Below are 70,946 nucleotides of genomic sequence, written 5' to 3'. Positions count from 1 at the left end.
GAAAAATAATCCTACTTTAGATATAAAAAGATGCCACATGACAACACTCTAGGTATAGTTGGGATATATAGCATAAATCCGGAAGTATGCACTAATATTGAATGAATGAAGATACCAAGGGTTTTCCAGGGCTATGACAAACACTTTGGCTTATGTACCTTTTCTGTATTTGACAAAAAATTATCTACTCATTAAAAACACTAAAAGCTTTGTCCCCTCCCTCCTCCCTCTCTGTCTTAGGTGAGGTTCTCTGGAAAAAGCCTCTGAGATGGAGATCTACGTAGAGGAGGTTTCCTGGAAACGGTTTTTAGGAGCATCACTCTCGGGGGAGTGAAGGAGGCAGGACAGGGCAGAGGGAGAGGTTGGGCTGCGATGCAATCACAGCAAAGGCCTCGGCCACCCCTGGAGTTATGGAGCAGGAATGTGCCCCATGGGGTGAGGGGGCGCGGGGCCGGACCGAGGCGGCGAGGCAGCTGTGAGCCAGCACTTCCGGCAGCTGGGGAGGACATCCTGGGACCTGAAGGCGTCCGTGTCCTGCCTTTCTTCCTCCACACTCTTCTCATCTTCTTTCCCCACCTCCTTTAATTTGAAAGCAAATCATGAACATACTTTTCCTTGCTTCCTCTTTATGCTTTCCTCAGAGGATCTTAATAACTTAAATCAAGAGTGTTTTTGACACCTGCACACAGACTCCATATCCCTGAAATGTAGAGAGCTTTCCAGAATGTCTGAAATGGTGGGCAAGACACCGGAGGGACATGTGGTTTCTGTCCTGTCTGAGAGGCTGGGAAAGAGGGGGTCCCTGGCTGAAGGAGTCCCCAGGCTGAGCACAGTGACCAGATATATTTTGAAGAGACTTCCAAGTGCAAAGACAACTGAAACCTGAAAGTCTCCATTTACTTAACCGCCGTTTTTCTCAGACTCATGCACTTCCTCACAACTTTTGAGGGATAGAGCTGTGTTTTGCCTTTGAAAAATTACTTTTGTGTCTTCAGCAGGTGGAAAAAAAAATAGTCAACTCCGTCGTTTCTATCTTCCAGCATCTGGCTTTGACTGCAGATAGGAACCAAGGTTTTGAACACTCAAGTCTTGATTTACATCCAACCTTCTAAGATGAACATAAATACTTCGGAGTAATGCTTAAGAAATGAAGCTGTTCTATCTACCCTGAATCAATACCAATTCCTTACAGAAGCTCTTGGCTTATAGAAGTTTACCCTAACCCACTCCATTCTCCCCAAAAACAAACTGGAGAGGAGGAGCTCACAGTTGATTCCAGTCCTCCGGGGCTTGCGAGATCACCCTTCTTGGGAATGTGGGGTGTGACAGGGTGACAGTGTTACCGTTGTTTCTTGATAAGCTGCTTTGATTGAACAGGTGTCCTCAGGGAGTGTGGAAATTCCTCTTCACACATGTGCTGTGCCAGCAGCTCCCTGTTTCTCCTGACAGAGCTGCCTCTCCTCTCGTTCTCACCCAGGACGAGACCGGTTCATTAAAGCACTTCCTCTCTATTTCCAGGCAAAATCCCCACCTGACCTGGTGCAGGGATTTGATGCTTGAGCCTCTGATTCCCCCGCATCTTCACAGCTTCTTCAAGATGGGGGCTATGAATGCAAGGGCTCTGTCCCTGTCTCCCAGATGACAAATCCATGGGCGTTTCTGTCACTGGAACCTCAGCCTCCTCAGACATGTGAGTGGGGATGTCAACCTGTGTCTGGGGGATAAGGACACCCATCTGTCATTTGTGGTTTCCGCGTGGTCCTTCCTGATTATGCAAACCCTTTCCTTTCCATTGTTCCTCCTCTATTGTCCCCCTAAAGGACATCCGGTGTCCCTTCATGATAAGAACCTGAATGAGACAAATAGAAAATGCTCTTTCCCCTCCTCCTCCCTCTCCCCGTCTCCCTCTGTCTCTTTCTGTCTGTGTGTGTCTCCTGTGTGAGTGTGTGTGTCTGTCCCTCTCTCTCTCCCCAACCCCGCTCCCTCCAGAGCTGATAACTAGCTCTTTGGTTTTTAGCTAGACTACGTCAGAAGCTTTGTCTATTATGTGTCATCCCCTCTCTTGGGGAAAGCAGTCACTTTTAGTTTTTTTCCATGTTTATGGAATTTTTTAGAGTAGACTTGCCCTTTCTGCCTGGTCTGCTTTCTTTGGAAGCCCACACACCAGTCCTCGGCCACCAGCAGCCCACTGTGGAGTTCCCTGGTGGGCCCTGGATCCTGCATTCCCCTCAGGGCCCTCCTCTGCCCATGGAACACTTGGCTGGGGGCCAGCTGGCCCAGAGGTTGACTTCTCGTCAGGCCCTGTCCCGCCCCTCATGCCCACCTTTCTACTCTGCCCTAGGGCTCCTGGGACTGATGCCTGCAGGAGGGAGGAGGGAGGTTGTGCTCACGCTTCATTTGCTCACATCACTGACTCTGGGAGCCATGCCAGGCGAGAGCAGGGGGGCCCCACCAGCCCCAGACGGCACCTCTCTCAGGGCCAATCTGTGATGTTTCTCCATTCTCTTCCTCCTGTCCTGGAGGAGGGACGTGCTCACTGGGGGAAGCAGAGGGCACATGTGGGAAAGGGCCAGGGGGCTGCCATGCCTTTTTCTCATGACATCCTTCTAACAGCCCCAGAAAGGCAAGATGGCACCAGTCTTGCATGCCATACCGCATGTCCCCCTAAATGACGTGTGTGAGCGTTGCCCTTCTTCTCGAGGAACAGTCTGAGTTCTTCTAACACTCAGAGTTGCCTTTGCTTCCAATATCTTTTTGGGAAACTCTGACTTGACTGACACATAATGGGCAACATCTGCCACAGCCAGCCACGTGGAGCTCAGCCCACTCCTTACTCTGTTCTCATCAGGGCGCCATTCTGTGGTGTATATGTCTCTGGTCAATTTATGTATGAATTTGCCACTTGGTGCATAATATTCAGCACTGAGATAAAAATGAATAAGCCATTCCTATGAGGAATTGATTTTCCCTTCCACATCTGTTCATGAAGATATAAATCTAAAGTTTTGGTACTTTAAAAGCCTCCAAATGCAAATATAATCTAAAATTACTAGGCTTTGAAATTGGGCCTCTATGTCAAAAAATGTTAATAGACCCGGTCCCTGGAGCCTGACTGCTCATCTTCTGCCTCCAGGCCCCGAAGGCATTGGTCACCTCTCGAGGTCCTTTCCGATTCATTGCAACAAAATGGAATGGTGCTGCGTGCCTCCTGTACACTGTCAGCTCTGTACACACCCTTAGGAGAGATGCAAGAACCACCACGGCATGGACCCTGCCCCCAGACAGGCAAGACAGCAGAGAACATAAACTACACATGAACAGCCATCATGTAAGGCAGAAAGTGGTCATTGCCCTAAAGACGAAGTGACATGGGAACACAGAGGAGAGAGACTTGACTTTCTTTTGAAGGATCAAGGAAGGCCTTTGGAGAAAGTAGATTTCAGGTGGAGCCATGAAGGATGGATGGGATTTGACCAAAGCAAATAAGGGAGCAGAGCATTCTAGGAGAGACAGCAGGAGCTGAGGCCAGAGGTGCGCAAAGGCGGGCAGAGCTTAAACCAGGAGAAAGTGTTTGGTGTGGCTGCAGCACAGGACATATATCACCATGGAGGTGCATGAATGTTGTGGGCATGACCCTGATTTCCTTCTATCTAGATGGCATTTTGCAATTTCCTATGTTCTTTTATGCACGTTATCACATTTGATTTTCACAACAATTGTGTGAGTAGGCACTAGAAGGGATGTTCATACAGATGAGAAAACTGAGACTCAGAAAGTTAAGGTGCTCTGCCTTAGGGGACAAAGGAGAATAGCAGAAGACCGGGATGAGAACTCAGGTTTTCCAACACCCTGACCAGGGCCTTTACCCTAAACCAGGCAGTGGCAGGGAGCCTGCGAGAGAGCCTACCCCACAGTTATTTCCCTTACAGTGTGTTTGTGGGTCTTTGTTTGTTGGCTTGCTTTCAGGTTTGTTCACCGATTGTTCCCATGTAACGGCACCATGTGGTGGCCATTCCTGGATGCTATGATGTAGGTCATTGTATTCACAATAGGGAGACTTGGGGAACAGTCTCTTTCCCGAAGTTAGCTCTGTAAGTCTTGGATGTGGCATCAAAGGCACAGAGCTGGTAGCACTGTGTCACCATGCAGAGCACTGTGTGGGGTTTGCTGATCTTGTCCCCTGGTAGTCACCCTACACCAGGCTGATGGAGAGCGTGGCAGGATGATGGTCCTGCAGACAGCAATGAGTAACTCCTTAGGCCACTCAACTCCCAGACTGACATTATCGTTGCAGTACCTTATGGTGACAATCACTTTGAACCTGATCCACCGGCCAGCCTCGGGCTGCTTTTTCACAAACATGAGCTTTAGAACCTTGTCCTTGAGGGGCACCCCCAGGAGAAAGTCAGTGACCTCAAACTCCTTGATGGGCAGAGAGAAGAGATAGACCTTCAGGGATTTGATCTTCATGTCCTTGACCTGGCAAGGTGACTTGGTGATGGAGCCCCACTCCTTGTTCTAGACTTGCATCCACAAGATCTGGAGTCTCAGTCTTGATGTTGACCATAGCCAAGACCCCAGCCACAGCTGAGCTGCCAGAGTCTCACCATTCCAGGGCCCCAAGGTTCTCTGGCATCATCAGAAAACTGTGCATTTTCATATCACAAAACTGCCATGCTTGGAATTAATTTTGTGAGCCCACTTCCCTTAGGAGCCCCCCTGAGAGGGCCTGAAAGGTGGGGGATTAGACATCTGAGCTATTAGGTACTGGGTAGGCTCATCAGCTTTGTTTGCTATCCCGTTTGGCAAATGAGCCAGAAACCAGAGCATCACCGAGTGCATTGGAGGCGACGGCTTTCAGAACGGAGAAGGAAGTAACTCAAGCTGGTTTTGCAACTGGTTCCTTGGAAAATGACACCTGCTGGGCAAAGCTGCAAGTCCACCTGAGGCCAGGTCTAGAGGTCAGACCAGAGCAACAGAGGGAAATTCTGAGCTTCCCTCAACTATAGGCCAGCTTTAAATTCTGATGTGTTGCCACATCACAAGTCCGAGGGGACTGAGAGAAATGACCTGGGGCGGGAATGAAATCTTTTGGGCTGTGAGCCTATGGAGGGGTAGGAGACATCTGCAGGCTCAGTCCTATGTGGCTGCCCCTCCAGCTGGATCCTGGATGTGACTCGTAAGGTCCAAGGTAGCTGGAGATGACCACTGAGCCCACACTCAGAAAACAAAGGCATGGTGGTGCTGGCTGTTAAGAGGAGTTGACCCAGAAACATTCAGATTTTCCATTTTTTGTTTGTTTTCTTTTATTTGGGAGAGGGGAATGAGTGGGTTATCAAATTCCCTTTATGTGGAACCAGGGGAGGTAATTTTGTCTAGCCTGAGTGTGGTGAGTGAAAGGGAGACCCAGAAGGCTCAGAGACAAGGGTCGGCCTGTTGCCTGGGATCCTGCCTACCCTAGAGCTCCTCCTTCCTTGCCTGGGGGACTCTGAGGCAGCTTTACAGTGATCTTTACTCAGCGCTGGTGCTAATCCTTGTCCCTGAAAGCCAGCAGCAGCTTCCCCACTCCTGGCTCTGGGGCCATTCTTTTCAGAGAAAATTCGGGTGCCTGGCTGGCCTCTTTTCCTCCCCATGAAGGTCTGAGGGGCAATGAGGGGAACAGCTGGGACAGTTTCTGGGAAGGAGGCTGCTTGGGCCAGTCAACATGTTTGTCTGAGGAAACCTTTTATTTCAGACAAGGGTTAACATTGGTTTCATTTCTCATTTTGGTCTCAGTGGGTTTCTCAGTCATGCCGGAGGTGATGAAAGGCGACAGTGAGAAGCCCTCGTGTAACACTTCTTTTTCATTTGATTTTCGAATGTGTGAAATTTGGTACTTTTCCTCCTTACCCACAAGAGCTTTAATTCTGTGAAGGGGCAGTGTGGGCTCTGTCATAACACCTCCTCCCCAGCTCCCCACCTTTCCTCCAGAGAAAAAGGCAGACAAGTGGGAAAAGCTGGGGCCAGATGGACAAGAACAAATGAATCTACTCCCCTGACCCAGAAGCCACGGCCACACGGACCCAGAATCCTTTTTCCGACCCTGTAATTCATTGAGTAAGGTGAAGGGAGTAGGAAAGGAGGAGATGGGCCCAGAGTAAGGAACTTCATTTACTTAATTGCCCCTACATAGAGGGAACCTTCAGCAGCCCCTCTGCCTAGACTAACTGGCCCTGCCCCCAGATAAGCTCAGGGATACATGCCACTGGGCTTGTCTGGGTGGGCTGACTGCAATGACAAACAGCCCCAAATCTTGATGGCCTAACAAACTACAATCTAACATGAGTCGGCAGGAGGCTCTGCTCCACACACTCATTCATGGACCCAGGCCCCTTCTGTCTTGAGGTTCCATCATCCCTTGGGGCTTTGGCATTCTCCACTGACTATGTGTGTCCAACATGGTAGATGGAGGAAGAGAGGGTGTGAAAGGTCTTATGGGCCCATCCTGGAGGGGGCCTGTGTCACTTTTCTCCACATTACCTTGGCCACCCTAAACATCAAGGGAACCTGGGAATGTGGTCTTGATGTCTTATAGGTTGAGTTATCACTCACCAGCAAAAGATATCTTGAATTCCTAATTTCCAGTACCTCAGAATATGACCTTATTTGGAAATATGGTCTTTACAGAACAATCAAGTTAAAATGAGATCGTTAGATGGTCCCTAATCTGACTAGCATTTTTATACAAAAGAGAAATGTGGGCACAGAGGGATGACCATGTGAAGACAGGGAGAAGGCCTACCCACAAGTCCAGGGATGTCTGAGGCTACCAGAAGCAGGGAGAGAGGCAGGCAGAGTCTCCCTCATGGTTCTCAGATGGAACCAACTTTGCCAACACTTTGATTCCAGACTTCTGGCCTTCAGAACGATGAGACAACAAATTTCTGTTGCTTAAGCCACACAGTTTGTGGAACTTTGTTATGGCTGCCCCAGGAAACTAAAATACACTGTATGCTCAGATTTGGGGAGCATCCAGCCAGCTGTGCTGTGCAATCTCCTTGTCTGAGAAAAAGAGAATAGGTGGCTGTTAGCACAATAGCTACCATCTTTGTTGATAGGTATTTCTGGTTCTATGACTGCTGCCAAACTTCTCCACCCATGACTCCCTCCCTCCCCTGGGTTTTCTCTCACCTTCTCCCCACTTCTGATACTAATCCCTCCCAGGAGAGAGCACAGGAGCCCAGTCATTTCTGGCTAGAGCCCCCACGTGGAGAAGAGAGAGGAACTTCGCCATTCTCATCTCATTTTTTTTCTCTTCTTTGGTCCAGAGTTGTACAAACCCTTCCAGCACCTTCCTAAATGACCTTGAACAAAACCCCTGACTCTTGTGAGACTCAGTTTCCCTCCCAGTAAAGTGGGTGCGATCCCACTGAGTTCTTTCACAACAGAAAAGTCAGTTATAAAAATGATGTTGTAACGCTTCAGAAAAACAGCGTGCTGCATCCGCCCACGAGAGCAGTAATCACTGTAGCTCAAGAGGCTGTAAATTCTCCACAGCTGACTGTTGGGAGCTGGACAGGACCCAGCACCTGGTGACCTTGGCTGGCTTGGTAAATGGGGGGCAGTGATGGTGCACCACAGAGGAAGGGACCCTTTGCCCTGGCAGACCTCCTCCCCATCTAGACTTGGGGGATCTGACTGTAGCCACCTGAGCCAGGAAGTGATGTTCTGCACCAGAGCCCCTGGGCATTAGCAGCTGTACTTGCTGCCTGGATGAGACCTGGCACAGCCGGTGCACCACAGCAAGGAAGACAGAGGGCTGTGGGGAATAACAGTGGTGTTAACACTGCCATTTACTAGGACTTATTTGTGCCAGGTTCTGGGCAAGTGTTGCTTCTGATAGTCAAACTATCCTGCAAGGTGACAAATGTGGGATGTGGAGTTAGTGTGTGGGTCTGTGGGGGTTTGCATCCAGGCTCTCCCGGGCTGTCTCAAGCCATCTCACGCTAGTTACCTAAGTGCACTGGGGATCAGCATCCTTATTTGTAAAATTGGGGTAAAAATGATCCAGGCACGGTGGCTCACCCCTGTAATTGCAGCACTTTGGGAGGCCGAGGTGGGCGGATCACGAGGTCAGGAGTTGGAGACCAGCCTGGCCAACATGACGAAACCCCATCTCTACTAAAAACACAAAAATTAGCCGGGCGTGGGGATGGGCGCCTATAATCCCAGCTACTCAGGAGGCTGAGGCAGGAGAATCGCTTGAACCCAGGAGGTGGAGGTTGCAGTGAGCTGAGATCGTGCCCTTGCACTTTGGCCTGGGCAACAAAAGCAAAACTCCATCAGAAAAAAAAAAAAGAAAGATCCCACTCTACAACTCAGGGTTGCTCCCAGGGCAGAGTCTGAGAAGAGAAGCAGGAGGTGGAGGGGTGGAGCCCTTACCTAAAGAGGCATCCTCTCATGACACCCTCCTTTGCCCCCAGGACTTGCTGGCAGCCAGGTTCTCCTGGCAGAAGGTGGATTCCTGGCCCACTGCTGAGGTCTCTGCCTTCTCTCAGCAGCAGATCTTCAGACTGTCTGGCAAGGGCCAGCCTGAGGGCAATGGTGAGCATTAGATGAAATAACACATATAACGCTCCTAAAACAGTGCCTGGCTCAAGGCAAATGCTCAGTAAATATTGGTTCTTATTATTGGACCCATTTTATACCAAGGCTTAGTGCTACTAAGGATACACAGTAAGTGACTGAGAGGGATTTGACTGTTAGACTCTAAAATCTGTGTTTAGGTATGTGTGTGCATGTGTGTTTATATCAGGCTGAAAAAATGCTGGCTCTTTCCTCATCTCATCACTCAGAAGATGAATGTGGTCTTGAACTTTGGGAAGTAAATGAGTTTCTTAGGGACATGGAGCTTGGAAAGAAACCTGAACTATGTGTGCAAGAGATACCTGTCCTGGCAGGGCTCAGTGACTCATGCCTGTAATCCCAGCATTTTGGGAGGCTGAGGTGGGCGGATCACTCGAGGCCAGGAGTTTGAAATCAGCCTGGCCAACATGGTGAAACCCTGTCTCTACTAAAAAATACAAACATTAGCTGGGCATGGTGGCATAAGCTTGTAATTCCAGCTGCTTGGGAAGCTGAGGCACGAGAATCGCTTGAACCCAGGAGGCGGAGGTTGCAATGAGCTGAGATTGCACCACTGCACTCCAGACTGGGCGACAGAGCCAGACTGTGTCTAAAAAAAAAAAAAAGAAGAGACACCTATCTTTTCTAGCAATTCCCTCTCCTTCCCTGTCCTTCACTCCACTCTACGACCTCCCTCTCTCTCTTTTCCTTCTCTCCCTCCTGTCTCCTCTCAAGTGAAAGATCTGTCCTGGGCCGGGCACGGTGGCTCACACCTGTAATCCCAGCACTTTGGGAGGCCGAGGCGGGAGGATCACAAGGTCAGGAGTTCGAGACCAGCCTGGCCAACATGGCGAAATCCCATCTCTACCAAAAATACAAGAATTAGCCAGGCGTGGTGGCGGGCACCTGTAATCCCAGCTACTCAAGGGGCTGAGGCAGGAGAATAGCTTGAACCTGGGAGGTGGAAGTTGCAGTGAGCCAAGATCGTGCCACTGCACTCTAGCCCCAGTGACAATGCGAGACTCTTGTCTCAAAAAAAAAAAAAAAAAATGGATCTGTCCTGCCCACTGGCCTGGTCTTCCTGCTAGGGACAAGGCTTTACTGTTGAAGACAAAAGAGGGTCGGGTGGCCTGCTCTCAGGTCTGCCTCCTTGGGGAATGGGCCTTGCAGCATCTTTTCCTCGGGAGCACACATCAGTTGCTCCCATTCCTATTTCTGAAGACAATCTCAACACCATGTTTTCTTAGTGGAAGCTGAGGGCACCCCACGCTAGGGTCACTGGAGAAGCCTTGGGCCTAAGGGTAAGGAGCAGGACCCAGAGCTCTGGGTTGTAGAGGGAGGTGCTCCCGGACAGGCTGGCTGAGCTGCAGCCTGCATCCTCTGTGCTGACACAAATTCAGCTGCCTATTGGGAGCTTTGGCACCAGCTCTGGGGGCAGGTGGACCTGGGATGAATGCCCTGTTTGTTCTTATGGGCAACTCACTTTTCATCCCTGAGCCTCGGTCTCCCCATCCATAAAATGGGCACAATAACACTTGTGCATAATACTGGATGAGATCAGGGTACACCAAGCATTCAGCAGCTTCTGGCTCAGTAAGTAGTAGCTATTATCTTTGTTTTCAAGGGTTTTTGTTTGTTTGTTTGTTTGATATGGAGTCTTGCTCTGTCACCCAGGCTGGAGTGCAGTGTCATGACCTCTGCTCACTGCAACCTCCGCCTCCTAGGTTCAAGTGATTGTTCTTTCTCAGCCTCCCGAGTAGCTGGGATTACAGGTGCTGACAGTTTAGCAGACAGTACGCCATCCATTAAATATCTGCTCTTACGGACCTCATCCTTTCCTCTGCTCTAAGGAGCCTGAGTGAGAGGCCCTGGTAACAGCAAGAGGAAAGAAGGAAACTATTCCCGAGTCCATACTCTGTCCTAGCATCACAGCAAACTCTGAGGTTTTTGGATCCCCAGGTGTTAAGAGGAGGGACTGGCCCTAAGCTTCCTAAATACCCTCATAGGCCCACTGTCTTCAGCTGGGCTCTCCCAGAAGCAGATCCTGAGAGGAGGATTTAAGGACAAATCATTTATTTATTTTTTATTTATTTTGTTTTTTGAGATGGAGTTTCACTCTTGTTCCCCAGGCTGGAGTGCAATGGCGCGATCTCGGCTCACCGCAACCTCCACCTCCTAGGTTCAAGCGATTCTCCTGCCTCAGCCTCCCGAGTAGCTGGGATTACAGGCAAGTGCCACCACGCCCGGCTAATTCTTGTATTTTTAATAGAGACGGGGTTTCTCCATGTTGGTCAGCCTGGTCTTGAACTCCTGACCTCAGGTGATCCACCCGCCTCAGCCTCCCAAAGTGCTGAGCTTACAGGCGGTGAGCCACCGCACCCGGCCACATTGTCTATTTTGATGTGAGGTGTGACCCCGGAAGCACTGGCACCCTACTGTGGGAAAGTGGGACAAGTGAGGAAATGAAGCCAACACAGGGTGCATTCCTGAGCAGGTAACTGCTGTGGGAAGCTGGGCTCCATCACACAGGGGACCTCTGGGAGACTGTGGTACACACCTCTGGATGGGGTATTTATCCATCCACTCCTGTCCATCCATGGTTGACAGCTGCTCCTAGGGGTACCTACCCTGCACTGGCTGAATGCAAAAATGTTCCTGCAAGTCAGAGAAAGCCCCCTGGCAGAGAAAACATGGCTTTATAAGTGCTGGGGGCATTTGCTTATCATTCTAGTGCTTATCACAATTATAAATGACTCCAATAATTATTTGTTTAATGTTTCCCTCCTGTATTAGAATATAATCTCTCTGAAGATAGGGATGGCATCACCAGTTGTATCCCCAGGACCGAGAATGGTGTCTGGCACGTGGTAAGTTTTCAATAGATACTTGCTGAATCAATGTAATCTGCAGGTTGATAAATTCATGATAAAGACTCCATCCAGTTCTGTCTGAATAGCTTCTCTATCTCTTCCTTTCTCCTCTCTCCACCCCAAACCTGACATAGTAGTGGCTAAAGCTCACTTCCAGTATCTTTTTAAAAATTTGCCTTCTTCTAGAGTATAAAAGCCCAATATTTAACCTTGCCCATGGTTGCCTGGAATAAAGGGTGCTTTTTCCAGCCTTCTTTGCAGCTAGGAGTGCCTACGTGACTAAGTTCTGACCAAGGGGTGTAGAATTGATGGCTGCCACTTTCAAGACATGTCTTTATGGGTGGAGGTGCTCCCATCTCCTTCCCATTCCTCCTTCCTGCTGGTTGGAATTTGGATTTCATGGCTGGAGTAGCCACCTTGGATCATTAGGTGGAAACCTTGGAGCAGAGGATGGTGGAAGCTAGAAGATCCAGGCACCCTGATGATCAGGGAGCCGCCACTCCAACCTTGGGCTGAACCTCTGGCCTTGCTTTACATGAGAGAGCCCTTGGTTATGCCATTGTTATTTGGGGTGGGATTTTCTGTCACTCCCAGCTCAACAACCTAATCCGAAGTGATACATAGAAAGTCCCTGCTAGACCGACCTCTTGGGAGGGGAGGGAATAAACGAGTCTCAGGTGGTGGAACCAGAGCTTGCTGGAGAGGAGGGTCTCTCCTGCTGAATGGAAGCCAGGGGCCCCTCCCACTGGCTGTCTCCCTCCCTGGGCTCAGACAGGTCCAGCCTTCCTCAGGACTTTGAGAAGTTCAGTTCTCTCCCCAGGACTAGCTACTCTCACAAACTTCCTGTCCCTTTAGTCAACATGTCCCACGGCAGGTCTAAGGCTGGGCGCTGCCACAACTCACCTTTCCTAAGAGTGGCATCAAGGTTCTTTGGTGAGGGATCCTCTTTTCCCATCCCCACTTCTCAAGAGCATTAGGGAAGATACAGTCAGTGCCCTCTTAGCGTTCTCTGTCCGCTTGTTGGGTGTAAGAAGGGAACCTGAGGGCCCTGCAGTGTTTAGGAGTGGGAGTGGAAACAGAGGCAGGAAAAATCCAGAGTCCCCAAAAAGCGAAGCAGGGAGAGAGATAAAGAAGGCAGGAACAACCATGGGCACACCTTATCACACATACACAGGTTACAAGAGCAGGAGGCTGGAGCTGCAAGAGGTGGCAGGGAAGCTTCCAGAAAGGCAGACTCCAGCCTCATACCTCCCTGCCCTGCAATGCTGAAGTTTCCAGGTAGAGGGGAACCTCTAGACCCTTCCGACTGTCAGGGCTCTGTGGATCCATTTGTCGCGGTCTCCCCACCCCCAACCTTGACTATCCCGGGCCTGCCTTCAGGACAGAGCCTGTGAATGAGGAGAGGACCTGGGAAGGGGTAACCCTGGGAAAAAAAGTTCTTATTAGTCACCCCTGGCTCTGGGGATACTTTCCAGGAGTGGCCTTCAAAGCCGTGTGACCTTGGACAAGTCTCGTCCACTCTTCGGGCCTCGGTTTCCTTTGACGGACCTGGAACGGGCGGGAGTTGCTGTGGCTTTCTTCAGCTGGGAGACCGGGGAGGAGGTCCGGGGTGCCAGGGTGGGAGGCGGGGCCCGGCTTGTCGCTGAAAGCCGGCCAGGCGCACTGTGGGCGCTCAGAGCTGGTGTCCGCCTCCTGCGCTTCCTGATCCCCAGCCGCGCTCGCTCGGAGCGCAGTGCCCACTATCTCCCGGCCCGGGACCGGCTGAGGGGTGCGGCGGGGCGGGCCCAGGGGTCTCTGGCGGCCGGGAAGGAAGAACCGGGACCCTGCCAGGCCCCTCCCGCGGGCAGGGCGGCCCCTCGCCGGCTCCTCCCCCGCCGCCCGCCACCCGCCCAGAATCAGTCGCCGCACGCGGTTCCGCAGGTGGCAGCGATGGCCCAGTCCTGAACTCCCCGCCATGGCCGGCACCCCCGGCCCGCTGCGCCTCGCGCTCCTGCTGCTCGGGGTGGTGGGCAGGGCCGGCCCCCGCCCCCAGGTGAGACCCAGGGACCCCGACGACACCGGGGGAGGGAGGCGGATGGCGCTGCGGGCTGCAGGCGCAGTGTCCTGTGGGGGGGCCCCGGGACTTGAATGAAACTCCGAGACCGCTGGCGGGGGCATCCGAAAGCCTCGGGGGGAGTAGGGACTGGAGAGTTTGTGCCCCTGGGCTGGAAGGCCCAGGTGAGGGCTTGGACTACAGAGGATTCCCCCAACCCCAGCGAGACGCCCTCTTCCTCGCCGCCCGGGTCCCTCTGCCAGGGCACCCGCTGCCCCGCGGCCGCCCTGCGCTGACTTCTGCCCCGCTTTTCCTTCCTCCCCACCACTTTTCCAACTCCTTCTAAACCGTGTCAGCGGCCCTGGCACGGCCCCGCATCCTCCCAGACTCCCTCCGCCCCACAGTCTGCCCCAGACCCCTCTCCTGCAGTGCCTCCCCAGGCAATCCACCTGCTCAAAGACCCTGAGAAGGCCCTATGAGGGCTGAGAGGGCCAGGGTGCAGAGACCCCGCTCCTCTCCCTTTCTCGTCAGCCCCCCGCACAGCCTTTGATTCATGGTCCCTGGGACCCTGCGGTGGCAGCTTGTCCTCCTCAGTGACCTCCCAGATGGAACCTACCCCCGTCCCCTTCCAGCCTCTGTAGCAAACAGGCAGAAGGCTCAGTACCCCCTCTGGAAGCAGCCAGCCCCCCACCACCACTCTGCTGACCTCCCATTCTGACCCTACACTGACAACAGGCACCAAGAGAATGCATATTGGGACACGCAGGAACACCTGGGCTCCTTGGTGCCACCAGAGAGCAGGCCACAGGTGGACATCTCTAGCCCCTCTCTCCTGCCCTTGCTGCCTTTCCTGCCCCAGGCTTCTGGGCTGGGGGCAGTGGTCAGCTGCTTTTGAAGAGGGGAGCTGTCCAAAGATGCTGGGACGTGCTTGAGCAGAGAGGAGACATAGACTTGGGCAGCCTGTCCTGGGTCAGGAAACAGGTTCTTCCTATCACTTCCCACTGCTACCGCCAGACCTAAAGAACTGAGATCCGTGGGGAGTGGACCTGGACGAATCTGGAAGTTTGTCCCAGAACCATTGCCTTGGTGAGGGCAGACTCCACCCCCGCTGAAACCCCAGATGTGGACAGAGGTGCCTCTCAGCTGAGGGGCCAGCACATTTTCAGCCCCCAGATTCTTTTCCAGAGGCATCCTCTCCCTGCCCCTGTTCCCCAGCCCAGCTGCTACCCTGAGCCCCAGGAGACACCCACTCCCTTCCAAGGCACCTTCTCCACAGCCTCCCCAGCCAGGCTTTGGTTTTCCTGGTGTGGTTGGGATCTTTCAGGGGCCAGGGCTGCAGACCCAAGACGTGGTTCTTGCCCATCGTTCCCTCCTCTTACGGACTGGGTTGGGGTAGGGGTGGAGGCTCTGCTTCCTGGTCCCATCCTGCTCTAGGCCAGGTTTACAGATCTGGTTTGAATGAAGGGAAGACGGCATAGGGAAGAGGAAAGTTTCCGTGAGCTGTCTTCCCAGAGGCCTCATTCCCAGAAGTGTCAGGCTCCTGCAACCGCACTTTCCTCTGATCCAATTTTACTCCTTAGCCCCAGGCCTAAGGCAAAAGTTGGGCATCCTGGGGGCATAACACGATTGGGGTGGTAGAGAAGGATAGGAGGGGACAGGTCCTAACTGAGATGGGAGCCTTGAGGGGGTGCTCTTGGCATGGGAAACTGAGCTGCCACGGAGATCTGAGTTACAGGGGGTGCTAAGGATAGACTGCAATAATTATGACACAACATCATGCATGCTTATAGAACTAAAAAATAGTGTATTTTGCATTTTGTTTTCTGTCTATGAAGTCAGCAGGGTTAGAGTTTCTCCCCTCGTGTTGCTGATGGGGGGATGAAAGCTCAGAAAAGAGGGTCTTGTATAAAGTAGTCCGGCAGTTCAGGAGCAGGGAGGAGAAAGGGGTGAGGGGCTGGGCTCTTGATCTAACACCTCCTACTCAGATGGGACTGAAGGGAGAACTCGGAGAGTGAGCTGCTTACTGTCGGGTCTGTTGAGGCTGGAAGCAGCATCCCTGCGGGTAGGGGGATGGCTGAGTTGACTTCTGAAAAAGGTGCCCTAGGCCACTCTTTCCTTGTTGCTGGGAAACCTCACTCCCCTACCCTGGTCCTTACCTGTCCAAGACCCCAGTGAGGGAGTGGGCCTACTGAGGAGATAGGCAAGCCCTTGACACTCAAAGTTAAAATCAGACAGAACTGGATTCAAATATAGAGACTGCTATTAGCTGGTGATCTTGAGTTGGATATTTGATTATCCCCAATCTGTGTCCTCATCTGTAAACAGGGATCATAAACTCTATCACACAGGACACTGGCACCCTGAAATGGCAGCTTTAGTCACTTTACTCAAATGGGGAAACTGACCCGTTTGTCCTTGGGGATCCGGAAGTGTTTTCCAGGGCTGCAGGATAGGACTGAGAGGGGCTCTTGGAGACCCTGGGTCTCTGTACTCTAGTGAATGGTGGATGGAGTCCAGGGCTGAGCCTTGGTCAGAGTGGACATTGTTCTAATCTGGGCTTCCTTCTGGACAGAACCCAGGCTGGGGGCTGGGGCAGGAGCAACCAAGAAACCACATCCTGCCCTCGAATGCCCTGCACCAAGGCAAAACAGGCTTCCTCAGTGGCAGCCTGCCCCTAGGAAAATTCCTATGTGTGTGTGTGGTGGTGTTGGTGGTGGTGGGGATAGAGATACACACAGGTAGACTGAGACAGACCAGGGGGAGAAGGGAGTGGGCTATATGAGCCCGCATTTCCCAGGTATATGTGAGTGACCGTGTGTAACGGTCTGTGTGGGAATGAGTCCCTGTGTGTGCAACATCTCAGCATGCAGTTCTGCATCTGACACTGTCTATGTGTTTGTGACCCTGCATGTCACACTGTGTCTGTGGGAGGGTCTGTGTGTGTGTGTGTGTGTGTGTGTGTGTGGCATCTTGGTGCGTAAATGGGTGTCAACTAGTGTGTGTCTATATGTGCAGGGGAGATAGTGTGCTTGTGAGGGTGTCTCTGCGTTCCTCTGTGTGTGTATGTTGGGGACAGTGTCTCAGCACGTGAGTGTGTACCTGGCAGTCTGTGAGTGATTGTGTGTGGTGGGAGAGAATCTGTGTTAGTGTCTCAGCATTGGGAATGTGCATGGGGACGTGTGTGATGATGCGTGTGACAGTGTCCACGTGGGGGTTTTCGTGACTGTGAGAACATGTGTGTAGTATTCCTTTTCCTGTCCTTTCGTTCAGATATCTAAAGCCCTTAGGGAAAAAAATGGATTGTAAGCTCTGAGCTTTCGAAAAAAAAAAAAAAAAAGAAGAAGAAAGGAAGAAAAACAAGGGGCAGTCAAAGAGACAGGAATCTGTTGATGGAAGGGGTGATTTGACTTCTGGGAGGTGACACAGAGGAAGGAGGTTGGGGCCCTGGGAGGAGATGCCAGGGAACCTGAAGGGCTGGACCTGGTTGGGGGCCTCCAGAAATTTGAATTGGAATCCCTTCTTCCTCCTTCTGAGAGGCCCTCCTGCGCGTCTCCCACCTCATGGCACAGAGAGGCCAAGATCTCTTTCCTCCTCCCCGTCAACCAAAATGGTCCCCAGAGAAGGAAAGAATCTGATACGCTTACCCGCACTGAGAAATAGGAGGCGCCTTTCAGGTTGGCAGCCAGTGTTTGGAGAGGGAGACCCCTCCTGGGGTGCTGGAAGGCCTGCCACCCCGGGGGCTTCCGCTCCACCTGCTTCCTTCTCTGCTGTCTTTCCTTCCAACGCTGCCTGATTGTACAGGGCTTGAGAAGTCACAAAGATTTTCACCTGCTTTATCTTGTTGGATCTGTACAGTCTCTGAGAAGAATGATATGCCCATTTTACAGATGGTGGAACTGGCAACTGATGACTAAACTGAGGTTCAAAAAGATAAAATGTGTCCCACCATCCTGCATTAACAGAGCTGGGATTTAGACCGAGGACTTGTAAATCGCTGTCCAGAGCTCCTTCCTGTAGCTCACACCGCTCCCTCCTGGTGTCCTCTCTCCTGTCTCCTGCTTCCTCCCGAAACTCCTCAATCCGAGGGATGCCCCTTCCTTCTTGTAACCTCCAACCAGGCATCATCCCCATGTGCCTTCATCCACCTCAGAGGGATCCCATGAAGCCTGTCAAGTCTGGATGCTAGAAACTGCCATCCTGCCCTTACCATGGCCCCTTAGACCCCCACTGACCCCTGCCCTGCTCTCCTCGTCAGCTCTGCTGCCTGGTGAGGGACAGGGACATCTGGATTACATCCTCCCTGCTCCCCAGCACCCACAGCCCCACCTTGTCAGGCTTGCAGCAGGGACTTATGTTGTGGGAGGATGAAATGGAGGAGTGGGGGACACTGCTGGGCAGGGCCTTGCCCCTCCTCACAGGGCATGGGGTCCCAAGCCTCCTCCCTGCTTCACTTTGCCATTGGCTGTGGTTACTGCTGGAAGATCTCACAAATTTAGCAGAATGATTGGTCATTGGACGTGAAAATATATTAATTTCCTCTTTCTGGGAACGTGTTGATCCTAGAAGTGAGGAAGGGGTGGGGCCCCAGTCCCCAGGAAGCCTGGTCACTCCCTCCCACTCTGCCCTTTCCTCTAAATAGCAGAAATCATGGGGATTGCTGCCATTGACTGAGCCTTCTCCATGGGCCCACCATCTTAAGCATTAACTCAGTCCTCACAGCCGTCTCATGGGGGAGGGGCTGCTGTTCCCATTTGCACAAGTTTAAGCTGAGGCGAAAACATACAACTCTTGCACTCAGTTGCAAACCTAATGTCTTGGGTGAGCCAGATCCAGGCCCAGATCTGAGCCCAAGCCCAGGGTTGTTCAGTCTCCACCATGTTACCTGGGCACCCAGACCCTGTGGCACTGGGTGACCCCAGCCTCATTTACCCAGCCTTTCCCCAGACCAGAACCTCCCATCTGTCCCAGGGCCTGCCACCACTCTCTCCCTGCCCCCCAAAATCCTCCTGATAACAGTCCACAGCTTTCCTCTGCTCTCCAGAGCACTGATGTCCCCACCCCTGTGCCTTTTCCCTGCTGTGCCCTCCTGCTGAAATGCCTGCTCTCCTCCTTGCTAGCCCAGTCTGCCCCCAACCCCCTTCACCCCAGCCCCACCTCACAGTCCCCAGTCCCTCAGGCCTCTTGAGTCTACACTGAGCCCTGCCCCAACCACTCCCTGAACACTTTCACCCCCTGGCTTCCCTGTTATGTCACTTGTCCTGTAAAGCATTGACCCCCACTCCCGAGTAGCCTGAGGACTCTCTCAGGCAGGACTCCTGCAGTCACCTTTATACTCCCTGCATTCCCCTCTACCCACAACCACCCAGAACCTGGCACCGTTATGGTTTCTGTAAATACGAGGTGTGGGAGAGGCCAGAAGTCTGGGTAGTTCGTACTGTGTGTGTGCCTGCAGGGTTGGGATGAAGGCTCCAGGGTATTTAGAAACCCTGAACTGGTGCAGGGAGAGGACAAGATATTCCTACTGTCAGGAATCCCTTACCTAAGGGGGAACCACAGCCCTGTCCTCAGGAAGCCCCAGTCCGAGGGAGACACAGCCCCCTCCTCAGGGAGCCCCAGTCTGAGGGGAGACACAGCCCCGACCTCAGGGAGCCCCAGTCTGAGGGGGAGACACAGCCCTGACTCAGGGATCCCCAGTCTGAGGGAGACACAGCCCCATCCTCAGGGAGCCCCAGTCTGAGGGGAGGCACAGCCCCATCCTCAGGGAGCCCCAGTCTGAAGACAGTTTTATGTCCACAGCTCTGCTCAGAGTAGGTGACAACGCTGCCCTGGGGTGCCGGAGGCCAGATTGGCCTTCATGGTGCGGTCGTTAACCCCTCCCCCGCCTCTGGGGAGAACTGGCTTCCACAGCCTCTCTGCCTGCCCCACACACACCTTCTGCCCCAGTTCCCAGCAGTGACCTTGTGTGTTGTCTGCTTTCATTCTAGAAACAGAAACCAAGGGGGATTTCTCTGTCTCTCTGCCCTCCACCCCCAGCAGCTGCTGCATTTAGGGGCCCCGTGGAAGAGCCCTTTACCGGGAGAAGAGGGAAGAAGGGAGAAGGGAAAGGGGTTAGGGCGGTGGGGTTGATCCACCAGGACTTGCTCTGATGAAAACTGTGCCACCTCCTCAGCTGTGGCTAATATCATGGACAACACCTTTGCAGCTGTTATGTTTGATTTCTTGTTCTTTTTTTCCCCAAGCAAATACAGTTGACCTTTGCCCTCAGACGAGCTCTGTCCTTCAGGGTAGCCCCCGCGGCCTCAGCACACCTACGCCAAGGACGCTGCTGGGGCTCAAAGTGAGCTGGGCCCTTCCGTGGGGCCTGCGAGGCAGCAGGGGGTGAGCAAGGCAGCTCAAGTCTCTCAGGGAGGTGCGAGATAAGCCAGCTAGAACTCGAGACCAGATCCAGCGTGTGCCCAGCACGCCACAAGGCAAGGGGGCAAGCTTCTATAAAGAAGCTATTTTAATTTCAGCACACGTGGACATTTTTGGGATTTCAAAAAGCAAAATGTTGTTTTAAATTATGTGTAGGTCCTACATTTTATACATGGGGCTCTTGGGTCATTTCAGCATCTGCAGCCTCTAAAGGACGAATATTTATAATTTTTAAGGCTGTTCAGGAAAAAACTAAACAGAACCACAATCCCAAGACATAGCCGAAGGAAGTGCACAAAAACGCTGAGAAGGAACGGTGGATTCTCAGTGGGATGGGTCTGTTTGGGTCTGTGTGCTAAAAAGCCATTTCGGTGACATTGCTGGAAGTGGAGGCTCAGCTCTCCCTACTCACAGGTGAGGGGGATCCCTCCCATTGCAGGCGTGACTTCAGTGTTCTGCAACCTCCCTGACCCCTTCACCTCATGTCCTCAGGACTCTTCCTTTGGGTGGATAGAAGCTGGGTTGAATATTAGATTTGGTTGTTGTGTCAGAGGGGAGCACGAGGGGGCTATGTTGAGTGCATTTGTAAGTGAGTGCATTTTGGAGGAGGAATGCTAATGGCAGACATCCGGGTTCTCTGTAGCCCTGAACACAGCCCCGCTTGCCCCCGCACACCTTCCAGTATTCCACCATGGTCACTGATCTGAAGGACTCCAGATTGTAGCCTTAACTCTGCTTCCTGGAGGGGCCTGTGCACCCTTGATTCAGTTCCTCTCCCACTCTGGCCCGTGTGTCTCCTTCTAGAATGGTTGAAAGTGCAAGAAGCCCTCAGGCAGGCTGACTAGGCACCAGAAGGAGCTTAGAGTCCTGGGCCCTCAGAAAGTCTCTCTCCTAAGTGAGATCAGAGACCAGGAATGAGGCACACACTCTCCTTTCCTCCTTCATCCACCCACCTCCCCAAAAGCATCAATTTAGCAGACATTTGCTGGGTACTTGTGACACATCAAGCTGTGTACCAGTCCCCTGGGAGGAATGAAGATGTCAAACCATCCACCTGGAGCCCCTGGGTGGCAGTGACTTATTCCCACTCTCTTTCAGAGGTGGCTGATGCCTGGCAGAGTTGGGGCTTTGAGGTTTCATGGAGATCGAGAAACCAAGTGTGTTAGGGGGTGAGGGAGCAGGAGAGGGGCTGGCTGAACCCACAGGCCTCCCATGTATGCCCTCCCCTCAGGGTGCCACTGTGTCCCTCTGGGAGACAGTGCAGAAATGGCGAGAATACCGACGCCAGTGCCAGCGCTCCCTGACTGAGGACCCACCTCCCGCCACAGGTGAGTCCAGGTGAGCTCCCCACCTTTAGTGCTCCCCACACAACCAACTCCTGGAGGAATTTTATGAATCCAATGTCTGTGACTGGGAGTCATTTGCCTCTATAGGATGCCACCACCTCTGCCCTCTGCCTTCATCTCATTGTCCAAGCTACTCCTTCACCTGGATACCTTCCTTTCTATCGACCAAAATCTTCCTGTTCTTCAAAGTCCGCGGAAGCACTGCCTCCTCCAGAAAATCTTCCCCAGGACTTCTGCCATCATTTGGCTCTTACTCATTTGCTGTAGTCTGCTTTGGGGTTGCTGTCTTACTTCTGTCTTAGCTGTCTTATCTGTGTGGCCTCCCTCACGCCCCCGGCCAGCCCCCCAGCTAGAGCCTCTCAGAGCAGGCACCCGGCCTTGCCTTTTTTGTCCTCAGCACCTCCCAGCCTGTGCATGGACTGAGGGCTCCACAAACATATTTACAAGAAGAAATGGTTCAGGGAGTTCACCAGGTGGTTTAAAGAGCACAGGATTGGAGCCCGCTGGGCCTAGGTTGAAATCCTGACTGTAATTATAACACATGACCTAAAGAAGGTTATCTTAGGTGAGATCAGAGGGAAGGTGAGCTAACATTTCCCTCTGATCTGTGAAGTGCAATTTAAGAATAGGCCTGTAGTGATTGTTCGTTGAGCACATACTATGTTCCATTATCTATGTAGCATACAGTCTCAATCCCACAAAGCCCTATGGGGCTGGAAATACCCCTGTTTTACAGATCAGGAAACAGACATTAAGTTACTTGCTCAAGATCCTGCCACTGATAAGTGGCAAGTGCCCCTGCTTGGCTCTTGCTGGGTGGGGAAAGTGCTTGGCATACAGTAAGTGTTCAGCAGAGGTTAGTGGCATGCAGCCTCTGAGGAGGGGAGGGGTCTTGGGGAAGGGAAGGAAAGTACCATGGCCAGTCACAAGCAGGGACTCAGAGACTGTTCTCTCTGCTCCCAGACTTGTTCTGCAACCGGACCTTCGATGAATATGCCTGCTGGCCAGATGGGGAGCCAGGCTCCTTCGTGAATGTCAGCTGCCCCTGGTACCTGCCCTGGGCCAGCAGTGGTGAGCCCCCTCCCCCACCTGGTACCTGCCCTGGGTCAGCAGTGGCGAGCCCCCTCCCCCACCTGGTACCTGCCCTGGGCCAGCAGTGGTGAGCCCCCTCCCCCACCTGGTACCTGCCCTGGGCCAGCAGTGGTGAGCCCCCTCCCCCACCTGGTACCTGCCCTGGGTCAGCAGTGATGAGCCCCCTCCCCCACCTTCCCCTGTATCCAGGAGGCTGGGGTCGAGGCACTGCTTCCTCTCCTCTGAGACAGCCCTCCCCACCCAGAATGTCTTTAGGCCTCCTAGTGAGTGGTCTGCCTGCCTTTCCTGGGGTGAGGGGAGTGGTCAGCAGTGATAAGTTTCACGATGGCCTGAGATGCCACCTGAGTCTGGGTGTGAGGCCAGTGCTGACAGGTGTGTGGGGAAGGGAAAGTAAATGTCTGAAGAAAAACGCGACCCCCTCCAATCCAGTAGTCAGGAAAGGAGCTAGGTGGGGACAGACCCTTGCGGGGTGGGAAGCTATCCAGGGTGTCTGCTGTGTGTATACATGTATGTATGATACGTGTCTGCAGGTGGCCCATACCTGTTAGTGACATTTAGCTATCTCCTCACTCTCTAGGGGTTCACTGGGAGGAGTGATCAGGGCATTGGTGGGTAACCAACTCCATCAGACTCAGCCCTCCTCAGCTCACTCCTGCCTGCGAGGGGGACCCTGTACTGGGAAAGGTGTGACTGGGTAGGTGGGAAGGTCACTGGAGGTACAGAGATTTGCAGAGGCTGCAAGAGGATCCCTGACTGGAGGGTTAGTTAATTTGCCCCTCTATCTATCCCAGCCTCCCTTACTGAGCCCAGTTTCATCCAGGTACCATGGAGGATAACAGGAGACAAGCACCCTCGTGGCAAGGAGCTCCCAGTCTCCAAAAGGGGAGAAAAGATATTTCCCTACCATCATCATCATCATCTTCATAGCCAATATTTATTGAGTACATACTGTGTGCCAAGTCCTGCCGTAAAAGCAGACTTTATAACTACCCTGTTGTTATGCCTGCTGTACAGATGAGGAAACTGAAGCACAAAAAGTTTAAGTCACTTGTTCCAAATGACGTGGTCAATGGTAGAGCCAGGATTTGAATCCAATTCATGCTCTTATCATCACACCTTGAAGGGGCCGGAGCCCAAGCAGCATCTGGCTCAGAAGCAAGTGTGGGCATGAAGTTATGCTGTGGGGAAGCCAGGAGTCTTCCTGGAGGAGGTGGCCTGGTGAGGCCCGATGTAAACTTCACCTTGGCACGTAGGACTGAAGTCAGATGAGACCCAGGCAGGTGTCCTAAAAGTGCTGTCTCCTTGTCCCCCCTCACCTCTCCCCAAGGGGCAGGGAAAGCCTGGGCCTAGAAGGAGGCGGGAGCCTGGGCCCATCAGTGGCCTGCCTTCTGCAATACTGCCTGTTGGAAGCACTTTCCACGCTATACCCTTTTCATCCTCACAACCCTCTGAGGCAAGTACTCTGATTACCCTCCCATTTTCAGATGGGGAAACTAAGGCACAGAGGTGCTCAGTGACTTTTGCAAGCTCACACAGCCATTAGTGGGCGACCCAGAAGCTTGGTTTAGAGTCAGTGTGGCTAACTGCTACACCAAAGGCTTCCATGGTCGAGGGTTGGGGGGTGCGCTTGCATGTGGCTCTGGCCTGGAGACAGGTGAGTGGTCTGGATGCCCTCTGCTGTCTGGGCACACCTCTAGGGACAGGGATGAGCTGTCTGCCCTCTCCTATGAACTCTGCAATCTGGTGGTTCTGCTGACTAGCTGTGTGAGCAGGAGCAAGTTGCCAGACCTCTCTGTGCCTTGCTTGACTCATCTGGGAGATGGGATAGAGCCAAGTGACATGAGTGTGGGGAGGACCACAGGGCCTTGCGAAATGGTAGCTGTTAATTTTTCCCACCTCCCTACATACCTCCCTGACTTCCTGCAATACACACGCTTTCTCTGCCTCCCATAGATTTGAGACTGGCAGCTTGGCCAGCGTCTGCCGGGCTTCTAGACCCCAGGGAGCCAGGCGTAGGACAGGGCCCATCACTCAGCACTAAGCCGCCCCCAGCTCTGCCTGCCGCTTGCAGCTCCATCCATCACCTTTAATTTTATTTGAGCAGGAAATAGGTCCTGGTGGTGCCCATTTATGAGTGTACATGGTTTTATTGCTTTCTCCATGAAGATAACGGCCACTGCACAGGCCCCCTGCCAGCCTTTACCCCACCCCTTTCCCCCGCCACTCGCCAGGCTAATTTACTCCCTTTTTTGACACTCGGAATCACCGACTCTGCCTCCCTCTCCCCACTCCCTGAGTTAGGGATGCACAGAGACACCTGCCACAGGCTCAAGCTGCATAATTGCTGTCTCGGGCCTCTCCCGGAGCTTTCCTTGGCAAAGGTTGGCAGTGGGGGCTTCCCTGACCCCCACCCAGGTGTGTGGGAGCAGTTCCGAAGAAGGGGACAGTTCTGGAGCTTTCTTGGGCTGATCAAGGGAGTAGCCTGTGGAGAAATGTCACAGTGTGCCCTGGTGTCAGGGAGAAGGAAGGGGGTCCTGGCAGAAAACATGCTCAGTTGGCAATTTGGAGAGAATTTAATGTGGGACGGGGGTCCTTTTCAGAGGCTGGGCAAGGTAAAGGGACCAATAAGGCATATAAAGCACCAGGGACTACAACAATGGAAAGCTTGAGCACCTGAGAAGTAAGGGACAAGAATGGGGCTGGGGGTCCCCATGACAGCTGGGCTACAGTGGAGAAGCCACCAGCAGGGCTGTGGCCACAGAGGGGCAAAGTCATTGGCAGACCTCAAATCAAGGCAGGGAGGGAGCAGGGGAGAATACCCAGCATCTCCCTCCCTCTGCCCTTCCATCTTCTGCCAATGCCTCCCACTGACCCAACCCAGCAGAGGCCAGGGAAGCTGAGGGGTGCTGTCCCATGGCTCAGGCTTCTAGAGTTCAGAACGGAGCAGAGGAGTGGGTGATCTGAGAAAAAGCAAAAGTCAAAACACTCACCAGATCCTTGAGCTGGGTCACGTTAGGAGCTAGGGATGCCACTGAGACCTTAGAGGTGTGTGAGTGTGTGCGCTGGGGAGAAGGGGTAACCCCCCTCCGTGGAGCTGAAGGTTGGCTCAGCAGCCCAGGCAGTGATACTGAGGGAGGCCAGAGCCACCCCTTCTGCCAAGAGTGTGGCAGCATTAGGAAGGCTTCCAGGGACAGGTGGGACTGGGGCCAGACCTGAAAGAACAGGCAGATGCAGAAGGGAAAAGGAAGCTCCTCCAAGGAGCAAGGGTTCCAGGCAGCACCTCGGACATGGGGCCAGGCTACCGGCCTCGGAACTACACGGTGTCCTGGAGAAGTCAGCCAAGCCCTTGAATTCTGACCCCTCTAATTGAGAACTTGGGACTCAGGATCGTGCAGAGAGAGCAGGAACAGATGAGTCAAAGACAGAAGATGTTCAAAGGAAATGACTGGCGCAAACGAGAGCTGGAGGAGAAGGCTGAAGTGGCTTCAGAGAGCCTGTTGGCCGCCCGAGGGCCCTCCAGCAGCCTCCTTGCCCATAAACAGCTGATCTGCTTGTTACAAATCATTCCGGCCTCATTAGCTACACCCCCTCCTGATCCCTACCTGTTTGTTAGCTTAGTTCTAATTATATGAGAGTCATAAAATGCTTTAAAAATAACCTGTAACTCACAGTTCTTGGAAACTCTGGCAGGTGCCTCCCCTGAGTAATGTCGAGCCTGGGGGCTTTTACAACAGCCTGGGGTTGCCAAGAGGAGACTGGGCCCAAGCTTGTCCCCAGAGGAATTCTGGCTGAAGTGGTGTCACAAGCTCCATCTCCAGGCTTAGTGAAGAAGTGACCCTTCAAGAAACTGGCGTCGGGGAGGATGTTTCAAAGGTCTACTATGTACTGGGCACTTCACATGTTTTATCTTCTGGGAAGTCATAATGCTTCCCATTTTACAGATAAAGAAACTGAGGCCTGAGGATGTGAAGGGACATGCCCAACGTCCCACAGCTGGTTGAAGGCAGAACCAGGATTTGAACTTGGGTCTGTGTTGTTCAGAACCTGAGCTCCTTCTCCCAAGCCCTGATGCTCTACAGTACCCTTCACCCTGGCCCCGAGCTGATGCCTTCATTTCGAGCCTGGCCTTTGACCCTCATCTCACTCCCTTGGGGAGGCCCTGTGCCTGGCGTCTCTGAGTCTCAGCGTCCGCATCTGTAAAATGGGGCCCAGTAGTCCTTGCTGGCCACATCGTTGCCAGGGTGCAGGAGCTAATGGATTCATGAGCAGCTCTCCATGGCCCTGAGTGCCAGCACCCACGTGGAAGGGCGGCTGTTAGCTTGATTACAGGCGCCGCATCAGCTTCCGGGAGGGGAAGTGTTTAATTGGGGGTTTTATTTCCAGCAGCAGGGTCTGGCTTAATGAAATATCCCTGGGCCTCCTGGCATGTGGCTGCCGGGCTGCCTCCCTGTGTTGACAAGCCTTGAGCCAAATCCCTGGCTGTGATTTACCAGCTCTTCCCACACCAGATAAAGCCGGGCTGATAAGTAGGGCTATGCCCTGACCCACCCCACCTCCAGCCAAGATGGGCGTCTGGGGATCATGGGCCCAGCCAGGAACCAGCCTGGCTTTTAATATTTGATGCTAATGAAGGGTAATTGACAGATGCACTTGCACAGGCTTGCTGAGCGAGGGACACAGTGATCCTTTGACTCTGTGCCGGTAATGCACACATCTGTGCACACACCACCTCCCCACCCTCCCAACTGGCTCTGAACAGAGGGCACGGGAATGGTGCAGCTGCCGGGGGTCTGCACTGGCAAGCAGCCTGCTGGGAGGAGACTGAATGTTGAGAAATCTGAGCCCAGAGGAAGGGCAGAGGAGAATGGCACATGCCACATTCTTTCCTATTAACAGCAAGTTTGGCCGCTAACTTTAGGCCTCTGGAGGCAAAGAGCTGGGGGGTTTTAGTCTTGACTCTGCTACTTTCTAGTTGATGATCTTAGGAAAGTCACATGGCTACTCAGAGGCTCAGTTTCTTCATCTGTAAAATGGGACTAACCATTCCTACCTTGAAAGGTGGTTATAATGTTCAAAGGTGTCAGGTGTACAGTAGGTGTTCAAAAACTGGTTCTGTGAAGACACAGCCTATGGAAAGAGGGTATAAGGAGCATGTTGTGAGGGAACCTGCAACAAGGCAGTGCCTACTGTATGCCAGGTCCTGTGCCAGCTGTGGGAAGTGGTTCTTACTATCATCACATGGTTGCAGACTGAGTCCTGGGTATGTGGGTCTTTAGCTGTTTTGTGTGCCAGCGGTTCCATGGCTGTGTCTTCTTTTCCCTGGCCCCTCAACCTTCTTCCTTTCTCCCCATTTCCTCCCATCAAAGCAGGGTGCTAGAGCAGGCTCTGACACCATCTCATTCTGCATGGAGTCAGCTCAGGTTCCCATCACTGCTTTTGGGAGTATCTACAGGAGAACACTGATTTTTCCTTATGTCAGAAGACTTGGCCCCAGTGGAGAATCTCAGGCATCCATGCAGCAGATAAGAGAGGCATCTGGGGGCTTGAGAGGGGCCCTTCACATTGCTAAAATCAGACCATGTACCTCCCCTTCTCTGCCGTAGGGGATACGCCTGCTTTTGTTCATAAATGCTTTTGAAGGGTATTGGAACACCATCGTTCCCACTGCTATCAATCAGTTTCACCATTAGATTTTCAGGTTTTTGTTTTCCTCCCAGGTGAAGTATCTTTTAAAATGCAGGTTCTTCCAGAAGGAGTCATGCTGCAAGCTGACTCGCCCCACTGCATTACCAGACAATTTCTGTGTCTTGAAGAGGGACCTGGTTCAGGGTTTGTCTGGGAAAGGAGCTGGGAAGGAGAAGAAAGAGCAGGGAGGCTGTCCTGGTGTCTGGGATCAGGGTTAGGGAAGGGCAAGGTCCATTGGCAGGCCTTGCTGACAGTGCTGGAAGAGGGCTGTCATCGGACTCTGCAGTAAAGTTGTCCCTGCCACATTTTTTGCTGGGGCGAAAAATAGAACCCCCAGACTAGATGGTTGCCCCTGTCCTGCACCCCTGAGGGTCAGGCCCTGGGGCTGCCACAGTCCCTATCTCACACACACACACACACCACCACCACCACACTTTAATAAAGCCTCTTCTCAGGAGACCCAGTTCTTTTTTTTTTTTTTTTGAGACAGAGTCTCACTCTGTTGCCCAGGCTGGAGTGCAGTGGCTCGATCTTAACTCACTACAACCCGACAACCTCCGCCTCCCAAGTTCAAGTGATTTTTGTGCCTCGGCTTCCTGAGTATCTGGGACTACAGGAGCGCACCACCATACCCAGCTAATTTTTAGTATTTTTAGTAGAGATGAGGTTTCGCCATGTTGCCCAGGCTGGTCTCAAACTCTTGAGCTCAGGCAATCCACCTGCCTCAGCCTCCCAAAGTGCTAGGATTACAGGCATGAGCCACCACGCCCAGCCAAGACTCAGTTTTGACTGCTGTCTCGCCACATGAACACTGACCAGTCACTACCGCCAGTGGGCCTCTGGTGTCTTCTCCATTCTCTGTCCTTCATTCCCTCCTTCCTCCCACAGCTGGGAAAGCTAGTCTTTAAAAAATCTTCTAGTTTTTTAGAATGTTGAAGTCTTTTAAAGTTCGTCCTGCCTGCAGCTTCCCTTCTTGGTCCCCCTGTGCTCCCTACAGGTCAATGTCCCCCACACTCTCTCACTGTGCCCTTTGTCCCAAGTTCATTGGACAAACTTAAGTTCCCCTGCAGGGAGGCTAGGAATGAGGCATTTCCTCCTGGACTCAAATAAGCAGTGGCCTCTATCAGCCTCATATCAAACCTGAGGCCACAGGCCAGCCATCTCCCTGGTAGGTGGACATGGGGCATGGCGGGGGACAGCCTCTGCTGGGATGTGAATGGGCACAGGCAATGCCCCACCTCGCCTCTGCAGGGCCTGCGTTTGATCTCTGTTAGTTTCCATCTACGCTGTTCCTTTCTGAGGTCTTTTTTGTTTTTTTGTGTGTGTGAGTCTTGATTCTCTGAAGCCAGGGACGGTGCCACCGTCCTCAGACAGGGGAGTTCCCTGAGGACAGGGGCTGGATCCTTCCCTCTCTCCAAGGGCTATCTCCATTTCCAACATATAATTAGAGTCTACATGAAAGTAGGAGCTGGGTCTTCCCCTTTTCTATGGGGGATCTCCAAAGGCCAAGGCTGCATATATCCATGAGGCTGTGTACTCCTTTTAGACCCGGAGGTCCTTGCAGGTAGGTCTGTGTCTCCTCCATCAGATTAGGACTTCTTATGGGCAAGGCTGTGTCTCTCTCTCTCTCTCTCAGATTGGTGCTCTGCCTCCCTTCCCTTCTCTTGGGAACTCAGTGTTAACCTTGTTCCCAGGGTCTGCTCTCCCCAAGGAGTGTGGGAGGGAGGTGGGTGCTGAGTCCTGAAAATCAGAAATAGCAAGTGACTGCTGCTGGTTGGTGCCAGACCTTGTCAGTAGTGTGATTTGAGGCTGAAGGCAGGGACATGGAAGTGAGTTAAACTCGTCTCATCTCAAAGGCATGAATTCATTAAACCGTGTCCTAGGGTGGCTGAGAGGCAGGGGTGAGGGTGAAGCTGAGGAGCCCCTACCGTGGTGACCCCGTCTTGTCCCCAGACCAACAGGATATATGTCAGGAGAGGAAGGTCCAGGGGTGTGTGTGTGTGTGTGTGTGTGTCTGTAAAGAAGGGAAAAGGATGTCACTAACTCAGAGTGGTCCATTCTGGGGGAGCAGGGATAGCCCTCAGGATTGGGGAGGAAGGGGGGCATCTAGCACTGGGCAGACTGCCCTATTCTGGGCTGAGGCTCAGGGCCAGGTCTCCCCACCCCAGTGCCGCAGGGCCACGTGTACCGGTTCTGCACAGCTGAAGGCCTCTGGCTGCAGAAGGACAACTCCAGCCTGCCCTGGAGGGACTTGTCGGAGTGTGAGGAGTCCAAGCGAGGGGAGAGAGTGAGTTGAGGCGGGGTTCTGAGCCAGGGAGCGGGGGGCCGTGTCCTGGCCTCACTGGAGCAAAAACCCTTGGCTTTGGTGGGGGCATCTGCGGTCATTTCATCCATCCCCTTGCCTCTGGGGGCTTTGTACACCACGCTTTCTGGACAAAGGTGGTGTGTATTCACCTCTCTGGCCTTGGAACAGGGCCCGAGATTTCCAAGAACCGTCGCTGTAGGTTACGGTTATTCTCTTTCTTGGCCCCGGTATCTCTGGTGAGTCCTGACTTGGGGCCCCAACTCTGCCTCTGTCCCATGGGAAGGAAGGTTGTGGGAAGAGGGCCATGGGCTGCCCATGTACACTTATGTCCCCTGTGTGCCACAGAGCTCCCCGGAGGAGCAGCTCCTGTCCCTCTACATCATCTACACGGTGGGCTACGCACTCTCCTTCTCTGCTCTGGTTATCGCCTCTGCGATCCTCCTTGGCTTCAGGTAAGGTAGCCCGGACGGGGCCGCTTCATCCTAACTCCCCCAGATAGAGGAGAGAAGCAGCCCAACACCAAATCAAAGCAACAGCACAGCACATTCTTCCTTCTCTTAAGAGCTCTCTAGAGAGCCCTGACCATAGAATATGAGGTTGAAAACACAGGATATGATACTGTGTTCTTAGTCTAGTCTCCACTATGTAAATGTGTGCGTATGTACTACAAAAAAGAACAAAAATACCACACGTGCACCACCAACCTCAAAACCTTAACCGTCAGTGATGGGATTACAGAAAATCCCAGGAGATCTTCTCCAATGAACATATGGAACTTTAATAATTCAGAAGTCAGTATGATTTTAGAAAAGATCTTGGGGACTAGAGATCCTCCTCCCTTTGGGGCTTTTCAGCCCCAGTGGAAAAGTTCCTCCTTAGGTCTAACCTAGATGAGGTGTTCCTTCCAAAGTAGGAACTGGGAAGAGAGTATCAGGTTCTTGCCCCTCCTCTGTACTTGGTGGAGGTGGGCCTGGGGGACTGGGTTCAAAGAAGGGAGGGATTCTGAGAGAATGAGACCTCGGGACACCAGGCAGCAAGAGCAGGAGAGGTGGCATTCCCTCTCCCACCTTCAAGACACCTGGCACAGTCCTGGGCACACCATGCTCAATAAATGCATTCACTCAATGAATATTCTCCTCTTTTATTACGAACTATTCCAGCTATTCAAAAATGCAATGACTGACTGATATTATGATCACTCATGCACACACCATCCAGCTGAAGAAATAACACATCTCATAGTTACACTTCTCTGGGCAACCCTCTCTGATCACATCCCTCTCTCTGCCCTCTGCCCCTCAGAGGCAAGCCCTGAATGTGCCTCTTTGAATTCCCAAACATTTCCTTGTAACTTTTACCACATTTGTGAGTAGCTATAGAAATATATAGCAAGGTTCTGTGTATTTTTAATAGTGTGTTGAACATATTTGTCTTAGTCGTTTCCCGCTGCTATAGCAAAATACCTTAGGCTGGGTAATTTCTAAATAACAGAAATCTATTCCTCATGATTCTGAAGGCTGTGAAGTCCAAGATCAAGGCACCGGCAGATTCCATGTCTAGTAAGTGCTTGTCCTCTTTTTCCAAGACGACACCTTCTCACTGTGTCCTCACATGGCCGAAGGGCAAATGGGTGAACAACTCTCATAAACACCCTCAGGTCTCTTTTATAAGGTACTAATCCCATTCGTGAGGGCAGAGCCTTCATCAACCGAATCACCTAAAGGCCTCACCTTTTCATACTATTGCCTTGGGGACTAAGTTTCAACATGAATTTTGGAGTGACACAACATTCAAACCATAGCATTCTGCCCCTGGCCCCCCAATTCCTGTCCTTCTCACATACAAAATGCATTCATTTAATCCCAGTGGCCCCAAAGTCTTAATTTATCCCAGTATGAACTGTAAAGTCTAAGTCCAAAGTCTCATCTAAGTATCATTTAAACCAGGTGCGGGTGAGACTCAAGGGATGATTCCTCCTGAAGGAAATTTCTCTCTAGCTGTGAACTTATGAAATCACCAAAGTTATGTGCTTCCAAAATGAAATGGTGGGGCAGGCATTCTCATTTCATAGGATGGACATTCTCATTTCAAAAGGGAGCAATAAGGGTTGGGTGTGGTGGCTCATGCCTGTAATCCTAGCTAATTGAGAGGCTAAGGTTGGAAGCCTGCTTGAGGCTAGAGATTGGAGACCAGCCTGAGCAACATAAGAGACCATTAAATAAATACAATTGTTTATTTTTTATCTGAAACAAAATAAAGAATTAAAATTGAAATCAAAAAAGGGAGAAATAGGAAGAAAGGGGTAACTGGTCCCAAGTAAATCCAGACTTAACAGGACAAACAAGATCAAATCTTAAAGCTTGAGAATAATCTTCTTTGACTCAGTGTCCTGCCTTCCTGATATAGAGGTGGGAGTTGGGTCCCCAAGTCTCCCCGAAGCCCCACTCCCACAGCTTTGCTGGATTCAGCTCATGTGGCAGCTCTCTCAGGCTGGAGTTGTGTGCTGGGGGCTCTACCAGTCTGGGGTCTTGGGAGAGAATCTTGTCCCCCATGACTCTGCTAGTCATTGCCCTAGTCAGGACTCTCTGTAGTGGCTCCGCCCCTGTGCCATAACTACTATAAATTTATTAGAAACCTCCACTCTGCCCAGGCCCTGAGGCTCTCCAGGATATCCTTTGAAATCTAGGTCTTCCTGGATTTCAAAGAAGCAGCTATGTTCCCTATAGCTTTTGCACTCTGTGTGTGTAGAGTTAGCACCACATGGGCACTGCCAAGGTTTACTGCTGTGTCCTCCAGAGGGATGGCCTGAGTTATACCTGGGCCCACTTGAGCCACAGCTAGGGTGGCCAAGGAGCACTGCACCCCAGTGTAGGGATCAGAGACAGGAGGTGGCCCTGAGCAGTGAGTTCCAATGTCTCACAGCGTCCTGGGCTCCTCCCCCAAAACTGTTCTGCTCTCAAGACCCTGACATCTGGGCCTAAAGATCTCTGAAATGCATTCAGGGTCATTCTTCCACTTTCTGGATGAATGGCACCTGCCTTTCCTCTATCCATACTAAGCTTATTAAATGTTCACTTGGCCACACCCTTGGCATTGTCTCCTGAACATGCTTTTGCATTCTTTAGAATATGGCCAGACTGAGAATTTTCCAAATCTTTAAGTTCTTCTACTCTTTTGAGTATAAATTCCATCTTTCATTTCTCTCCTCCCACCTTTTGCTATAAGCAGTCAAGAGAAGCCATGCTGTACCCTCAACACTTTGCTTAGAGATTTCTTCCACCAAATATTCTATTTCATTGCTCGTCTTTTCTCCCACAAAACACTTGGTTATAGACACAATTCAGCCAAATTCTTTACCACTTTATGACAAAGATGGCCTTTCCTCCAGTTTCTAATGCAATGCTCCTCATTTCTATCTCAGACCTCATCAGAATGGCCTTTACTGTTCATATTTCTACCATTATTATGTTCACAACCACTTAGATAATCTCTACAAAGATTGAAATTTTCTACATAGCTCTCATCTTCTTCTGAGCTCTCACCAGAATCACCTTGTATGGCCCATTTGTGGAAATACAGACTTTTTTCTAGCCCACCACCCAATTCCACAGCTACTTCTACGTTTTTAGGTATTTGTTTCTTGGCTACCCACTCTCGGTACCAATTTCTATCTTAGTGTGGGTCTGCTGTTATAACAAAATACCTTAGACTTGGTAATTTTTGGATAATAGAAATTTATCTCTCACAATTTAGAGGGTGGGAAGCCCAAGATCAAGGCACCAGCAGTTTGATGTTTAGTAAGGGCCTGCTCTCTGCTTCTGAGATGGTGTCTTCTCACTGTGTCCTCACATGGTGGGGAAGGAGTGAACACTATGCCCTCACATCACAGAAGGCACAAACTCACATAGGCCTCTTTTATAAGGGCACTAATCCCATTCTTGAGAGCAGAGCGCTCATGATCTAATCATCTTTTGGAGGCTTCACCTCTTAATACTATTATTGCATTAAGGATTAAGTTTTATTATGAATTTTGGAGGAACACAACATTCAAATCATAGAAATATTTTTCTGTAATTTTTTGGTCAAACATTATGTTTGTATGAGGTTCATTCACATTGACACAAGTAGTCCTGTTTTGTGGATTTTTAACCACCATTCCATATTCCATTGTATAATAGAGCACAGTTTATCTGTTAACCTTTTAATGGACATTTGAGTTGTTCTCTTTTTGTCTTTCTGAATTACAAATGTTGGTGCAATGTGCATTCTTACTTGTGTATTTCTCTGGGGCATATACCTAGGAGTAGAATTGCCAGGTCTGACTACCACCTGCTTTTACACTTTTACTAGGTATTGTTAAGTTGCTCTTCACAGTGGTCACACCAGTTTACCCTCTCACCAGTAATAAAAGAGAGCTTCCTTTGTCTGGCCTTATCACCAATGTTTAGTGTTTTCAGACTTAATTGTTGCTAACCTGAAGTATCTGAAACTGCCTTATGATTTTAATTTGCATATTCCAGATTCCCAGAGAGATCAAACATTTTTTTCATGATTTATTCTGTGAATTGCTTTTTCATATCCTTTGCTTACTTTTTCATTGGCTTATTTGGATTTTTCTTTTCTATTTTACATATTCATTATATATTCTGGATACTAATCTAGAATTTACCCTCTCTTTAGTCTGTGGCTTATTTTTTCACTCATTTTATGGTGTTTTCTGCACAGTAGTTCTTCATTTTAATGGAATAAAGTTTATCAATTTAGTATTGATAAATAAAATTTATCAATAAAGATTTACCAATTGATAACAGTTAATTTTATTGATTGGTTTAAAATTACTCATTTTTTTCCAAAGAACAAATTGTGGACAGTCTTATTAAGAAGTCTTTCCTTGGCCGGGCACGGTGGTTCATGCCTGTAATCCCAGCACTTAAGGCGGGCGGATCACGAGGTCAGGAGATTGAGACCATCCTGGCTAACATGGTGAAACCCTGTCTCCATTAAAAATACAAAAAAATTAGCCGGGCGTGGCGGCTGAGGCAGGAAAATGGCTTGAAACCGGGAGGCGGAGCTTGCAGTGAGCCAAGATCACGTCACTGAACTCCAGCCTGGGCAACAGAGCGAGACTCTGTCTCACAAAAAAAAAAAAAAAGAAAGAAAGAAAGAAAAAGAAATATTTCCTTACCCTAGTGTCATAAAGATGGCCACCTATATTTTCTGCAAGTTTCAGAGTTTTGCTCTTCCTTGTGGTTCTTTGATCTGCTTGGAATTCATATTTGTGTATGATATAAATAAAGGATTTCATTTTCTTTTTCTATATGTGGAATTAGCTGCCTGAGTACCATTTATTGATCGCCTTTCCTTCCCTGTTGGTTTGCAATGACTGCCCTTCCATGTAGCAAGGCTCCATATACGAGTGGGCTGGTTTTAGTCACCTACAGTTTTTCTCTGTTAGGCTGTTTATCTTTCCCTATCCCAATACCACCGTGCCTTAACTACTGTAAATTTACTACAAATCATATAGCAAAATCTCCTCCTCTGTGATTCTTTAGGAGTGTCTGGAATATTCTTAGCTCTGGCTCTTTTTTATAAGTTGTTAAAGTTCTACTTTAAAAATAAGTTAGAATTTTTATTAGTGTGGAGAGACTTGACTCCTTTAAGATAGCGAGTTTTTCTACCTGTGAATGTGATGTATCTGTCTCCCACTAATTTAAATCTTCACTAATGATTTTAAGCAAGGTTCATAAAATTCTCCATCGAGATCTTATCCATCTTCTGTTAGACTCATTTCAAGGTAGTTAATTTAAAATATTGCAAATGAATTATTTTCAAACGTTTACTTTAAATTTTTTTTAACACAGGCATATACAAACATACTTCTCAGCAACCTTGCTAAACTGTCTTATTAGTTCTAATAATTTGTAGATTTCTTCAATTTTCTATGAAGATAATCTATCATCTACAAATAATAACCATTTTGTTTACTTCCAATTCTTGTACATTATTCCCTTGCCTTATTATCGTGGGCAGGATCTGTAGTTACAATGTTGACTAGAAGCAGTGATAACAGACATCCTTATTTTGTTCCTGATTTCACAGGAAATGCTCCCAGGGTTTCTCAGTTAGGATTGATATTTGCTCCTGGTTAGGTAAATAGCCTTTATTAGGTTAAGAAATGCCCTGTACTTTCAATTTGCTACACATTTTCACATGAAAGGATGTTAAAACTATCCAATAGTTTCTGAATTCCTACCAAGTGCCTAGTCCTGGTCTGCCTCTGTGAGGCATTTAAGATGTGGGCCCTGTCATGAAGGCAATGTTCCCGTTGGGGAAACTGATCCTCGTGCATAAATCTCTTCGGTTATGCATGACTTTGTGTAAGAGAGGATGCTGCAGAGAGAAGGATAGAATGTGGATGGGAGGAGGGGGCAGTGACCACACAGCGGAAGCCTTCATGGAGAGGCAGGATTTGAGTTGGACAGAGGATTTTCACGACGATGGGGAATAAGGGTATTCACAGAAGAGGACACATGCACAATCCCAGGGCCAGAAACATACCTGATGTGTGTGTTAGCTTGAGAGCCTGGGGTTGTAGAGCAGAATCATTGGCTGCCTTGCCAGGGAAGGGCCCTGCTTTCTCCCTCAGACACCTGCACTGCACCCGGAACTACATCCACCTGAACCTGTTTGCATCCTTCATCCTGCGAGCATTGTCGGTCTTCATCAAGGACGCAGCCCTCAAGTGGATGTACAGCACGGCCGCCCAGCAGCACCAGTGGGATGGGCTCCTCTCCTACCAGGTGTGTGGTGCATCCAGGACCACCTTGGGAGCGATGGGTGGTTGGAGGAGGCCTGCCTCTGCCACCCTAGCCAGGCCTGGGACAGGGGAAGGCAAAAGCTGACCAGTCCTGGCCCTTTGGGAGCCCCTAGTCTGATGGGAGAGGCAGTTCACCTTGGGACCCTCTAGTCTGCTGAGAGAGGCAGTCTGCCTTGGGGAGCCCCCAGTCTAAGGGAGGAGGCACTGCCCTAGGGAATTCCCAGTCTGACACAAATACGTAGTCCTTGGAGACACACTTGGTTTTGAATCCCAGCTCTGGCACTTACTATCTGTACACTTTTAGGCAAGTCACTTACTTCTCTGAGGCTGAGAAATAAGTGAGAAGCTACTTACTTCTCTCACCTGCGGGGGGGATAATATTACTTTCTTCCAATCAGGATAATGAGGATTCGATGCGCTAAAGCAGATAAAGTCCTCAGCACTATCCCTAGCCAGAGATGTGAGCTGTCTCCTCCTGCATTAACCATGGCAGGATAGTGGCTGGAGCAGGATGGGGAATGGTATCAAGAGAGGCAGAGGGCAGAACTGCTGTCCCCACGACACCCTTCTTCTACCCTCAGGACTCTCTGGGCTGCCGCGTGGTATTTCTGCTCATGCAATACTGTGTGGCGGCCAATTACTACTGGCTCTTGGTGGAGGGCGTGTACCTGTACACGCTGCTGGCCTTCTCGGTCTTCTCTGAGCAACGAATCTTCAGGCTCTATGTGAGCGTAGGCTGGGGTAAGGCCCACCGTCACCCACCCCGAACCTGTGGTATGGGGGTGGGAGACCTTGATCCCTCTTCTAACATGGTACTTGGAACGCACTGCTGAGCAAGGGGCAGGGCCCACTGGGTAGCCCCCTTCCTGGGCACAGGACCTTCTGCCCGTGGGCTGTTAAGATGCTGTAGGGGGTTATGGCCCTCCCCTCCTCTGCATAACTCTCCTCCCTTAATGGAAGCCTCCACCCCATGTTGCCAAACACCACCCTCTACCATTATCATGCATACCATTGGAGGTATGCATTGTCCTCTTAAGACCACATGGGGACATAAGTTCACACCCAGTCCTGGGCAGCCCAAGGACCTGAGGGAAATGGTGAGTCCTGGGCCTCAAGGTGGGGAGGGGATCAAGAGGTCAGGGGGATGGCTCGGGGGAGCCTGCTGGTGCTCTGTCACGTGATGGTGGAGAGGAGGGCTCACAGGAGAGCCAGGTACAGTGGGGCAGGGGGACCGGAGGCCAGCCAAGGAGAGGGTGGACGGCGGATGTGCCTGGAGCCCAGCTGGAAATGTTCTAGCCAAAAAAGTTTGCCAAGAACCATTGTGTCTTTTTTTTTGCTGGAACATTTCTGGTTGTGCTTCTGCCTCTCACCACGTGGGATTGTAATGAGGGGCAGTGTTGGGGTTGGGCAGGGGGCTGGGATCCCCTTCACCCCTGGGAAAACATGTAACAGGCCTTTCTGGAGGGGGCCACGGTGCCCAGAGAATAGGCCCTGCCCTGTACCCTCCCTAATCTGTCATTGAATCCACGGGAGTTGTCCTGTTCCACACCATCCCTCGCCCTGCTTGCCACTCCTTCATTCACTCCTCCTTCCTTCATGCGCCCACCTCATGCTGCTCTGACCACGGCTGCTACTGTCACCCACCTCCAGGGACTTCTCAGCTGAGACACATCCAGACTCCTCTTCCCTGACTGGTCCTGCCCCCGGGCCTTTGCAAGGCTGTTCTCCATGCAGGAATGTTCAGGGAGCATCCTTCCCACACCAGGGGGTCCGCTGCCTCTTCAGGAAGGTGCCTCAGGCCACCGGCCCTCGTGGTTCTGTGCTCTCCGCTCTCTCAAGCTCTCCATCCCCTGTCCTTGCACTTCATTTATTGTTACTGGTGTTCCTCAGCCACTCTGCTCTGTACAGCCCCCACCAGGAGAAGAGTAGCCTGAGAGATTTTAATGTGACCAGTGTCTTGAGGGCACCAAGGCCCAGAGCTGGCAGGGCCTTACAGGCAGAGCGGGCCCTGGAACCCAGGTCTCCTGACTCCCAGGTTCTGGGCCTGTGACCATCATGCCCTGTTCTCTTGCCTGGACTGTGTCCCTTCGGTTCCCTGCAGCACCCCTGAGCAGGCTCAGGCCTCTGCACAGGTGGGCAGGTAGGCCTGGCTCCTGCTCACAGATCCCTGCTCTCACCTTCCTCCTCCTGCCCCAGGACCCAGTCCCTTCCTTGGCCTTTTCTCCCCGAGGCTTCTTCCTCCTGCTAGAGCAGGTGGAGGGCCCTGCAGCTCACTAGGGGTTGGGGAGGAGGGAGGCCACTGAGGTTGGCTCAGGGAAGGCTGTCTTCAGGGTGGGGGACGGTGTCTGTCCATTCTAGGAAATAGCATCAGCACTGTTAGTGCCTGTCACCATGGCGACCCGAGGGCAGGAACAATCAAGGGCCGTGTGTGATGTGTGCAGAGGAGCGGGGGTGGCTGGTTGGAGTTTGGTGGGGACACACTGCCCTAGAGGTCTCTGAGTGGGAGATGGGGGAGGGAGTGCCAAGTTATTTTCCTACCACCTCACACCCCAGCTCAGGGCTCGGGGTCTGTGGGAGCCAAGGGCAAGACCCAGAGGATACCCTGCTCCAATCAGAATAACTTTTTCTTGATGAATTGTGGTGGGGGGAGACGGAGAGAGATTCACAGGTTACTAGGAGCTTGGACGTGATGCCAGGAGGCCTTGCTGAAGCTGGGATACTTGGGAAACAACTTTTAGCTTCGTGTGCAAGTAGAAGAATTGAAATTAGGACTCTGACACAATTGGAGAGGTCCCCCAAAGGGCATGGCAGCTTCTGCTGCAGTCCCCAGGCAGTTGGGGGCCTGTAGAAATCCACACGGAGGCTGTGCAGGAGGGAGGCAGGTGATGGATGAGGGAATCATTACTTCCCGGAGCCAGTTCTGTGTGTCTTAATTTGAGCTTTTTTTTCCAACCTGTCTTGCTCGTTTTCTAAGTGGGAGAAAGATGAAGCCAGCAGGGAGTGCGTAATGTTTGCATGCAGCAGGGCTTTCGTGGCTGTGTTTTTTGAAAAGGCCTTGTTAAGGAAATGCTGACAATGAGTGAAACTTGCCGGGTCTGGCTGATAACATGGGTGAGTGCCCTGATCCTGGAAGGAGGTCTCAGCGAGAAGGGACAGCAGGGGGCGGGGGACGCCCAGAAGGAAGCTTCTGTGTGTGTACATGGTTCAGGAAATCTCTTGCCTGGAGAATTTTCCTTCCCTCATTGGTATATTGACTCACCCATCATTCATTCCATTCTCACTGGTCATCTTCTATGTGGCAGTCCCGTGCCATGTGCTGGGGCCTTTGGAGATCATCCCGTTCCTTGTCCAGTCTCATAAAGGCCTGTCACTAAAGCACCTTGGATGCTGAGAGGTCTGATTTATGTAGAAATAAATGGGCCTGGAGAGAGAGAGCTGATGAAGAATGCTGATCAGCTTGGGGCTCCTTTGCTTCCTCCATCTCTCCCTGCATCATCAAGCACAGTAGATCTGGGCACACAAACTGCTTAGTAGCTGCTGTTGAGTGGACACTGATGTGCTAAAGATATAGACAATCGTGACAGGAAAGGCTCTGAAGTGGTTCTGTCCTGGAAATGTGCTCCTGACAGAGATTCCCCAAAGCCACACGTGCACACTCATGGTCCGCCCACCACACCCTCACACACACGTGTCTACATGCCTTAATATGTACACGCTTACCTATCTCAGACACATCAACACTGAGAGAGGCACCAGTGGAGACAAGCATGGAGACAGCCAGTGCAGAAGGCCACTGAGGGTGGTGGGAGTGGGCATGGGATTGCAGCCCTGGATTCGAGCCCCACCTGTGCCCTTCTGAGCCCCTGATCCATCTCCTCATCTGTCATGTGAGGAAGGACAATCCAATTTTAAATCAACCAACACAGATTGAGCTCTCAGGGTGAGCTGGGCATTGAGGCTCTGAAGGTGAGTGAGGCCTGAGCTCTACCCTCAAGGAACTGGGAACCAGATGTATTAATTTTCTATTGCTACAGAATGATTAACCCTGGAACTTAGCTGCTTAAAACAACTAACCATTGTTATGTCACAGTTCCTGTGGCCTAGAATCTCAATTCAGTTTAGCTGGGTACCTTATGGCTCAGGGTCTCAGAGAGAAAACTCTCTAGGCAAGAGCATGTGGATTTCCTGAACCACATACACATACAGTAGCTTCCTTCTGGGCATCCCCCACCCCCTGCTGTCCCTTCTCTCTGAGACCTCCTTCCAGGATCAGGGCACTCACAGAGAAGCAGCCAGCTGTCACCAGGGTTGCTGTCATCTCAAGGCTTAACTGGGGATGGAGAATCTACTTCCAAGCTCACTCACGAGGCGGTTGGCAGGAAGACCCAGTTCCTTGCTGGCCGAGGCTGGAGGCCTCCATTTCTTGCTGCAGAGACCTCTATCCAGGCCTTCTGAGTTCTCTCAGCACATGGCAACTGGTTTCCCCCAGAGCAAGTGATCAGAGAAAGAGAGGGAGCTTGCAAGACAAGCCACAGTGTCTTTTATAACAATCAGAAGTGACATGGCATCACTTCTGCCAGATGTCATGGGTCACATGAAACAATACTGATACAATGTGAATTAACTGCACAAAAGTAAGAGCACAGGAGGTGGGGATCCCTAGGGGTTATCTTAGAGGCCGCCTACCACACAAATCAAGTCTCAGCTGAGTGGAGAGTAGTATTGTTGTAGCTGTTGTTATTGTAGTCCACTGCGGACAGTTAGTTGGTCAGTTGGCATCAAGGACTGGGCTCCTGTCTCCATTCCAGGATTCTGCTGAGCCCTCTTGCAGGTGTACAGGGGTAGGGAACAGGTGACTGAAAGGACATCCAGTGCCTGAAGGAGATGACTGAGATCGGCAATGTGGGCTGAAGCAAGAGAGAAAAAGGGCATCAGAGGGTTCACCTGCGCCTCGCCTCATCCACCATGCCGTCTCCACCGCACAGCCCAGTCCCATTGCTACTTGGGTGTCTGTGACCTGGTGACTTAGCCGGGACTCTCAGGACAAGTCCTGACAGTGTGCCTGGCACATAGGAGGTGGGGGACTGACGACTGATGAGGACCTCTCTGTAAGGAAGAGTCTGGGAGTCTGCATGGGGCTCCTGCTGCCTCTGTTCTCCCAAGTGCCCAGACAAAACTAGAAAGCATAGTTTGAGGCCAGGCAAAGAGAGAGGCTGGAAATGTGAGGGGCCTGGGGCAGGGAGAGGCCTCGGCATGTGGACTGTGGCTCTGGCCTGCCAGCCCCTCTCCCCTTCTGTCTTTCCCTCTCTCTTAGGTGTTCCCCTGCTGTTTGTTGTCCCCTGGGGCATTGTCAAGTACCTCTATGAGGACGAGGGGTGAGTGTCCTGCTTCAAGGGGGTGGATGTGTTCAGGTCCCCATCCTCCAGGTCCATGGGGTTCCTTGGTACCTGGGGCACCCATCTGTTGGGAGGATAAAGGTGGGGACCAGGAGCTTAGAATGCGGATTTTGTTCTCTAATCCCTCCCTGCCCCTGCCTGGTCCCCGGATTGTTTGATGACTAACGGTACTGGGTCTATGGGTACATGGTGCCCTCCTGCAGGTTTTTCTGTAATATCTGTTTATGTGAAACAGTGAAATGTTTGTGTCATTTTCTATATGATTCTGCGAAAACACATGACTGTGTTGGTAGGTCCTTGAAAGCTTGTTTGGGGGCTGTGTGCATCTCCGTGTATGACTGTGTATTTGGACTGCACGTGTGTATTGTGGGGCTGTGCACTGGCAGGGCTCTGTGGGTCCATGGGACTGGTTGTTGGGTGGCTCCTGGGAGCTGTGTGTGTGGCACTCGACATGGCCATGTGCATCAGTGGCCCCTGGGCCCGCACTTGAGCTGGGGATCCTGTGAGCCCTGCTGGATGCATGCATGCATCTCCCTCCCTCCCCAGCTGCTGGACCAGGAACTCCAACATGAACTACTGGCTCATTATCCGGCTGCCCATTCTCTTTGCCATTGGGGTGAGTGACGGTGTCAGGGATGGGAGTGGCAGCTATGATAGGATTGGGCTGGTGCCCCCTGCCAATCCCGGCCCCACCCCGCAGGTGAACTTCCTCATCTTTGTTCGGGTCATCTGCATCGTGGTATCCAAACTGAAGGCCAATCTCATGTGCAAGACAGACATCAAATGCAGGTGATGTAACTGAGCTGAATTTACTGAGGACCCTCAGCAGGTGCCCCTTTCCTTCTAGCAGAGAGAAAGAGAGATCCTGGGATGCTTAGCTTAGAGCCCTACGCTAACCTCTTCTTCCACCCAGGCCTGGCCTGGGACCCCAAACCCTTGCTTTTGCCCTGTCTCTCGGCAGCCCCTGGTCTTCTTGGGGTCTTGACCTCTATTCTTTCCCTCCAGGCAGACTGTCCCAGGGTATTTGGGGTGGGAGAACATCCATGACCCAGATGTCAGGACTTGGTAGGAAGTGGGGAGGGTAGAGAAAGGGGAAAGAGTCCATGGGAGAGGCCCAGAATGGCTCAAGATCTCCGCCTTGCCCCTCAGACTTGCCAAGTCCACGCTGACACTCATCCCCCTGCTGGGGACTCATGAGGTCATCTTTGCCTTTGTGATGGACGAGCATGCCCGGGGCACCCTGCGCTTCATCAAGCTGTTCACGGAGCTCTCCTTTACCTCCTTCCAGGTGACTTCATGGTTGGGGACACTTGCTTGTAAAGTCCTAGAATGGGGGTGGGACAGACACCAGCCTGCATCATGCAGATGGAAAAGGTGGGAAGACTGAGACCTGGAGGAGTGATCCCTGCCCAAAGTCACCTAGTTGGAGCAGAGCCAGAACTAGTATCCCCAGGTGTCCCAATACCCCGGCCAGTCTTCTCTGTAAGCACATGGGACAAGAAACCTTCTTGGATGTAGCTCTGGGTACCCAGCCTGGCATTGCAGCTGCCATCTACTGGGTGGCAAGCACCCTGCCAGGTGCTTTACATGCATTTTTGCATGTAAAATGTAAAGGAGTGAATTGCGCACTATAAGGAGTGAATTGCACATTCACTCCTCACAGAACCCAGGAGATGTGCAGGGTTAGCCTCGCTTTGCAGAGGAGCCTCAGAGGTGTTAAAACCAGAGTTACGGTGTCACAGTTTCAAAGAGAAGAACTGATCCTCTCCACTAGCATTAGATGATGCTAAGGGGGTGTAAAAATACAAAAAACTGGTCCCTGCCCCTCACGAATGTCACGAGATGCCTGCATACATGTGGACTCATGTGTGTGTATTTACATACATGTGCAGACATACAGAACACAATTCTGGAGCCCTAGGTCTCCTGCGTGAGCAGATGGGGCTGGGGTGGGGAATATTCTCCACGATCAGAGTCATTGTACTTCACTGGATCAGGCCTCCTCAAGGAGAGGTTGGATGTAGGATCTCTACAGCTTCTGGGCAGCTTCTGAGCAGGGTCTCCTGGACCCCACGGCACATGCCTGGGAAATCCATGGGGAGAGGCTAGCTGGGGCCTGTAGCCAGGCCTAGTCAGAGAGGTGCAACTCTGGTGTTCCTTCAGAAAGGAAATGAGAGGGAAGCCACTGTGCCATTCCTGGATCTGCCTGGGCTGCTGGATTTAGGGAGGAGGGTATTGAGGATGAAGTCCCAAGGTGCTTCTGACCAGGGGCCAGTCTTCAGGTCACCTCCCTCCTGCTTCCTCCCTCCTGATGTGACTCTTGTCTCCAGGGGCTGATGGTGGCCATCTTGTACTGCTTTGTCAACAATGAGGTAAGCTCTGAGGAGGGACGGTGGGGACCCTGGTGGGTGGGTACCATCGGCCAGTCTGGAGTTGTACAATGGGGACTCCCATCAATCTTGTCAGCTGAAACCCCCTACTCACGCCACTGAGGCACTAGGGTTGAGAAGGCATCTTGTTCACAGATTTGGTTTTCTGTGCATGGATCTCTCTCACACATGCGCACACACACACACACACATAAATGTACAGGCATACCCTAATGGCATGTGACCCTAGGGAAGACTCAGCCTCAGGTTAAGGGAATCCTGAATGACCCTCTTTGCTTGGTGGTGGTGACTGTCACTTACAAAGTGATTCAACACACACATACCTAAGCCACATGGTTGGGGCTTTAATAATCACTATCTCATTTAATTAGGACCCCCACACCCTGCTAAAATTCTTATTTTATATTCCCATTTTTTTATACATACATGAGAACACTGAAGATCAGAGAGACTCAGAAACGTGACCTAGGTTTGGAAATAGTGGCGTACATCACTTCTTAGCTTTTTGGCTAAGATGAAGTATGGGAATGGTGGCATGGCAGAGCCAGGATTCAATTAATTCTGCATTAAAGCAGAAAGCACCCCATTCTGCATATACACAGGCAAGAGCCCTGGCTCACTGTGGGGAAGGGGGTGGTTTTCTGGTGCTAGGATGGGAGAAGGGGGTTCTTCTTGGCCCCACACCCTCTCCTGCAAATGCCTGCAGGACAGCAGGCCTCCCTCCCATCCCTGAGATGGTCAGCTCCTGGGAGGAGGGCATGGCTGCATTCGTGAGCACCTGGGAAAGGCCCCTTCCTCCAAGGTACTCAGCTATGGAGTCCCAGAGCTCAGAGATCTTGGAGTCAGCGCATTAATAGACTTGTCTTTTTCTATGGGTGTGGGGGATGCACAAAGGACAGTGGGTGGGGACCTGGGTGTTTCAGGGAGCTATGAGATGGCTCAAAGAAGCAATGTGATGTAGCAGAAAAGATGCAAGGATTCAGGCTTTGGCATCTTACTTGGTCTGATCTAGGCCCCATCACTTAATGAGCTGTGTGACTTTGCCTGTTACTTGCCCACTCTGAAACTTAGTTTGCTCATTTACAAAGTCGGGGTAATAATGCCTACCTTTGAGATTCCTGTGAGGATTAAGAAAGTCTGCAAAAGGTGGGAAAGGGGAACAGAGAACAGATCCCTCCTTCAAGGTGGGATGCTGAAGGCCCATCCTAGCTCCTCACAGGTGCTGCTTGGCACGAAGAAACACACACCATTATCTCCAGATGCTCAGTAAGCAATCGCTATTAGATACAGTATTCAGTGACTCCCAGAGACAGGGGCCTAGGGAATTTCAAAGGATGCCATGCAGAGAAAATGAGGCTGGGTGAAAGGGAAGGGAGAGGAATGTTCCCCTGTCCCTGAGCCTCCCCCTGCCTCTGCTGAACTGGCTACCCATGGGAAGTATGGCCCTCAGACCTCTAAATGGGAGGGAAACCAAGGTTTCTCAAGTGCTTACTGCATATAAGCTGCTCAAAGTGTCTCATTACATCCAATGCTGTGCAGCAGATGATATCCCCAGTTCACAGCTAAGAACGTTAAGGCTCAGCAAAATGAAATGAGTAGCCCTAATTCAATAGCTAGAAGGCGGTAGAGCTAGTGGGCTGTGGCGGGAGCGAGAACCCACTGGGCTGTGGTGGGGGTGAGATCCCGCTTAATGCCTCAGGGCAGCAGGTGCTGGGGAGGTGAAGGTAGAGCCGGGCAAACAGTGGCCCATAAATGGGATTCTGGCTGCTCCCAGGGCAGGTCTCAGAGGACCCAGCAGGCTCAGTTTGGAGGGTAGGGCAGGGCCTCACCCAACAGGCTCTTGACCCACAGGAGGCAGCAAGACACTGCAGCCCTGGTCCTCCTCCACTGCCATATCCTCAGAATGAATTTCTTTAAAACTGATGCAAACGAGGAAGTGCAAAAACCTAAGCTCTGTGGATGGCCTTCCCTCCAGGAATGCTCTCAGCCGGCTGGGTGATGTGCTACCCAGCCCTGAGCTCTGCTGCTTTCCATTCCAGCCCAGTGGTGATGGGGACAAGACAGGGTGGCAGGAATCCCTGTGTGGGGATGAGGAGCAGAGGCCCGTGGGGAGAGACTGAGGCTTCCTGCTGCCACCTTGTCATCTCAGCCCCCCGCGTGCCTGTTTCCCACTTCTCTCTCCTCTGACACACTCACCGCAGCCCCACCAGCAGACATGTGTGCTTGGTTTCCCCGCCACCATTGCCAAGAGTCTCCCCTGACTCCTGACTCAGCTGCTTCTCCAGATTCCATCCTTCCAAGCCCAGTCATCTCATCACTTCCCTCCTCATGCACCACCTGTGACTGGCCCACCTTTGTAAGGGGATAGTATTTCTTTGCCCTTGGAAAAGAACTTGACCCTGAATCACCAGAGTTGCACCTCTCTGACCAGGCCTGGCTACAGACCCCATGGATCTTCCAGGCTTGTGCCATGGGGTCCAGGAGACCCTGCTCAAAGAACAGGAGAACCTGTCTCCTTTCAGAGCACCACCCAGTTCCTTTAAACCCACCCTGAGACTCCTCATGCCCTGGCTGCTCCAGGCACAAGGACAGATACATCATTGTCACTGGGCCACAAAAGACACATGTGGCTCTGGGGCTGAGGCCTCTGTCCACAAGAGCTGTTCTGCAGACCCAGGGTTGCCATGGCAATGCCAGATACTTGTGACCTGAGGAGAAAAGATGGCTTGAATATTGGTTCTTTGTGGCTGCCAAGGCCTGCACCAGCTGCTAGTGAGCGGGAGTAGGGACAGGGCAGGGAAGGCCTGAAGGTGGTTTTGCTGTAGCTTGTGCCTGAGAGCCACAGTGAGGTGACTCAGAGCCCTGAGTGCTGGTCCCAGCCCTGCCACTGCTGAGCTGTGTGACCTGGGGCAAGTCATTTTGCCTCCCTTGCCTCTCTGTCTCCCCAGCTCTAAGTGAAGGTGAATGCGCTTCCCAATTCACCCCAAATCCTGAGGCTGGCGTGGTGCCTGCTGGAAAGGGAGGTCAGGAGGGGTGTGCTGCACTGCAGAGGTCGAGGGCAGGGATGAGGATAAATCCGACGGTGGAGGAGGCAGTGTGGTGGCCTAAGTGCCAGCCCAGGTGCTTGGGATCAGTGGTGTTGTCTTTGTGGGTTCGTTTTCATAGCTGAGGAACAGAAGCAACCTGATGTGAGATGCTCATCTACTTATGTGTTCGTTCATTTGGCTCATTTAAAACACATGTATTGAGCACCTGCTGTATGCTGGGCACTGTGCTAGGTTCACGGACGCTGAGATGAGGAAGATGTGGCCCCCGCCCTCGAGGTGCTCCCAGGTGATGGGGGAGGAGATGGACCAGGGACAAGCAGGACCGCAAGAGCCATGCAGTGGGAGGCCGGAGGGTAGGAGCCGGGCATTGGAATCAGGCCAGATCTAGGTTCAAATCCTGGCTAAGCGACCTGGAGAAATAAACACTCTGCACCTCAGTTTCCTCATCTTTAAATGTGGAGCTGCTTTGCAGGGTCGGCGTGAAAGTTAACTAAGATAATCAATGGAAAATGCCATGCATACAGTAAGTGCCCAATAAATATGGTGATTTTTCAAGGACAATTGTGATCACAGGGGTCACAGCAGAGGTTCAGGAAAAGTGCTGAGGGAGATGGGGGCAGAAGGAGACACCGTGTGTCAGCACCCTGAGAAGTCCCGCAGGTGTCCCTGAAACCTCTTTGGTCTCTGAGGTGGTTTCCCAGGGGTGTGCCTCAGTTTACCATCTTTCCCCCCTTCTCCAGTGGAAAGACTATGAAACAAGCCTGGCCTCCCCACAACTGCACAAGTGGGATCCACCACTGGACTCAGGGCCCCCATCCCAGCTGTCAGCATATGCTCCCTTCACAAAGGCTCAGCCGGGCAGGGAGCTGGCATACAACAGGGTCCTGTAGGTGGTGTCTGCTCAGCCTCCTTCCCTCCCCCACTCAGGCTTGGGTTCCTGACACTGCATGGGACACTGGCGTCATCCTGGCAGGCAGCCTCTGGGCCATCTCAACTCTACTCAGTGCAGAAAATGTTCTTTTAAGGGATGGCATGCAGCCATACCAGGCGTCTTGATGGGCATAGCTGGATGGATGACAAAGGAGGAGGAGAGGAGGGTTGTTTGCACAGGGGCTGGTGGGGCGATTGGCCCCTTATCCACAGCCGCTGGCAGCAGGCCGTCTTGGTGACTAGGCCTAAAGGGAAGGGCCCAGACCCCAGACACTCCGGTGTGGGAAGGGTGGGGACTTCAAAGAAGTTCTGGAAAGCAAATTTATGGGAACATCACCCAGAAGAGCAGTCTAGACCCCCCAAGACTAGCTTTTCAGGTTCCAGCTAGGCCTCTCCAGGGACCAGAATCACTGGCCACCACAGGGAGCCACAGCATTGCCACAAACCTTCAAGGGATGGGGGCTCCACAGCATTACTTGGATTTGTCTCTTTCTGCCCCAGCAATCTGGTCCCCAAACATCCACCCTCCTGAGAGGCTTTTCCTGATGGGGAGGCCAGAGTCCCGCACAACAGGGATCCTGGCTGACTGACCTCCCTGGGCTGCACCCCCATGGTCACTGCAGAGTCTCTCTGGATGGCATCAGTTGCGAAGCCTCATTGGCTGCCCCTTCCTCCCTGCTGTTGCTGGTCTCAGCTGCATTCCTTCCTTCCCTCCCTCCTCCCCTGTGAGGTGCTGGGACCTGGAGAGAAGCCCTCAGGGAGTTTAGAAGGGTCTGCTGTAGACACCAGGAAGGCTGGGGGTTGCTGTCCCCGTTCCCAATCATCCAAGCTGAAATTGGGATGTGCACTGTAAAGACAGCGTCTCTCTTCTCTCTCCCATCTCCTGTCTCCCTGCGTTTCGCCCTCCCTCTCATTCTCTTCCATTAAATGATACTGTGATGGATTGTAAAAGGTACTTAGCTGAATCACAGAGTTTAGAGATGGAAAAGACCAATTAGGTCATCAAGCCGACCTCTCTCCTGAGGAGATGCAGAAAATAGGAGACAACAATAAACAATTTTATTGGGATATTAATTTAGGTGCCCGAAGGCCTTGACTTGTGTCTCTTAATATAATGCAGTGGATTTCTTCCCTTCCCTGCTAATGTAATAGTGGGGCCATTTTGTGAGCAGTTGGTTTGCAGGATGGCTTTTGTTTCCCTCCTTTTCCCATGGAAGGTCCAGCTGGAGTTTCGGAAGAGCTGGGAGCGCTGGCGGCTTGAGCACTTGCACATCCAGAGGGACAGCAGCATGAAGCCCCTCAAGTGTCCCACCAGCAGCCTGAGCAGTGGGGCCACGGCGGGCAGCAGCATGTACACAGCCACTTGCCAGGCCTCCTGCAGCTGAGACTCCAGCGCCTGCCCTCCCTGGGGTCCTTGCTGCAGGCCAGGTGGCCAATTCAGGTGGGAGAGACACTCCCAGGGACAGGGGAAGGAAGGGACACACACACACACACATACATCCTGCTTTCCCTCCCCAAACCCATCAGACAGGTAAATGGGCAGTGCCTCCTGGGACCATGGACACATTTTTTCCTAGGAGAAGCAGCCTCCTAATTTGATCACAGTGGCGAGAGGAGAGGAAAAACGATCGCTGTGAAAATGAGGAGGATTTCTTCTCATGAAGCCACAGGCCCTTGGGGTTCCCCCAGACAGAGCTGCAAATCAACCCCAGACTCAAACTCAAGGTCAATGGCTTATTAGTAACTGGGGCTTGCAAGAGGAGGTGGTTCGGAAAGTGGCTCTTCTGACCTCAGCCAAACACGGAGCAGGAGTGACGGGAGTCTCCTCTGCTTGCACCACTTGGGGTCACCACCCTCCCCTGTCTTCTCTCAAAGGGAAGCTGTTTGTATGTCTGGGTTGCTTATTTGCCTTGTCTTGCCCCCTCATCTCACTGCCCGGTTTTCTTTATTTGGGCCAGTGCCAGCAGCCGTTTCTGGAAACGGCTGTAGGTGGTGTTGAGAATGAGCATTGAGAAGGTGCCCGCTTCTCCTCCAGGTATTTGAGTTGTTTTGGTGCCTGCCTCTGCCATGCCCAGAGAATCAGGGCAGCCTTGCCACCAGGGAGCCCAGCCCTGGGGTATGAGCTCCCAAGTCTGTTTTAAAGACGCTCAAGAATCCTCTGGGTTTCATCTAGGGACACGTTAGGAATGTCCAGACTGTGGGTGCAGATTATCTGCCACTTCCAGGAGCCCAGAGGGCCAAGAGAGACATTGCCTCCACCTCTCCTTGGAAATACATTATCTGCTGTCTCTTGAGTGGGAATTTGGATACACTCTCTAGCTTTAGGGGATGTGACCATGAAGAGACTCTCTTAGAGAAACCAATAGTGCCCATGATCACCATGGAGGCAGGCTCCCCCTTTGAAATTCCCCCACTTGGGAGCTTGTATATACTTCATTCACTTTTCTTTATTGCTGTGAACAGTCTGTGTGCGCAAATGGACAATTCCGATTTCTCCCATCTAGTGGAAACGAGCGGAATCATGGCTGTTGTGGTGGTGTTTGGGAGAGTGCAGTAGTAATTGATTTGACCCACTCACACTTGGAGCTAATTAAGGTTTGCCCTGCCTGCAGCCTTCCCCACAAATAATGAACAGCAGAAAGGCTGGGTGGGGAAACCTACCAATTCTGTCCCCAGCCACGGTGAGGAAGCCCCAAGCTATGGTGACACACAGCAGCACTGCAGATATCCAGACAGACAGCCATCCTAGAGAGGCTGGCAAGGAGTTCGTGGCTGCAAAGGAAGCTTCTAGAGCTAGAGAGAGCTCGCCCTTGGGGGTCAGGACCTCCAGGGAGAGTAGAGGGTTCCGATGGATTCCTTTATGAGTCGGTCTCTCCCTCCCTTTTAAATGGTGGGAACCCTCCCCCAAACCTTACCCCAGACACATTCTCCTGTGCCCCTCAGAGAGGCATGTGATGTGCAAGGAAAATACTAGGCTATAAAACACATCAAGCAGAAAATTTCTTATACTTCAGCTTCAGTGAAGTGTTGTCTATGTTAATAGGGAAGCTGAACCTCGGGCTAAAGAAAGGAATTGTGTGGATGGCTGCCTTGACTGAGACAATATGGGGAGGGGGGGCATTCCTGCTTCCCCAGAATAAGGGCAGGCTTCCCAGTGGCACCCCTTATTTGCTGTCTCTTCATGAGGGTGGGCACCAGTGGGTTGATGTGGGGCACAGTTCTGGTGCAAGTGTTTAAGTTTTGGATAAACTGAGGATTTTGAGAATGATTATTACATTACATAGCAACAAAGAAACAGATTGATATAATCTGTGTGAAATAAATTGCTGAGGAGAGGGATTGTAGGGAAGAAATTGCTCAGTTAGGCACCTGGGAAGCTCAAATCATTTAGTTTAAACTGTAAGTAGAGTTGTCTTCCCAGCTGGAACTGGTGATTCCTGATTTCAGAAGGCTCGTCAGACCCCCACACCCAAGCCTTTTAACACGGAGGAAGTTTGTCCTTCATGAATACATACAAGATATCGAACTGAAGAAATCTTTTCTTTGCTCCAACCCCCGCTCCCCACGCCCACCAAAGCTATTAATAGTCATTCAAATGGCACTGCACTCTTTCCAAGCTCTCCTAAGCTAAATATGGCTCCAACAGGTCTGGGAACTATCGAATGCAATGTACTCTGAAATTCCACCAGCTGTTTACATGCCTGATGCCTAATGCCATACGCCTGGAGCTTGCTGAGAACTCTCTCGGCTGCCTCTGTCCTGGGATACTGCTGAGAACTCTCTCGGCTGCCTCTGTCCTGGGATACTATTGCTGACCAGTAGGGTGTAGGTGCTGCTTTTGTTTGAGCTTTGCAGCCACAAGGTCTGATGGCTGTTGTCAACAGCAGTTGACTTCAGCACTCTGGCCAGCTTCCTCAAACTTGTTTGGGGCTTGCATTTTGTCAACTTTTCTTTGCCATTTCAGTCTTTCAAGCAGCCGAATCACAGAACTGAAACAAACCACTTACATTGCAAAGTTCCTTCCCTTTAAAATGAGTTTCTGGATTGCAGGGATGATTTCTGATGGTCTTAGTATGCCTCATGCTGTAGACCACATCGTTGGAGCTCTGGGAGACTCTGAGCAGAGAAAGACCTTGGTGATCTCCCCTGGCCCGATCTATAGGATTGAGGAATGAGGCTTGCAGAGGTGGCTTGCCCAAGGTCACAACACCAGAGGGTGGTTGAGCTGGGCCAGGACCCAGAGAAGCCCTTGTCTCTCAGTCTAGTGAGGTCTCTGGGAAGGATAGGTGAAAACTATAAATAGCTGTTCAAGATACTCTAAGTAAAAGTCAGTGGTGTTATCTGGAATTTCTGCTGAAGAGGAAACACAGCAGCAAAGGTAGACTCATCAGATGGTGAAAGTGTCATCTCCTTTGTAATTTATACCGGTGAGAGGAGGGGAAGGATGTGCTTTCCTATTTTTACTCTGGTACTTCATTCATCCTTGTCTTAAACTTAAGAAATGAAATGCATCAGGGCACACATATGCATAGAAATAGCAGGCGAGTCATTTTGGGTAGCAATTCCAGCACTCTTTTAATGGATTGGCTTAATTTTTTTTCTGATGCCTCTGTATGTGTTTGAAAAGTTGTACTGATAGCCACACAGAGTGTACTAAAATAGCCTAAAAGGTCTTTACCTTTTTAGAACTCTCTGAATTTGGAGACAGCTAGCAAATGGCAACTGTAGTCTAGCAAAGATGGCACAGCACTACAAAGGGCAAATAGAGTCAACTCTCATCCATGCTCTGAAGGTCTTGGCCACTCTCATCAGGGTTGGCTGTGTTCTATCCAGCAGCTCACAGTCAGGAGACCTCCCCTCCTCAGTCCCTCCCATTTCTTTCTTCCGCAAGGAAAGAACATTGTGTGTGGGTGTGTGTGGGTGTATGTGTGTGCATGTGTGTGTGCATGTTTCTTCTGTGCATAGCAGCATAAAGTTAGGAGATGATGACTCCAGAATCATCACACCCGCTGTGCAGGTCATAGGACCGCACACCCGAGGCTAGGAGTCTAAGTGGTAGATGCTTCCTTTCCATGCGCAGACAGGGCTCCCATTATTTGCTAATGCCTGCGACGTGCTCAGGGAAGGCAAAATCTATTCCAATGGTTTATTTTCCCTCTGTTGAACTGATTCTAATCTACAGTGCTGATCCTACTTTTGGCTCCTATGAGGCAAACTATAAAAATTCTCAAATAAAATACAAAGGCTTAGTCTGCTAAGACACCTGTGTGAATGACATGCTAAACATTCAGCAGAAACCAATTAGGATCAACTTTAACATTTTCCCCTCTTTTGTGGCTGGAGTGAGTTCCCCTGGGAAAGAAAATAGCCCGAGTGAGAAATTTATGCCAATCACATTACCATGCCCCTACACTGTTACCTGCTGGCCCAAATCAGCTCTCTGGGTCTGCAGAGGTCTGAGACAGGAAGCGTTATTAAGCAGTATAATTTTAAACACTTTATTTAGTGCCACAGTGTGTCTGCAATATCTATAACTACTTCTGCTCTGTCAATGAATACAGACTGGCAGGAAGCAGATAAGCATAATTGTTTTCCAATAACTCCCCAAGCCTCTTGGACTGTCTCTCTCTCTCTCTCTCTCTCTCTCTCTATATATATATATATATATATGTGTGTGTGTGTGTGTGTGTGTGTGTGTGCGTGTGTATGTATCTGAATCTCTCAGAGGAGAGAGTTTTCTCTCTTCTTTGGCCATTTTAGTCTGTTTTCTAGGACCTTGTCTAGCAGTGGCTCCATTTTTCCCCTGATGTATCCAACTTCCCTCTCTGTACTCCTCCTCCCCGACTGCTGCCTCAGGAAGAGGTGACCCTGCTGGCCATACTGTGAATGCTGTTCTTTCAGCTGTGACCAATTTGGGGGTGCAACTGAGAGTGAGGGGCTGTCAGGGTTGAAAAGGATGCACCTCATTCTACATTTGGATACAATGAGGAGTGGGGCAGCCACCAGCTTGGATCCTAACTTACATTGGGTGATGCAACCTTTCCGATGGGGCCTGCCAAGCTCTCAGTAATTAGCCAGCCTAGACAATGTAGCATGACTAATTATTGCTGTGTCAAAGCAATTCAGGACAAGAAAAACATATCTAAATGAGAATGTTTAGATGTAGTGAGAAAAGACCTCTCACTACAGTTTGGAACGTATAAAAAGTTGAGTTCTTTAAAGGGGAGCCAATGGGAGCATTGAGGGAAGGGCAAAATTCACCCCAGCCAGCCAGTGCTTGATCTTGCCAAACAGTTCACACTTTACCTCCAAACCTGCAGTTCTAAACTTCTCCCACTAAAATAATCATCACATCCTCAAAGCAGACAAACTCCAGCATCCCATCGGTTCTGGAGGGATTTGATGCAGACCTTTAAATGCACCAACAGAGAGGTAAGCCAAGCTCTCAGGAGGGACCAAGCTAGATTTCTACCTTCAGTGCTCTTGGGGGATGTTTGCTCTTCATGAATGTTTAAACAAGATCATTTCCATGTGATTTCCTAATGCATAAATTCCTGCAAAATATGGCCAGCTTCTATAGGTAGCGAATGTGTAGGTCATATAATTCCTTGTACAGATGTGAATGGATGCAGGCTCTTTCCTAATTTGCCTTGTAAGTCAAATAAAAGTCTGTCTCTACTGTCTCTCTTGCTCTTCCTTTGTGAGAGGAGGCTTTCTGCAATGTCAGTCCAGGTGACTCACGGTGCAGTGGGAAAACACAAAAGACACCGTTTCCAGCCCAAGGAAAAAAAAACCCTGCTCATTACTCATACTGTGATTTTCATCTTCAAAGCACTCACCAAGTACTAATTTATCCATCGCAGCCTTTATGCAGGGACAGCAATGTCATTTAATTAGAAAAGTTGGGTGGTCGAGTGGCTTAAACAATGACTGACGGCCAAATGGATGTGTATTTTAATTCCGCTCATTCATTCGATCTCTCCTGTCTAAATGAACTCAGTCCATTAAATCCATTTTTAAAAAAGCCATAAATGCACAAGCTTTGTTTGCAAAGCAGCCACAGCATTTGAATGGAACTGCTGTTTAGAGATTCATCTTCAGAAAAATGAACTTTTCTCCAATTTAAATAATTAGTCACTCTCCAGATTTGCAACTCACTCTTATAGAAAGGCAGAGGAATTGCAGATTCCCCTAATTCCCCCATCATTTCAGTTACACCTATTTGAAGGTCAGTGTACTTACCTCAAAGTATCTTTAAACATCTGCTTTTTAGACAAGCTGTGGTAATTGTCCCTTTCAAACATAAGAATAATTCTTACCCTAAGAGCAAGTTATACCTATAACCAACTCCTGATAGCTGCAGGTGGAACATCTGCATTTGTTTCTCTGCACCCATCCTGCTTTTGACTTAATTCCCACCCCTACTGATATTCTCACATTTCTGTGCTCTTCCCCTTCCACTTAGCAGGACCAAAATAGAGGTTTTTATCCCCTCCCCACCTTCCAGGAAAACATCCACCCAAACCAATTAATGACCACCACATTTCTAGGTAGCTATTACAAATAATATAAATCAGGTAGAAGTGCACTGTCTTTCTCTGAGGTTGCACTGTGGCTTAATAAGGGCTTGACCTCAGCCTAAAGAAAGGGGGTTGGGGAGCTGTTCTGAGGCCTAGCCACTGGGGAGACACATCAGAATTCTTGGCCTCCAGACTCATTCATGTTCACATGCAATATAAAGCCATATTCTAGTGACTACTGCCCCCAGATGGGGAGGACTGAGTTCCACATAGAGTTTGTGAAGGATCTCACTCACATGCCATTGCATATCAGCATTTTCAAGGTTTGAGAACTCCTGTTCCCTTCCCTCATTATCCTCTCAAAACCCTGTGCCATGAACATATGGTAGTTCAGTCTCTTTCAATCTCTGTCTCTGTCTCTTCCTACGTCTTTCCTTTCTTCCTTTCTCCCTCCTTCCCTACCCATCCTCCCAACACATACACACAAAGAGAAAGACTGAAAACAGTGAGGTTTTCCCCATCAGAAGTAGAGAAATAGTTGGTGGGGCAGAGAGGGAGGGCTGAAAACCAGCAGCACAAGCTGGACTAGATGACAAATGTAGCCAGATGGTTGGAGAAGATGGGAACAGAGATCCAATACTGTGTGACTACAAGGAAGGAGTCAAACAGTATCCCCAAGGTGGGAAGGGTAGGTGAGGAAGAGAAGATGAAGAGGCCAGAACATAAGTAGATAAAGAAAAAAGAAAAATAGTAGACTGTTTAAATGTGAAAAAGGGCTGTAGTGAAAGAGGGGAGGAAATTGCAGAGGAGGAGAAAAGAATGAGAATTACAAGGAACTAGGAACCCTATCTCCAGTCAGCATTATTAACTCCATCTTCCATAAATCTGAGCTCCTTCCCTGTAGCTTTCTCTAATCCTAAGCAGTGATAGAGTATTTTCTTTTGTACAAAAGCTCATTTTAACTAACACAGTGATTTTGGAAAGAGAAAAAGACCCGTGGCCTACAGTGAATCCAAGAAGACTTTTATTTTTTTTCGCACTGACACTGGGCACCAATGTGAGAATGAATTACTATGGCTCCCCCTCATGTAGGACGAATAGACCTTAGAATTTATTTGTGGTACAACCTCCAACTACAAACAAAATCAATAGCTGAGAATTACAAACACTGGGTAGTCCCATGCCAAGAGATGGATTGCCTTAGAGCTAATGCAGGCTGGTAACACCCAGAGGCGATTAGCAGGTTTTTTGTTTGTTTGTTTGTTTGTTTTTAACTTTCCAGATCTTTAGGGTGAAAGAGCAAGGACTTGAGGCAGTAAATGATATTTACGCAAAACTTTTTTTAATGCCGATGACCTAGGATGGCATTAGAAACACACTTGGCAACTACACAAACTAAATAGTGACAACAAAAAGGCCATGGTTACTTTACTCTTTAGCTCCAATCTTTGACAATCTGTAACCATTATATACATTTCTGGCTGAAAAAATAAAAGGTGTTTTACCACCATATTTTTGCCCTCCAGAACCCTTCTGAACCTTCAAAATTCCTAGGAAATTGAATTTACAGCTTTAATAAACCCCACTGCTACCCATCAATTAGATGCTACTTGACAATAAAACCATCTTCAAGCTCTTTCATCAAATCCTGGTGTTAACATCAAATCCTGGTGTTAAAAGTAGAGACTAGAGAACCCAAACCAGAGACACACACCAAAGCAAAGACATTTCCCCCTAGTTAAGTTAAATCAATGTCTTCCAATGGCATCGTTTGGAAAGGTACAGTTAAAAACACAGACGAAGGCTGGACACAGTGGCTCATTCCTGTAATCCCAGCACTTTGGGAGGCTGAGGCAGGCGGATCATGAGGTCAAGAGATCGAGACCATCCTGGCGAACATAGTGAAAAACCATCTCTGCTAAAAATACAAAAATTAGCTGAGCATGGTGGCGCCTGCCTGTAGTTCCAGCTACTCAGGAGGCTGAGGCAGGAGAATTACTTGAACCCGGAAGCAGAGGTTGCAGTGAGCTGAGATTGTGCCACTGCACTCCAGTTTGAAGACAGAGCGAGACTCTGTCTCAAAAACAAAACAAAACAAACAAAAAGATGAAAAGATTTCTCGTGTACACTCATCATATGAAAGAACCATGTTACATTAAGAATTATACTGTGTTGAAATATTCTCAGCTATTAAGAAAAACATCTATAACACCCCAGCTACATAAAGTATTTATAAAAACACCTTCTAGAAACTGGTAAAGATTGTGAAGCCTGCCAAACAAGGCATGGTGGTGCCACAAGTCCAAAAAGAATGTCACCTATGGGGTCTCAGAATCAGCTGTAATGGCAATGGTCTCACTCACTCTCCTAGCCTTGAACAACACCTTCTTCTCAAACACAGACCTTCCTTCTGGCAGGAAGGGGCCCTTACCTCTCAGGCTCCATGACTGAGTTAGTCTTGCTGTCACTTCTTACATGAGAAATGCAATAGCTCTTGAGACATTTTGTATCCATGGTGCAGATCTCCTGAGAGCATGCCAAGCTACCCAAACCCCAGTAATACCCCCAAGTTACAGTCATCTCGTGGGGCTCATGCACCTTCTGCATTGGCCACCCACATGAAGAACAGCTTTCTTCAGCTGCGCTAAGAATGATGCATAGATGTAGATTTCCAAAGGCTATAGCAGCAAGATCACAGAAACCTTACGTGAACTTCAGAATCTGACTTCTCTCTCTTCCTTGGGGCTGGATCCTCCAAAGTGATCAGATCCTAACATGAATTTCCAAAATGATCATGTTTCTTCAGGAAATGTCTCTTCCAGGGCCCTTACTCGCCCTGCGTTGCCCAGCCTTTATTAGGCCATGAGGATTCTGGGAAAAATGCAAATTGCCTAGGAAATGCTCCTTTTTACAGAAATAGTTTTTTGAAAATTATATATGGGGCAGAACCTGATATAATCCATGAGAAGAGCTAGAATAGCCAAAGACATTATTTTTTTATTGATGAGGATCTAGAACAAGGTAATTGTTTCATACCAACCCGGTGCCATTTCACAATATGTTTGGCACTGCCAAACTCTGTCTAAATCTCAGAGGAAAAGTCATTAGAAGAAAAATGATTAAAAAAAGCTCTACAAAACAAAGCTATTTCTGTCCCTAGAGATGGTCCACTGTAAATGAACTGCCATGTATATTAAGAATACTCTGCCTGTCAACACATATGCTTTTCTCTAACAGTTATTAAAATAAGATCAACATTATTAGTGAAGCAATAAATGAAATATTTACCAAGAGAGAAAGGCAGTAAAGGACATGGAGATATGGGGGTAGGGTGCTATTTTAGGCTGGATGGTCAGGGAAGGCCTCTCTGATGAAGTGACATCTGAGAGACCCCAGTGGAATAAGGGAGCAGGACCTAGGATCATCTAGGGGAGTGAGTTCCCAGAAAAGGCAACAGTCAAATCCCTAAAGCACAAAGAAGTATATTTAGTTTGTTAGATCAGTAAACTATGGTTTACCACCCGATTTTATAAATAAAGTTTTATTGGCACATTCATTTACTTATATATTGTCTATGGATGCTTTTGCTCTACAATGGCAAAGTTGAGTAATTGCAACAGAGACAGTTTGGTCAACGAAGCCTATTTACCAACTGGCCCTTTACAGAAAGTCTGTCAAACCACAATGTAAGATGAACACCAAGGAGGTGAATATAACCTGGAAAGAGAGGCAGGGGCCAGATCACTTTGGGCCTCGTAGGATAAAACCACCTAAACAAACACTTACCTACTAAACAACAAACACATCCCCAAGAGATTAAGAGTGCAGATATTATTTACAAATTTGGATTCAAAGGTTTCTTTATACTGCCTCATTCTAGGGTACCCATCTGACCTCTGCTTTATTTCTGGTCCCCAGGGTTCTCAGCCTTTTTTTCCATGCAACAGGGACATACACATCTGAGAGGGTTCCAGGCACATATCCACAATAAGCCCAAACAAATGAGATTTAAGAAAATTGTCAAATGATCGTTCACAAATAATAATTATATGCTACAAGTTATTTTGATACAAATGTGATATTTTAAACTATATCATAAGACACAATGAAACTACTGCTACAGGCCATATTTTCCAGCATTTTTTTTTTCAAGCAGAATTCTCCAGAAATGAAATGTATTCAAAGACCTTGCTAAGCAAAGTGTGGTCCAAAGACCAGTGGCATCAGCATCACCTAAAAGGTGGTTAGAAATGCAGAATCTCAGGCCTTGACCCAGACCTATTTAATCAGAATCCACATTTTCATGAGATCCCCAGGGGATTTGGTGATTAAGGGTTGAGATCCGGTTTTAATAGGGATTGGCTTCTAATTACTCTTTTCTAAGAGATGGAAATATAAAATTTTAAATTTCAAAGAGGTGAGCCTGGTTTGTACTATTCATGCTAGTGACAACCGAATACAACTGAAGTGTTTAATAATAGGGGATTGGCTAAATAAAGGCTGGTACATTTATCCATACAGAAATATTGTGCAGCTGTCAAAATCAATACTGTAGGAGAATAACCTGACATATATTCAGAGTTAATCATTAAGTGAAAAAAATCAACTGTAGATAGGACTAAGACTAAAAAACTGTAAAGATAGGACTAAAGAACAGAATATAAATGTTATAAACCTTAATGATATGATATAACTAATCAAATGAGGGAAGGAAGAGAGGAGGCATAAAAGGCAGTGTTGGCATGTTGATTTCATTATCTATCAGGTCAAAATATATCATTTAAGGCTGATAACTCAAGTAGTAGGTTGCAATTATATTTAAAGATATAAGTCAATCAATTAGTCAATAAATCAGTAGAACTGGGGGTTGAAAGATGGAGAAAAGTAGGAAGAAGGTGGAAATATAAATTTATTACACTTATTTTTATAAGATGTTAATAAACACTGCCTAAAAATATCAGTTTTTAAGTAATCAATATAAAGTTAAAAATATAAACTTGAAACAGAAATTTAAACTTTCTAGATTATTGAAAGAAACACACATACACACAAACAAAACAAGCAAACAAAAAACCCAGAGACCATATGGTAAAAGAAGCTACCTAAACAGAATAATATAAAATGTGATGAGATAAGCAAGACTTTCATAAACATAAATAAGTTAAACTCACCTATTAAAAGAAAATATTCTCATAATAGATTATAAAAGAAAACACAACTAGTCTTTATATACAAGCAGCATACCTAATAAAAATAATTCAAGCTGAAAACAAAACTATGGGCAGAAGCACATGAGGCAAATGCAAACAAAAAGTAAGCAGGGCTTCCAGCCTTAATATCAGACAAAAATAAATTCAGGGAAAAAATGCAATAAAGAAAACAAAGCGGGCTTTGCATAATGATAAAGGGCACAATCTATAATGAAGACCTAAAAATATGCTTTTTATACATTTCAAAATCTAAAAGTGTTAAAAAATACTATGATCTCATGAAAATCACCAATAAAAACCATAAATAAAACTATTAACAAATAGAATCTATCAGCACATTAAAAAATAGTACATCACAATCAAGGGTGGTTTATTCCAGGAATAAAAGGATGGTTCAATAAATAAATCTGTAATATTAATTGATTATATTAATTGATCAAAAAGAAAAACCATAAGATTAATGTCCACTACATTGAAAGGAGATTTTGTGAAATTCTACATCCATTCTTAAGAAAAACCTTTTAATAACATAAGTACAGATAAGTACTTTCTTTTTTGTTTGTTTGTTTTTTGTTTTTTTGAGACAGAGTCTCATTCTGTTGCTCAGGTTGGAGTGCAGTGGTGTAATCTTGGCTCACTGCAACCTCCACCTCCCAGGTTCAAATGATTCCCATGCCTCAGCCTCTCAATAGCTGGGATTACAGGCACCTGCCACCACACCTAGCTAATTTTGGTAATTTTAGTAGAGACAGGTTTTCTCCATGTTGGCCAGGCTAGTCTCGAACTACTGGACTTAAGTGATCTGCCTGCCTTGGCCTCCCAAAGTGCTGAGATTACAGGTGTGAGCCATTGCACCCAGCCCAGATGAGTAATTTCTTAAGATTTCTGTTTGTCTATCTATCTATTCACCTACCCCAAAGCCAGGATCATGCTTAGTGGGAAATACTGGCACATGCTTATTAAAGTCAAGAGCAAAACAAAGATATCATTGATTACTATTCTGATTTAACATTTTTCCAGGTGCTTTAGCCAATGTAATGGACAAAGAGAAAAAAATAAGAGGCATAAAAATTGGGAAAAGAGGCTGGGCACAGTGACTCACGCCTATAATCCCAGCACTTTGGGAGGCCAAGAGGGGAGGATCACTTGAGGCCACAAGTTCAAGACTAGCCTGGCCAACAAGGCAAAGCCCCTCTTTACTAAAAATACAAAAAATTAGCCAAGCATGGTGGCACACACTTGTAGTCCCAGCTACTTGGGAGGCTGAGGTGAGAGAGTTGCTTGAACCCAGGAGGCAGAAGTTGCAGTGAGCCAAGATTGCTCCACTGCACTCCAGCCTGGGTGACAAGAGTAACACCCTGTCTAAAAACAAAAACAAAACAAAACAAAAGAAAACCAGGGAAAATAGGAACTAAATTTTACATTATTTGAAAAGGAAATAATTACCTTCATGGCAAATCCAGGCAGATCAACTGAAAAACCATTATAATTAGTAAGAGAATTTGGTAAAGGACTGGTACAAAATTAATATACCAGAATCAACAGTTCTCATGCACGCACACACACACAACAACAAGTTGGAGGAAATAATAGAAGAAAAGATCTACTGACCTTAATAGCAAAAGATAAAATAACCAGGAATAAACAGGGAATAGGAAGATCAATATAAAGCAAACTTGAAAGTGCAACTGAGGGGCAGTAAAAGAGGCTTAAACAAATGGTAGCATACCGTCTTCTTGAATAGTAAAACAATAACTTACAGGGGTGTCTTCTCCTTAAGTTACCTGTAAATTTAAAGTGAGACCAATAAAAATATCAAGAGAAATTTTGGGGACCTGGTCAAGTTAATTCTAAAGAACACAGGGAGAAAATAAACATGTTAAGTATAAGTTTTAAAGAAGAAAGCCAAAATAAGAGTAATAAAGAGGTGTCTAGCCCATTCAGATATTAAAACACACCAAAGAGCTTCAATAATAAAAAGTGAAGTACTAGAATATGGAAAAGCTGTCAGAGCAAAAGAACAGACCAGAAAGCCCAAAATAGATACAAATACACAAGAAATGTGGTATATGATACAGATGGGTTTAAAATTAGCCCGAAAGAGTTGGGTTATTTAATAAATGAACCCGAGGGAACTAGTTAGATACCTGAACAAATAGATGCCTGAATAAATAAAGTTGGATCCTTATCTGTAACCCCACTCCAAAATAAATACTAGGTAGATAAAAAAACTTAAATATAGAAAATGAAAGCAGTGGGTAAACATGGAAATTTTTTTGCCATATGACAAACCCAGGTCATAAAATAAAATACATAAATTTGACAACAAAAAATTTCTACACAGAAACAAAAACAGCAAGAAGTTTGAACAAATTGAGCAAAAATATTTGAAATGCATAATTCAAAGAGCCAATTTTCTTCATTTACGAAGAGTTCCTAAATGAAATTTTAAAATTCCCAATAACTCAACAGAAATCATGCAAAGGCTAAAACAGTTCACAGATAAATACAAATGACTCACAAATTTATAGAAAGATGTTCACCCATAATAAGAAATTTAAATTAAAACTATGAGGTGCCATTTCACCTCTCAGATATTGGCAAAGTACAGAAGACAGTTGGAAAACACCCTGTGTTGGTGAGGATATGAGGAAATTGGCATTTTCATACATTGCTGGTAGGAATGTAAATGAGAATCACTTCATGCAGCGCAACATCTATCAACATTTTCAGTCAAATATCCTTTTGCCAGCAAATCTAATTTTAAGAAATTATCCCAGAGAAGTATTCCCATATGTTGAAATGACATATGTACAAGGATATTCGTTGTACATTGTTTGCAACAACAAAAGATTAGAAACGACCTAAATATACATTAATGGAGACTTGTTGAGTTATAATCTATCCATACAATGGTATACTCTGTAGCTGTGAAAAAGGAGGAAGCAGCTCTGTTTGTGCTGATGTAGTTACTAAGAAATATTGTTTGCTCAAAAAGCAAGAGGCACCCAATATTCCTTTCTGGAATTGCCTTTCATCAATTCCTTTTATTTGTTCCTTAACATCCAAGTCCTCAGAATGCATCCAAGCTTGTTATTCTCCTTCATGATTATCACCTTTCTCCCAGGTGGTTTTCTCTGACCAAAATGCTTTTTGTCCCCATCTTCTCTTTTGGGGGAGTACCTAGTCCTCCCTTAAACTCAGCACAGCATCACTGCCTCCAGGAAGCCCTTCCTGACCCATGATTTAAGATCCTCTTTTGAGGCTGGGGTCCTCGTTCAGATGACATACTCTCAGTGTGGCTTACCACACTGCACTGTAACTGGTTACTGGCTACCTCCCCCATTTGACTGTGAGGTCCTTGAGAAAAGGAACCTTGTCTCCCTTATATCTGTATGAGCCAAGTCCAGCACCATGACTGGCAAAGTTTAGATGCTCTGTAAATGGATAGATGGATGGATGAATGAATGACATAGAGAATCTACTCCCCACCATAGCGTGGATGATCTTTTAGAAATGAAAATTGGGGGCCGGCTGCAGTGGCTTACGCCTGTAAACCCAGCACTTTGAAAAGCCAGGGCGGACAGATTACCTGAAGTCAGGAGTTTGAGACCAGGCAGGCCAGCATACAGTGAAACCCCTTCTCTACTAAAAATAGAAAAATTAGCTGGGTGTGGTGGCGCATGCCTGTAGTCCCAGCTACTTGGGAAGGCAGGGGAATTGCTTGAACCTGGGAGGCAGATCGTGCCACTGCACTCCACCCTGGGGACAGAGTGAGACTCTGTCTCTCAAAAAAAAAAAAAAAAAAAAAAAGAGAGAGAGAGAGAGAAAAAAGAAAATTGGATCATGTCACTCCCTTACATAAAAACTTCAAATGCACATAAATAAAACTAAAACTCCTAAAAAAGAAAAAAGAAAGAAAGCGAAAGAATAGTGTGTTTAGGATGGTGTCATTTGCAGGCTTGAGAAAGAACAAACATGGCAGGGTGGAGGGAGATGTTCTCCCTATACACCCTACTTACCTCTTGATTTCTAAAATATATGCATAGAAGTACAACAATATTTTATTCCTTCCTGTATTTCCAAAATGTTCTAAAATGAGCATGTACTTCTTGTTGTAATCATTTAAAGAAAACCTCAAAAAATAAAGGACGTTTCATTTCTGCGTAGTCTTTGGAGTTAGTTCCTCATTGTTTTAAAGATACGTTTCTTCTTCTCTCGCTTTGGTGTTCCAAATGAACAGTTTGAAAAATAGCAAACCTCATCGCTCGCTTTAAAAATGCACAACCATTTTCTTTGCTTGGATCTAATAATCACTAAATTTTCTTCCTATTTTAGCATTTATGGTTTATGTCAGCGGCTCTTAATCTTTATTATGCCAGAGATCACATCAGGGAGGTTGTTAAAATGCAGATTCTCAGGATTCTACCCCCAGACATTCTGAGTCAGTGGGGGCCCTGGAATCTGCATTTTACCATTACTACAGGAGATTCCTATGTAGGTGGGTGGTCTATAGAGTATACTTTTCAAAACGTTCATCCATGACTTGTTCAGGAAAGAGTATTTTTCACGTAGAGGTGAAAATCCTATATAGTATTTAGGACTGCAAGTGATCTCTCCCTTGAAAAAACATGCACACACACACACACACCGTATACCTTTATAAGCATTCACATTGTGTCCTATACTTCATAATACAGTTTTGTGTGCACTCATCTTGTCTTCTCTCTCAGCTTTTTGAAAATGGGATGCAAGTCTTTATGTATCCTAGTGCTCCAAAGTTGTGAAATAAAAGTATGTGTGATAGAAACCAAAGCATATGGTTCAAAAGTTACTTTCTTTGGCTTAGGCAGTTGGTTTTCCCTGCCAACTATGTAAATTCTTAGTCATTCCCCTTCTCCTTCTCGCAAAGCTCAGCTCTGTGCAAGCAACTGTAACACTGCCTGCTAAGTCTAGAGAGGAGCTGCTGTTTTATTTTAAAATACATATATAAATCACTTCTGGTAGCTTTCTACGCCTTTCCCAGGACCTCTGATGAGCCCTTTCCTCTGTAAATTTTAAACTGGAAAAAAAAAAATCTGAAAAAGCAGCACAAGTGGTTGAGATAAACATCCCAGAGGGTTTTCTACATTACGTAAATTTTCAAGTGTGAGGTGAAGGGACCCATGAGGTATAGTGGCAGCTCTATGCCACCGCCTGGTGGCAACATGCTCCATGACATCCCAACCCCACCCCTGCATCCCTGGGTTCTTAGGGACGCTCATCCTATGCAGGAGCTCCTGTGTGTGTGTCCTCAGCAGCGCCAAATCCAGGGCATCTACAAATATTTGCTGGTATGAGTAGCAGGAACTAAAAGCACATAGCTCGAATTTTGATGTCTTCTGCCCAACTGAGGGTCACTGGTTCTTTCAATTGTGTAACTTTCTAAGATTTTGCAGCACAGAGCTTTTTGACTGACACACAGGTCAAAAGACAAATGTGGAAGACTGCCTATACTCAAAGCATAACTCTAATAGCACAAAACACACATGCCTGTCATCACTGGAAAAGCTCCAAAGCTTTTGAGAAAGGTCATTACACCCATCCACAGGGACACTCACCCTCACTCAAACCTGAAAAACTTAGGTCAGGGCTAGCATGAAAGTGATTGAGTCCCAGAGGTACAGATCAATGACTTGGCCTAAAGAGCAGAGAGAAGAGAGAACTGAGTAAGGGTTTACCAGTCTGAAGGATGCTCACATAGGCCTCCAGGGACTCCACATCCACTAAGATTAGGAGACAAAATAACCCCATGATGGTGAGGATGGGAGTGGCAAAAGTGCTTTCAGTAAACATAAAGAACCTCCTAGGAAGTACCTGGAATCTTCTTTAGGGGTTCACTAGAAAGAAATTATCTTTAGTTGGGAATAAATGATGGCCCTGCCCAAGGTTGGGGGTGGGGAACACACTTGATGGCATTTTGGGGTCCCTTCCAACTTTAGATGTAGAGTTTCACTTAACAGTCTCTATCAGCAGGCAAGATGGGATAATATGAATAAAAGCAAAAACCAAGTTACTTGTTAGACTTGAACAGAAACGACTTCACTCATATATAAAGTTATCACAGGGACTGCATCTACCTCTGGGATTTCAAGTTCCTTGATGACAGAAGAATCCTTTAATGGAGGCTGCATGCTGGGTTAATGGTCAGGCTATGAGTGGAAATTCTGAGATCAATAGGCCTAAATTCGGGAAATCAAGGCTGCACCTAAAGCCTAATAGTCTGATGAAAGCACCAAATACTTATTGTTCTTTCTTCTTCTCCCTGTCAGGCCTTTAATTGATTCACACCCTATTTTTCCTAATGCCATCATTACATGCACCTTTGGGAAGAGGTGAGGAGAAGTGACAAAATTATTCACAGAAAAATCCCATGCAAGATGGGCTTGAGGCAATCTAGACTCCACCTCAAAAACAGCTGCATTTCAAAAATCACTACTGAGGTCCACCCACCCACAGGTCAAGTTTCCTCTGTGCTTAAGTCTTTACCCCACTGGGATTACTAATTGGATCAAACCTCTCTAATTCAGAGTTACAGGCATTTTGTTTTAGGGGAAAGTTTGAATTATACATTTTTAAAATACAAATGAGTTCTTTCTACAGCAATGCTTACTGCCCTGAGCACTGCAGTAAAACTTAGATTAGGGAATTACTCCCTTGTGTGGGACTTTTATGAAATGGAAAAGTCCAAGGAAAGTATCAAGAAAATTAAGAAAACCTTAAGAAAATAAATCAGTCAACAAAATTGTATCTTAAATACAATCAAAACTTCATGTTTAATAGGGATTCATCTGTTTCCCATACTCTCTACATGTCCAGTTCAGACAGAAATCATGAAGAAAAGACTTTTCTGTGAGCTAGAACGGACCATCTGCTTGACCGGATGGCTCTGAGGGACAGCCAAACTCCCAATGGGCAAAGGGTTGTGAGGAAGAGCAACACATATCAGAAGAATTTTCAACAAGGGCTGAAACACAGTAAGGTTAGCCACAAAATGGAATTAATGAGAGAAGCCCCAACCCAATGGGAGTTTGCCTGAGTTTAATGAACCCAAACTCGTAACATTGTACTGGAAGAGGAAGGAACATTAAAATCCAGCCTGATTATCACTGTTTACAGAATTTCTCACCAGAGGCCCAGATGAAAAGGCTGCTTACTCTAAAGCCCTTAGAACCCTATTGTGAACTGCGCATACGAGGGATCTAGGCTGCGTGCTCCTTATGAGACTCTAAAGCGTGATGATCTGAGGTGGAAGTTTCATCCCGAAACCACCTCCACCACCACCCCGTCCATGGAAAAACTGTCTTCCACAAAACTGGTCCCTGGTGCCAAAAATGTTGGGGACTGCTGCCTTAGAATCTAAGAAACCAAGCAGCCAACAGGTCTGGAGTTACACTTCCAGCCCTCCCCTTTGTACACACTCAATTCTTCTTGCTGAACTGGCTATTAATAACCACTTGTGAAATCCCTCCCCAACACCTGCACTTAGTCCTTTGTCCCTTCCTACCTTCCTTTACTGAGTGGTGACAAAATAATAGAGAGTGGAAGATGGTGATGGGCAATGAAGAGGGACCTATTTCTGAAGAGATGTTTTAAAGATATTTTATTTTTCAATACCAGTAATGACTGAAAATGAAAGAATTAAAATAGGAAGCAAAACAAAAACAAACAAGAAACCCAAAACTTACAACCTAAACTTTCTGGGAAAAAAAAATTGCTATAAATGTTAAAAGACTTAAAGAGAACATTTACAATGCAGCCCTGATGTACCTAATCATTACTTCAAATGGCTGGATGTTTTAAGCTGAGAATCTCCCCAGTGCCTTTCTAGTGCTCTAAAATCATCCCCCAAATAGATGAGAAATGAGACAAACAGGTCTCCCTTCTTGAGTACATAATTTTTATAAATTGCATCGGACCCACAGTAAATGTACTTTAGAGAGTTTCACCAACACTAAAGATCAAATGGCAGCAAAAGATCAGGGAAAGAATGTAGAAGAACCATGCAGTCACAGAGCTAACCTGCAAGCTGCCATTTCAGGTCCTATACACCTGAAATCAAATCCACAGCCAGTGGTGAGGAAGACCACATCAGAAGTTAGCTGCATGACAGCACAGCTGGGTCCTATCTCCCTGCCAGGGGTCTCAACTGTAACTCGCGCTCCAACTGCTCTGCAGTCAGGGTGCCCTGGATGGCTTCGCAGCCCGGATTGAACACAGAGTAGGCGCTCTTCTCTCCCTCTTTCTTCTCTTCAGGGCCTCGTGTCCCAACGTACATCCAATAGAACAAGGACAGGACAAAATATGCCAGGCCAAATTCCAGTTCCACAAACAATCCCAGCAGGACCAACCAGAGAAGAACCTTCAAGAAGGTGATATTGGTCAGGAAAGACTGGTCCCAGCATGATGGTAGAGGAATGGCTATGTTCCACAGTGGCTGTGATGTGCTGCCCTGGGGCTGCGGCGCTTCCTAGGATACACAAACAAAAGAAAGAATAAAGGGTAATGGAGCTGAGATGATCAAAACTAATCTGAAAAGGCAGTTTTCATTGCTGTGAGAAGGCTGCTGGCTCACTGATTTCTATTCTCTCACCCTACTCTCTAAAACAATCTTATCTCCAAAGAACCTATGTGCTCTGCTCCAACTGATCAGCACAGTTTTGATCAGCAATCAAAACTGATCAGCACTTAGTGAGATGAGACTTAATAAAAGCCTTACAGCATTCAGACAAATTCTTATTCATGGGAGTCATTTCTTCAGATTAGTCTGCTGCTAAGAAGAGCTAATTTGTGCCCCATACAGAAACTCCTGAATAACTGATAACGCAACAGTCATGACAAATGCTTCAAACACAGTCGAAGTCAACGTTACCTTTGTTGATCTGATTAGATGACCTAAGATATTATGACTGGCATGATTCTAAAATAGAGACAGGAAACAAAAATCCTTTTCACGTTTAAAAAAAAAAAAAAAAAAAAAATCAGCCAGGCACAAACCTGTAATCCCAGCACTTTGGGAGGCTGAGGTAGGCAGATTACTTGAGCTCAGGAGTTTGAGACCAGCCTGGCCAACACGGTGAAACCTCATCTCTACTAAAAATACAAAAATTAGCCAGCATGGTGGCACATGACTATAATCCCAGCTACTCAGGAGGCTGAGGCATGAGAATCGCTCAAACCTGGGAGATGGAAGATGCAGTGAGCTGAGATTGTACCACTATACCCTAGCTTGGGTGACAGAGCAAGACG

At 48.7% G+C, this 70,946-nt stretch overlaps 2 protein-coding genes across 3 annotated transcripts in view; one reads left to right on the top strand and one right to left on the bottom strand.

Annotated features, from left to right (window-relative positions):
- Positions 1 to 13,374: 13,374 nt before the first annotated feature.
- On the top strand, positions 13,375 to 51,941 carry GLP1R (glucagon-like peptide 1 receptor). Its single transcript, XM_011944380.1, has 13 exons — positions 13,375 to 13,506; positions 21,152 to 21,248; positions 22,230 to 22,337; positions 30,212 to 30,330; positions 30,694 to 30,800; positions 36,995 to 37,148; positions 37,747 to 37,906; positions 42,480 to 42,540; positions 43,108 to 43,177; positions 43,262 to 43,350; positions 43,711 to 43,849; positions 44,892 to 44,933; positions 50,146 to 51,941. Exons 1-13 carry the CDS (start codon positions 13,429 to 13,431, stop codon positions 50,311 to 50,313), a joined length of 1,392 nt encoding a protein of 463 aa, XP_011799770.1. The 5' UTR covers positions 13,375 to 13,428; the 3' UTR covers positions 50,314 to 51,941.
- A 16,507-nt stretch (positions 51,942 to 68,448) lies between these two features.
- The window catches only part of SAYSD1 (SAYSVFN motif domain containing 1), an 11,540-nt gene continuing 9,042 nt past the window's right edge, over positions 68,449 to 70,946 (bottom strand). For both annotated transcript variants that reach the window (XM_011944361.1, XM_011944372.1), the window contains exon 2: positions 68,449 to 70,167. In XM_011944361.1, coding sequence (XP_011799751.1) covers positions 69,823 to 70,167 — 345 coding nt within the window. In that variant the 3' untranslated portion in view covers positions 68,449 to 69,822. The remainder of the gene's footprint in view (positions 70,168 to 70,946) is intronic.

This window comes from Colobus angolensis, unplaced genomic scaffold (assembly GCF_000951035.1).
Source record: "Colobus angolensis palliatus isolate OR3802 unplaced genomic scaffold, Cang.pa_1.0 Scaffold105, whole genome shotgun sequence".
NCBI classification, from domain to species: domain Eukaryota; kingdom Metazoa; phylum Chordata; class Mammalia; order Primates; family Cercopithecidae; genus Colobus; species Colobus angolensis.
The sequence above is the reverse complement of the archived record's forward strand: the minus strand, read 5'-3'. Positions and strand labels throughout refer to the sequence as shown.

Coding starts and splice junctions, on each gene's coding strand:
- GLP1R (XM_011944380.1), top strand. CDS start 13,429: ATGGCCGGCACCCCCGGCCCGCTGCGCCTCGCGCTCCTGCTGCTCGGG. Junction 30,801..36,994: donor GCGATCCTCCTTGGCTTCAG/GTAAGGTAGCCC, acceptor TTTCTCCCTCAG/ACACCTGCACTGCACCCGGA. Junction 37,149..37,746: donor ATGGGCTCCTCTCCTACCAG/GTGTGTGGTGCA, acceptor TTCTACCCTCAG/GACTCTCTGGGCTGCCGCGT.